The sequence below is a fragment of the Notolepis coatsorum genome (assembly GCF_963971535.1).
Source record: "Notolepis coatsorum genome assembly, chromosome: 3".
Classification (NCBI taxonomy): domain Eukaryota; kingdom Metazoa; phylum Chordata; class Actinopteri; order Aulopiformes; family Paralepididae; genus Notolepis; species Notolepis coatsorum.
In genome coordinates this window covers 13325751-13386698 of record NC_140167.1, presented here as the reverse complement: position 1 = coordinate 13386698, position 60948 = coordinate 13325751, and the positions used below count along the sequence as shown (strand labels likewise).

General features: G+C 43.7%; 2 protein-coding genes across 5 annotated transcripts in view; both read left to right on the top strand.

Moving 5' to 3' along the window:
* Nucleotides 1-774: 774 nt before the first annotated feature.
* Nucleotides 775-51760, top strand: LOC311225692 (uncharacterized protein; the record flags this gene model as incomplete). Its single annotated transcript, XM_084311091.1, has 11 exons — nt 775-862; nt 2456-2551; nt 6655-6704; nt 14679-14837; nt 19120-19177; nt 19749-19909; nt 26591-26791; nt 32810-32902; nt 41114-41218; nt 50839-51405; nt 51509-51760. The coding sequence occupies exons 3-11, from the start codon at nt 6663-6665 to the stop codon at nt 51758-51760; spliced, it is 1638 nt and encodes a 545-aa protein (XP_084167217.1). The 5' UTR covers nt 775-862; nt 2456-2551; nt 6655-6662.
* Nucleotides 51761-59248: 7488 nt separating this feature from the next.
* Nucleotides 59249-60948, top strand: part of LOC311225401 (RNA-binding protein 25-like) — a 40213-nt gene continuing 38513 nt past the window's right edge. For all 4 annotated transcript variants that reach the window (XM_084310671.1, XM_084310669.1, XM_084310670.1 and 1 more), the window contains exons 1-2: nt 59249-59388; nt 59721-59839. In XM_084310671.1, coding sequence (XP_084166797.1) covers nt 59737-59839 — 103 coding nt within the window. In that variant the 5' untranslated portion in view covers nt 59249-59388; nt 59721-59736. The remainder of the gene's footprint in view (nt 59389-59720; nt 59840-60948) is intronic.

The following is a 60948-nucleotide window of genomic DNA, read 5'->3' as shown; positions in this document are numbered from 1 at the left end:
TAGGTTAACGTTGATATCATCTACGTCTTTGTAGATCCGAACGAAATATTGTTGGTGGACTTCCATACCTGTTTCCAGTGCCGCGGTGCGCTTAATATGTGTCTCGGCGTCCACTCTTAGCGCTTCTATTTTGCATTCGATAGATTCTTTGATATCATCTACTTTTTGGGTTATTGCCTTCTCCATTTTTTTCATTTCATTTTTCATTTCCCGGATGATATATTCGGTGTCTGCGGAGGTATTTGTATGGGTTGAACTTGAAGCGGCCACTATCATGTCAATATTCTCTGCTATTTGCCGCACGTATCCTGCTTCCTTAGGCGGGTCCTATGCGACTGGTTTTGCACTCGTTTTGCCTCTCTTTGGTGACATCTCGATTCTTTTGGTCAATATAGTTAGTTGATAATCTCAGTTGATATATGCGTCAAGTTTTAAACGCATTGATGGTTTATAAATATGTTTTTAAAACGAAAAAAAAAAATAACAGCTGTGTCACATGCGACTTACTCCATTCTAACGTTAAACCGGAAGTCCAGCATGTAACACTTCCACTTCACTTGTTTATACTTCCAGTGTGCCCTGGCCCCCGCCAGCATATTGGGATCCCTCAGCTGCCCCCGAGGATTCCCCCTCCTCAATATTCCGGATTCCCTACGATCCCACCACCAGGTAATATCACAGGGATCACTGATGTTCAATATGTGGAGCCATACTTCTCAAGCATGTAACTTTTATACACTTCCACTTCACTTGTTTATACTTCCAGTGTGCCCTGGCCCCCGCCAGCATATTGGGATCCCTCAGCTGCCCCCGAGGATTCCCCCTCCTCAATATGCCGGATTCCCTACGATCCCACCACCAGGTACATTTACATTTACATTTAGTCATTTAGCTGACGCTTTTATCCAAAGCGACTTACAAGTTCTGTACGACAAGCCATCAGGAAGGGCACAACTCTATCAGCTGAGCAACAATGTTCATCAAAGTGTTGAGTGCTACAGTGTAGGTTAGTTTATTAGGACAAGTGCATGACAGTACGGTTAGTTAGGGTTAGATTTTTTTTTTTTTTTTTTTTTTTTTTTTATTATATTATTATTCAGATAATGGTTGAAGAAGTGCGTCTTTAGTCGACGGCGAAAGATTGGACGTGATTCGGCTGTCCTAACTGGGGTGGGTAGTTCATTCCACCATTGTGGGGCAAGGACTGAGAATAGGCGACTTCTCTTTGATGACCCTCCCGGAGCTTGGATAGGAGTAGGTCTGAGGCGGCCAGAAGATGCAGAGCGTAGGGGTCTTGAGGGTGTGTAGTTAGAGACCATTGACCGGAGGTAGGCGGGAGCGGTTCCCTTTGCCGCACGGTATGCTAGGTCGAGGGCCTTGAAACGGATTCGTGCAGCAATGGGGAGCCAGTGCAGGTCCCTAAGAAGTGGGGTGACATGGGCCGACTTCGGTAGGTTTGAGATCAGGCGGGCCGCTGCGTTCTGAATGAGTTGAAGAGGCTTAGTGGCAGTGGCCGGGAGGCCAGCGAGCAGTGCATTGCAGTAGTCGAGGCGGGAGATGACTGTTGATTGGACGAGGAGTTGGGTGGCTTCTTTTGTCAGGAAGGGGCGGATCCTTCTGACGTTGCTCAGGAGGAATCGGCAGGTTCTGGTCGTCGCTGCGATGTGAGCAGAGAAGTTCAACTGGTCGTCGAGGACAACACCAAGGTTCTTGGCGGTCGGGGACGCAGTCACAGCTGCATTCTCGACTGTGATTGAAAGGTCGGTTAGGGGGGAGGATTTGGCCGGCAGGTGGAGCAATTCTGTTTTGCTTAGGTTCAGTTTGAGGTGGTTGGACGTCATCCAGGCTGAGATGTCGGACAGACAGGCTGAGATCCGCTCAGAGACGTGGATATCTGAGGGAGGGAAGGAGAGGAAGAGTTGAGTATCGTCGGCATAACAATGGTAGGAGAAGCCATGAGACGTGATAATGTTACCCAGTGATTTAGTGTAGAGGGAGAAGAGAAGGGGTCCTAAAACCGAGCCCTGGGGGACACCCGTCCGCAGGGGGCGGGTGGCCGACAGGGTCCCTCTCCATGACACTTGGTAGGAGCGGTCATTGAGGTATGATGACAGCCATGTCAGCGCAGAGCCAGCCACTCCCATTCCTGCGAGGGCCGCAAGGAGGATCTGGTGGTTGACTGTGTCGAAGGCTGCAGATAGATCTAGGAGAATCAGGACAGAGGAGAGGCCTTTCGCTTTTGCTAAGTGAAGTGCCTCTGTGACCGCAATGAGGGCTGTCTCTGTGGAGTGACCAGTCCTGAAGCCTGACTGATTAGGGTCTAGGAGGTCATTCTGTAAGAGATAAGCAGTAAGTAAGGTAATATCACAGGGATCACTGATGTTCAATATGTGGAGCCATACTTCTCAAGCATGTAACTTTTATACACTTCCACTTCACTTGTTTATACTTCCAGTGTGCCCTGGCCCCCGCCAGCATATTGGGATCCCTCAGCTGCCCCCGAGGATTCCCCCTCCTCAATATGCCGGATTCCCTACGATCCCACCACCAGGTAATATCACAGGGATCACTGATGTTCAATATGTGGAGCCATACTTCTCAAGCATGTAACTTTTATACACTTCCACTTCACTTGTTTATACTTCCAGTGTGCCCTGGCTAGAGGCCAGACTCAGGGGGAGAGAGAAGAGAGTAGACTAACTTGATTGCTGTACACTTAAAAAAAAATGTAAAGTCTAGCCAGCTCTGACATGGGCTGTGTGGTGGGTGCAGGACTTTTATTTTGAATGAATGCTCGTTATAGTAGGCATGCTATTCCAAACCTGCTTTGGCAAAGGGATATGTAAACACTGAGCGATGAATGCGCATAACTGTGATATAATGAAATCGCCTCTCATAGTAGTGTGGTCCTGCAAGAGTTCATACCCCATAGAGATGATGAGCAGACTGCGTTGACATTCATCCACTTAGATTATATTTGAACAGGGATGCTTCCAACACCTGGAATGCCCTCCAACTGACTCTGAAGCTGAAGGTTCTTCCTTCTTTTGCTGCATTTAAAAGTATGATCACTGTGTCTCGACTTATAATTTCCTTAGATGACAGTTTATGAAATTGCTGATAAACTGTGTCTTTGTTTTGTAAGCGCGTTGTCACTGTAAATCAGAGGGTGACCTTGGTGTCTTATGAGTTGAAATATTATGGGTTTGAAATAGCCCCTTTCGTGACTGTGATGCACGCCAACGGGGTTGGAAGAGTGAAACCACAGTCCCTTATTCCTCCATAGGGAAATCCCATAATTAACTCTGAAGAACTGGTCCTCTGCGAAATGCTCATTGTACAAGTATTGAATTTATTATTATAAATTTTTTTAAACTATTGAAATTTCTCAGCGATACTTGTACAACGAGCGTTTCGCGGAGAACCAGTTCTTCAGAGTTAATCATGGGATTTCCCTATGGAGGAATAAGGGACTGTGGTTTCACTAGTCCAACCCTGTTTGGTGTGCATCATCAGTCACGAAAGGGGCTAGGTTTGAAATTAAATTAAAGGTCTGTGAAATGAACACACCTTCTCAGACACTGGTAAAGCATCTTATTACAAAGATGACCTTTTCTTTTCTGTAAGTCGGTGGAATAAATCTCTGTTAAGATGCTTTTTTTTTTTATTATTATTATTATTATTATTATTATTATTATTATTATTATTATTATTATTATTATTATTATTATTATTATTATTATTATATTTTTTTTAAACAAACATGACAACACAAGATTAGATATACAAGCATTAACACTATGGTTGCCAAAAACGCTGTACCACGTCATTCCCCGCCATGCTCATTCTGCCAAAGACGCCGTTCCACGTATTTGATATCAATATTTCAAAAATCTGTGATCGAAATCATATTTCTCCCCCGGAGACTTGAGATCTACTGTTGATCCCCTCTCAACTCTCCAACGGTTCAAGAGCGCCATCTGGTGGCCGATCGGTGGATCGCCCAGAGCGGAAACAGGAAATGGAAGCTGGTGCTCATTTCAATTCGGTCCGATCACTCTCTATAGGTCCCGGGACTCAAGCTAGACACAACGGATAGCAATCCGTTACCAATAACTCTATAAACAACATGATTTGGACGTATATACTATTATACAACCTGGAAATGGATCGCGTATTTCTACATCCCATAATAGGAATATTTCTGCTCATCGCCCAACGCTATGAGGAAGCTACGTTAAGATTCAGCGTTATTTTTTAACGTGTTCGATACTAACTGCTCTAATGATCATATCACCCACACTAGATGAATCATCTAACGTTGGCCACGGAATTATAAACGACCCCCCCCCCCCCCCCCCCCCCCCCCTCCGGTCAACATCAGATGATCAGTAGTAACTTCTAGAAGCACGTCCATTTGAATTTTTTTATCTCGCGCAGATTCCTATCAAACTGTATTTGATCATCAATATAATGCATTTGGGGCTATAAATCACGTTCTGGAGAAAGCTGCAGAAAACGATAAAAACATACTTATACTTTAGACCGTATTTTAGTATGAATATGTGAATGAAAAAGTATAACGTTGCTACACCCTGAACAATAGATACTTGATGTTGAATGAGCCATAGTAATGTCAATTTAGCAATACAATTTAAAAAGTTATAGCCCTGCAAAGAAGGGGAACTTCTCCATAGACAAATAGAGCTGGCGGAGGATGGTATATTAAGAAAATAAGCCTGGCGACCAAAGGGTTAATAAACAGTGCACATCCAATGAAATCACCATTTAGATAAATGTCTTATTAAGTTATTAATGTCTTATTACTCTGTTAAGATGCTTACGGTAAAACCCGTCCGCCTCTGAACAGGTAGACATCATAATGTCGCAGAAATTAAAAGTTCAACATTCAGTTTTTGTTTATGTAAATCCCATGTTATACCTACCTAGTACCTACTGCTTTCACTGTCTACAACTGCCTTACTCATAATAATCAAAACGACCTACCTCATATATTATAGTCTACCCATATAACTGTATGATAGCATGTACAATAGTGCTGTATATATTGTGTATAAATACATTATATAAAACCATATCTGTCTGAATATACCTGCATATAATGTATAATCCTTCTATATACCTACTTTTACACCTGCATATAACCCATATAACTCTGTATGAGAGCAATATCATGTACATGAATGCTGTATACCGTATATATATGTATATATTATCTTTATTCTTACCGTATATATATCTATCCTTTTACATATCTTTACATACTATATCGATTCTGTACACATTCCTACCCACTCTTACTATTTACGCCGCTGGCCAGTATGATTTACTAAAATAGTGTCTTTATACCTGTATCACTGTACATATTAATACTACAACTCTGTACATACATCCGATTAGCACTATTACTCAGTAGTACTAATTTATTTATTTTATATCCAGTTTAAACACCTGTACACAGGGAACAAAATAAGTACCCGCCAACCGCCAATGGCGGGCAGATTTAAGGTTTGGCGAGTAACAATGAGAGGTCTGCCCGCCACCTGGCGTGTAACAAAATAGTTCATATCGATACTCTTATTTTGAAAATCCTGTCGCAGGTCTCATTTCCGCCCCAAGCGCAGCTCCAGTCATAATATCTATGGCTCCGGCAGCTAGCAACGTTCGGTTCATATCGAGACTCGACGAGTCATATCCGCCCAGTCCGTGCTAATGTCTGTGTGGCGCAGGGCGGTCGAGCAGAGGGGCAGGGCTACACAGCAGTGTGCCTATTTTGCGACCCGAAATAAGTCTGTGGTGTTTTTTTTTTCTCACAATGGGTCAAATGCATCTAACATGCTTTGCATCGTCGCCATTCCTTTATGCCAACATCGCCCGAAATTAACGTTACGTTAGCATAAGCTAACAAGCTAATCCTGATCAGAGGCAGAGCCATAGAGAACGGCAGACAGTGTGGACTGGGGAAAGGGAAATGGGGGGCACTCTCCCTTTCTCTGTGTGTGTGCGTGCGCTTGGAAAGACGATGAAGTCACTAGTCAGGACTCAGGACAGGAGTATATTATAGTAAACTGAGGATTACTGAGGATGGACAGATAATGTTGATATTCAAATATAAAAAAGTTTCGATAGGAGTGGAAGTTTGAAGACAGACTAGACTACAATATGATGCGGGGTGGTGAGGTGAAACAGTGTGTGTGTGTGTCCCGACCCCACTTCTATGTTTCAATAAATTATTTGCATTTAAAACTATTAACGCTGACTCATTCCTTCAGTCCACTCAATTATGCTTATATTCCTTATGTTGTTTATGATATTAATTGAAAATAGCATATGAGAGTATTATATAGTAATAATAACACATGGCGATATACTAAAAAGCTATTTATAATTTTTGGCTGGTAAAAAATCTGCCCGGCTGGTAGTTTTTCAAATCTACCAGCCAAATGGCTGGTAAGTCAAAAAGTTAATTTTGTTCCCTGCCTGTACATTGTATATTACTATTGCACTTTACTGTTATATTTGCACTCTGGTTGGATGCCAAACCTCTTTTCGTTGTACTTTACTTGTGCTGTATAATGACAATACATTTGAATTGAATCTAATGTAAATCCCATGTCTTGCTGCTCCTTTCAGGTACCCCAATGATCCCAGTTCACATGGGACTCATGACTCCCTCACCTACAGTAAGTTGGAGAGATGTGTTACTACTACAGACTATGTTCAGACAAAATAAAATATTATGATATCAGCTCCTCTGTTACTTCATAATTATACCTCTAAATAATACCAGCAAAACTGCCCTGAGAAACTTGGCAAAACTTTGTTTATTGCCATTCATGATAAGACGATTAGACATGTTACTATGTTGTAATAATGGTAAATGCCAATGGTGCATTTATGTAGCGCTTTTATCTAAAGCGCTTTACAATTTTGTTCCTCACATTCACCCATTCACTCACACATTCACACACCGACGGCAGAGACAACCATGCAAGGTGCCAACCTGCTCATCGGGGAGCAATTAGGGGTTAAGGGGGCTTTCTCACTAGCCATTCGGGGTCTAATCACAGCGCGATCACACCAAAATACGCTGGGGGACGCTGATTCGCTCCAAACCTGGACCGCTGGAATAGGTGGTTTCGGGTGCGTGCCAGTGGGAGCGGGGGGCGTGGAGTGCAAGCTTACTGTAATGCTTTCATGCTTGCTTGAATTTTGGGCAGATAAAAACATACAGCAACAACTGGGCAATACCCACAAAAACTATATTTATGGGCAATTTGGCGAGTTTACTTCAGACCTCAACCAAACAAGCATGTTGAGCCTCACGGCTCAGTGGATGAAAACTTCGAGATGAAGCCACGTCACAAGCACAAGACTTCCCTGGCTCGCATTAGGCCTGGCAATTCTTTTGCCATTGCTATGTATGTCTACTATACATTGGTTTCTTGTTCGAATGCATTTATTTCTATAGACCAGTGGTGCCCAACCAGTCGGCCGTGATCGACCGGTAGATCAATGACATGCAATATAATTGACGCAAGCAATGGGCTACTGTTAGCTGCTAACTAGTAATAGTTAGCTTAGCGTTAACCCAGGAAACGCTCAAAGCGGACTCTACGACACCAGTTTCATTCGTGAGAAAAGGGGGTGGGTTATATTGACAAGGCTTGACAACAGAGGTTCAAATATAACTTCATATTTATTGGTTATTTGTTTCTTTATATCAGCATCCAGTTTCCATCACCGTGTGTTAAACTCTTCCTGTGTTGACGTTAGAGCGTGACATCCAGGGAACAAAATTAACTTTTTGACTTACCAGCCATTTGGCTGGTAGATTTTAAAAACTACCAGCCAGGCAGATTTTTTACCAGCCAAAAATTATAAATAGCTTTTTAGTATATCGCCATGTGTTATTATTACTATATAATACTCTCATATATGCTATTTTAAATTAATATCATAAACAACATAAGGAATATTAGCATAATTTTGAGTGGACTGAAGGAATGAGTCAGCGTTAATAGTTTTAAATGCAAATAATTTATTGAAACATAGATGTGGGGTCGGAAGGCGGTCAGGTGGCGTAGCAGAGATTGCGTTCGTCACCAACCCCGGAGACGCTAGGATTCGCCTGTTCGAATCCAGCTCACAGCTCCGGGGTTGTCATCAGCTTGGCTGGCCGTTCACACTAATACAATTGGCAGTATTAGAGGGTGGGATAAGCTGGCGGGGTCGGTCCGTGTCGTTGTAAACAGTGACTCCTACAGTTCGGTCGGGGCGCCTGCTAAGCGCGGATAGGATCTAAGTGGGATAGTGTGATCCTTCCACACGCTACGCCCTCTCAGTGAGAATCCGCGCTTCCAGGTGAAAAGAAGCGGTTGATTGGAAGCACGTGATAGCCTCCACTCTCCCAGACCGACTGTGGGGGGTAAGTGCGCAGCGACCAGGAAGGGGATTGGGAATTGGCATAACGACTAACATTGGGATGGGAGAAAATCGGAGGAAAAAGGAGGGGGAAAAAGATCAATAAAAAGAAGTGGGGTCGGGACACACACACACTGTTTCAACTCACCACCCCTGCATCATATTGTAGTCTAGTCTGTCTTCAAACTTCCACTCCTCTCGAATATCAACATTATCTGTCCATCCTCGGTAATCCTCAGTTTACTATAATATACTCCTGTCTAGGGCTGCACGATTTTGGGAAATAATCTAATTGCGATTATTCTGACAGATATTGCGATTGCGATTTGCGATGCGATTATAACATATTTAAAAAAATTATTACAAGAAGAATGTTGCTGCTTTCTGTAGTCGGGTCCCAACTGCAAAATTACTGTATTACCCTGTATTATACACTTTTACTATCATGTAGACTATTCTGCTTTGTGTTTACATGTGATGTATTGTATACATGCACATTTATTATGTTCTTGTGTGATGTATCGCACATTTTATTGCTGTGTGATGTATTGCAAATGTTATTGCTGTCATCTTGGCCAGGTCTACCTTGCAAAGGAGATCTTGTATCTCAATGGGACTTCCTGGTTAAATATAATTTTTTTTTTTTTTTTTTTTTTTGCAGGCTTGGCGATTTGATAATTGCATCATTCCAAATCGCGATTTCGATTAAAAAACGATTAATCGTGCAGCCCTACTCCTGTCCTGACTAGTGACTTCATCGTCTTTCCAAACGCACGCACACACACGGAGAAAGGGAGAGTGCCCCCCCCCCCCCCATTTCCCTTTCCCCAGTCCACACTGTCTGCTGTTCTCTATGGCTCTGCCGCTGATCAGGATTATCTTGTTAGCTTACGCTAACGTAACGTTAATTTCGGGCGATGTGGCCATAAAGGAATGGCGACAATGCAAAGCATGTTAGATGCATTTGACCCGTTGTGAGGAAAAAAAACACCACAGACTTATTTCGGGTCGCAAAATAGGCGCACTGCTATGTAGCCCTGCTCCTCTGCTTGACCGCCCTGCGCCACACAGACATTAGCACGGACTGGGCGGATATGACTTGTCGAGTTGCCACAGGGATTTTCAAAATAAGAGTATCGATATGAACTGAATGTTGTTAGCTGCCGGAGCCATAGATATTATGACTGGAGCTGCGCTTGGGGCGGCAATGAGACCCGTCACAGGATTTTCAAAATAAGAGTATCGATATGAACTATTTTCTTACACGCCAGGTGGCGGGCAGACCTCTCATTGTTACTCGCCAAACCTTAAATCTGCCTGCCATTGGCGGTTGGCAGGTACTTATTTTGTTCCCTGGTGACATCATCGCCTACGCAGCTTACACGCTCAAAAACGCAAACCGTAAACAAAACCCGGAGCGCACCAAGGCTGCAGTGTGTACGCAAACTAGAGGGGAGAGAGGGAGGGGGGAAGTTCACACCCAAGGACGGAGCGGAGCTGATTTGACCCTGAATGGCTAGTGAGAAAGCACCCTCATTGTCTTGCTCAAGGACACTTCTGCCTGGGAGGAGTGGGAATATATATATAAGAATATTTTTTTCTGTCATACATTCTTAACACATTGAGTGCCACGCCCCTTCCGGGAAGTGACCCCTTCCTTGCCGTCCATTAATCCCATGTAAACGTAGTTGTAGTTTGTAGAGCTAAACCTATATTTTATAGTATAGCTATGGGTCTAATAACGGCGTCGAGTCTCAGTGACTTGCTTCTGGTCAACTTGCAAAAAACATATTCTTTTTTCATCCGTACATTTCTGTTTTATACCGTTTTGAATATGAATAGTTTGGGTGCTTCTGAGTAATTCCAGCAGGGTGTCCGCGGATCCTTAAAAAGTCTTAAAAAGTCTTAAATTTGTTTATCAATAATTTTTGTTTGATCCACTTTTTCTCCCATTTTCTATATTTTCTCCCATCCCAATTTCGTATCATCCAGTTTCTTGCCTCCCACAAGCCGGCTGCAATGTGGACTAAGGGGGCTTTCTCATTCAGCCTTTTGTATCGAATCACCGTCCCGGAGCACGGGGGGGAGTGTTCTCACTCACCCCTTTTGGGGTGCGAAACGGCGCTGATTCGTTTCACGCCCCGCTGAACGGGATCAGCTGGCAGAGGTGGTCTCGGTTTCGGCCCCGAGAGAACGGGGGGTGTGGCTTTGCGAGCTTGTACCTTTTCACGGGCGTGGCGCCTGGTGCTGCTGACATAACGTCATACATTTTGTTTGCCATTGCTATGTCTATACATTGTTCGAATGCATTTATTTCTATTAGACCAGTGGTGCCCAACCAGTCGGCCGTGGTCGACCAGTAGATCAATGACATGCAATATAATTGCCACAAGCGATGGGATAATGTTAGCTTCTGAACAGGCTAGCTAACTAGCGTTAGCCATTGCTGTATACTATACTTTCTTGTTCGAATGCATTTATTTCTATTAGACCAGTGGTGACCAACCAGTCGGCCGTGGTCGACCAGTAGATCGCTCAAAACGCTCAAAAGCGGACTCTACAACACCATCCATTCGTGATAAAATGGGGTGGGTTATATTGACAAGGCTTGACAACAGAGGTTCAAATATAACTTCATATTTATTGGCAATTTGTTCATTTTATATCAACATCCAGAGTCCGCAGTCGTGTTAAGACATTCCCGTTTACATTTTCGGTCGACCAGTAGATCAATGACATTCAATATAATCGATGCGAGCAATGTTACTAGTATGTTGCATGTAGTAACGTTAGCATTAGCCGTTAGCTTAGCGTTATTGTTAACCCTGCAAAACGATCAAAAGCGGACTCTACAACAGAGTTCCATTCGTGAGAAAAGGGGGGTGGGTTATATTGACAAGGCTTGACAACAGAGGTTCAAATATAACTTCATATTTATTAGTTATTTGTTTCTTTATATCAACATCCATTCTCCAGTCTCCGTGTTAACACTTCCTGTGTTTACATTTTGAGCGTGACATCATCGACTACGGCAAGCTTACAAGCTCAAAACGCAAACCAAAACCCAGAGCGCACCCAGACTGAAGTGTGTACACAAACTAGAGGGGGGAGAGGGGGGGGGGGGAGTTCGCATCAGATCTCGGAACGGGCAGAACGGAACGAAATAGAAACTAATAGGGTGAGTGAGAAAGCCCCCTAAGTCATACATAGCACAAGTCCCCTCCGGTACTTGAGGTAACAGCAGTCGCATCTTTTCACCTGCGCAGCGCGATCTCTCAGTGGCGAGGAGTAACGCGTGGGAGGATCACGCTGCCCCCGACACTTCCTGATTCTACTGCGCAGGCGCACCAACCGACCTGTAGGAGTCGCTGTCCACAACGCCCGATCCCCACCCATCAGTTTCCCACCCCCTAATACGGCCAATGTGTATTAGTACGGACGACCAGCTAAACTGAAAGCAAATGTGGAGCGCTGGGCTCGAACTGACGAGCCCAGCGTCTCCAGCATTTCGTGGCGAGTGCCTTGCCCACTACGCCACGTAGCCGCCCTTGTTTATCAATAATTAAGGCCTTAGTTTGTCTTAAAATGTCTTAAATCCATCTTTCAGGTCTTAAAAATGCCATAGAAAGTAGGGATGCCCCGATCTCACTCGCTTGTCTCAGACGCACAGGAACTGCAAACTGCCGCTGCTCCCTAGCCCCGCCTGCACCCGTGTAGAGTTTGTAAACACAGAGGAGGAGGCTCCTCTGCTGAGTCTATAGTGCATTCGACCTGAGCTAACGTTAGCTACCTAGCTATCGTTACTGTTTAAACAAAATTACCCAGTCAACTATTCACTTTTAGTAGGCATTGTCTAACGGTATTTAGCCGGCTAGCTACTGATAGCTCCGGATATCAACAAATGCCCCAGGAAGTCTAGTAGTCCATGTTGATATCTCCGTTAGCTTGCGTTAGCTTGCGTTAGCTGACGTTAGTTCACAGTTCAAAACGAAATGTCCGATTGAACTAAATAGTTGTCTTAACGTCATCTAGCCGGCTAGCAGTAGCCACAGATAGCTCCTGATATCAATGTCTTATAACATTGTTTCAATGCGTATTCGAGCTGAGGGCTTGCTGAATGTGACAGTAGTAACGTTATACCAATAGGGTCCAGCTGCAGCGCCGGAGAATCCTTTTTGGAGCTGGAGGCTACTAGAGTACACAGACAGTGGCGCTGTTTGCAGATAGCGAGCATTTTGACTTGTTGCGTGGTGGCGATGTCTCGCAGATAGTACAAGTCTAATTATATAATATATATATTTTATAAAAATAAATTTTTTTATATAAAATAATTTTTAATTTCTTTTTAATCAAAAACGATCGGTATCGGAGACTGTACATTTGGAGGGGGGGGGGGGGGGGTTGACATTTACGATGCCCAGTTTCTAATTGCAGACAGGTATCAGTCCTATGGTAATAGTTATGTGTTCTGACAGGTATCAGTTCTATGGTGATAGTCATGTGTTCTTACAGGTACAAGTCCTATGGTAGTATGTGTTCTGACGGAAATGTGGCTGTTGCACTTGCTGCTTGGCCCCTGGTATATTTTGTATAGCTATATTTTCTATTTATGTTTGGCACCCCTTTGTTGAAATTCATCCAATCCAGTTACTCCTTTAAGTTAAAGATTTTTAAGTTTCCAAGTTATGTTTTAATAAACATCTTTGGACCAATGTGTCCCTAAACTTAAACTAATTGGTGTCGTTGCATGATTTTTGCCATTTTGTTATTGTGAAATTGGTATTAAATTTAATTCTGAGTGGCATTAAAAAGTCTTAAATCTGACTGGGCTAAACCTGCAGATACCCTGTCCAGGGAAAAGATGTGAAAACTGCGTTTTTGTGTAATTCAATAAACACGCTGTCATTTTTCGCCTGATTATCGGATCTTCCTGAAATCAACCCTAGATCATAATTATTATCCTTCCTCGTGCACGCATGCAATGTTGTTTAGACCGTTGTTTAGCTTCTTCCCCCAGGCCATCAGAGTCTTGAACACTGAACTCTGCACACATGAGCACACACACAACACATGCACTGTACATGCTAGCAGTCACATGAACACACACACACATATGCTGCTCACACTATGGTCACTTTACACAATGAAAGGTCACTTTAAAAACAAGAACAGGAGTGGTTCTTGTATAGTAAATAGATGGATAGCAAGCTAGCATAAGGACACATAGTATAACTGTAGATTGTATAGTATAGCATTGTATAGTAGTATACATAAGACCCAGTGCCCCATCCGTAGCTAACAGTGTATTGCACTATCACAGGACCTAGCATGTCTTACCATGCTTTTAAAAAAAACTCATGTACAGTACATATACCTATGTCTTTACTCTTATGACTTGTATTATTGCACAAATGTCACATTCTCATCCCTTGGATTCTTATTGTATTACTGTACTATGCACAATCGTTGCGGGCAAGACCCCCCCCCCCTGCATTTCACTGTATACTTGTATGTCATGACAAATAAAACTCTTGACTTGACTTACCTGGTCTCTGATGTAATGCAAAAAAAATAATCCAAATATCTGATCGCCATTCCAGTTATCCACAGCGATCCTGTCCCCGACGTTGTTGGGCATTGCACTTCAACGGGCGGGTGGGGTCAGTAGTCAAAACCATCCCTACAAGCGTGTGGTTTGCCGAGTGTTTAGGACCCGCCCCCACGCCACAGCTCGGTAGAGAAATTAAACGAACCCGTTTCTAACGGGGTGCAATAATGGCCGAAGGCGTTAGAGGGCGGTATAAGACCGTCTGCCAGCTCAGACACATTCAGTACAGCATGCACAAGGTGCCCCGCTGAATTATGAATGGCAATAGAGAATAAAATAAATACCGTGAGAAAAACGTAGATCTACGTTTCCGGCACTCAACGATCGGGCGACAGAAACGTAGTTCTACGTTAACGGCACCGGATGTGTTAATTTACTTAACTTAACTTCATTTAAGTTTTGTTCAAAATACTGTCATAGCTAATGGTCAACCCAGCATTGTGTATGGAATCATGTACACTAAGAGTGTCGTCACACCCCTAGTCACCGCTGTATATCAGATTGTCGTTCATTAGTTTTGAAACTAAATGTTTGCATACCAAGGCTGTCTTATTATATTTGTCTCCTTCCCTTCTCAATGGTTGTCGGTTTGGTTAATGTGGTTTTGCGCTCTTCTCTGTCGCAGGTGCTGCTTCCCTCCCCGGTCTCGGCACAGAAGTCTGTGTTGTTATGGACAAAAAAGTATGTGAATATTGACAGCGGAGCCGGAGGCCCGACCACCACGGTGTTTGTGGGAAACATCTCCCCAAAGGTCCCCTCCTTGTTGGTCAGACGGCTTGTCATGGTGAGAAGGGCGCACACACAGCTAACCTGGCCGTCCAGATGGTCCGTTAGACAGAACCATCTAGGAAGTCGTCCTTTTTAAAACTGTTTGGAATAGGACTGGCTCTTAACAGGCAGACAGAAAAGTGGCATTTTTTTTTTTTACTTGAACTTGAGGACTGCATACTTTTTTTGCAAAGCTTAGCTTTATACTTTATAATATACTTATAGCACATGCATGAGCCTGTTCTCCTTTGAAAGATAACATTCTGAAGTTACTAATGCAAAAAAGGATAATCACTTTTAGTGCTAATGAAATAGAGTAGCAGAGGTTTGAACTTGAGTTGAACTTGTCTACTCGCATTCTTCTTTAGTGGTTGCCAGATTCCATTATTTCAGCATTGAGGTATGGTGGAAAACACTGCGGTTCCAGAGCTTGAAGTCTTATGTAGTACAGGTCAGAATTCTATAAAAATCCGTTCAGAAATTAGTGTTTGAGAGAGGTTTTAGTAAACGGACACCAAAAGAAAAAGTTCCAAAATCCATTTCTGCCATCCACCTCCGTGCGTTCTGAAGTCTGAGTCACAACTGATTTTCACCTACTTCCTATATTCACTCGCACCCCCCCACGTGGGGTATTGTTGGAAGCAGACACTCGTTGGATACAACGCTGACCAATAATTTTCGCCATCAGCAGTGATTGGTCAGTTCTTGAGCGTATACTGTCCGACGTGGTCATTTGACGCGCGGTCTGTAAAAAGACACGGAATTGGTAGAGAGAAAAAAAAAATTATCTCGTTTTGGCCCACTTGCGGTTTTGCAGGTTGGCCAACAAGTGACGATGTTATGCGGACTATGAATTATTGTAAAATACTAAATGTGTTTATCAAGAATGTATTGTAAATCGGACAACATTATAAAACTGAATGTGCGGACAGCAGCTATTTTTAGGTTACACTTTCACTTAGTTGTAAATTCACGTGAAGGAGAGAAAGAAGGTAGCAGAGGATTCGGAAATATTTTGGATTAAACTCCACAGCAGCAAAAGTATGTTTGCGTGATCCGCTAAATAAGCTACATTAGTCCGTCCGTCAATGAGCAGATAGAAAAGTGACGGAAGGTATTACTGTCAGTTGGTTTATTTTTTTTATTGGAACTAGGGCTGCAACGATTCGTCTTTAATCGATTTGCATATTCACGATCGACGCATCGTATTGTTACTTGTATGTGCCTTTTGCGGTGGAAATGGCAGACGTTCAAAGTCATGCGTAACGTGTAATCTAACTACTGCGTAATGAATCACGTTCAAAATATAAATAACTTCTTAACACTATTCGTGATTCTCCCTAGAGCCAGGACTCTACAGTGCGCGTTTCGCTCACATTTGATAATTTCCGTGTTTCACGTGAACTCCAGCTGCAAGGGAGTGGCTGAGCGTTCGACAGCCCTGTGACAACTCCTCTCGCAAGTCTCGCTGTTTCTATGTAAACTCCGCAAGCATCGGGTCCAATGCATCTAACATGCTTTGCATCCTCGCCATTCCTGTATGCCCACGTCGCGGTAACTAACGTTAGCTGCTAACTAAGCTAACGCTCACAGGCACAGGATAAATCAATTTAGGTTTTGTGGAGTTCCAATAGTGGGGAGGGGGAGGGGGGGCTGAGCCCGTCTCTCTGAGCATCGTATCTCTCTTTCTCTCTGTACGTTCAATGATTTGAAGTAGCCAAAAGTTACACTATAAAAACGAACTGGATAGTTGATGATAATAAATATTTCACTTAATTAGCAAAAATATTACAAAATCATTAAGTCTGCTATAAGCTAGTCTCCCTCTCCTGTGTTTGTGTGTGTGTATACATTTACTATAGGCTACTCTTTTTGACATGGATTAGGCTAATTAGCTTTAACAATCCTGATTCCTGAGCCTATTTTATTCAAAAGGAAGATATTGATTTAATTATGTATATAGGCCTATATAAAAAAAAAAATTGTTATCTCCTTTACTGACACAAGCACTACCATAGCGTGGAGAGATAACACACAATACATATAACTCATGGAGATATACTAAAAAGCTATTTATAATCTTTGTTTAATTCTTTTTTATGAAAAGCTAAAAAGTTAATGTTCCCTGTTTTTCAGCATTTAGCTACAGGCATGGATACATTGTATGTAAGGATAGACAATGTCATAGTAACGGGCGGCGGGGCGGGTGTTATATTATTTCAAGATAATACATTTAGCTATAATGAGTCAATAGATAAAACACAGTAATGGCATGTAGGTTACTCACCCTACTCATGTACAGTAGGCATCCACACTACACAGCATTTATAGACATAAATAAACATCATGGCTCATCTCTTACTCTGGGTATTCAGTAGGAGGTGTCAAAGAGACCAGATCAGCTCTCTAGAGATATTGAGCATCATTTTGTAAAATGTCCGGTAATACCGGTGTTGCCGTGAGTTTATTAGTCATGGGAAATTCCACATCACCGTGGCAACCCTACACAACATTAGTGGATGTGAGCTTCCCTCCATTCTGGATATAGACAACGGACGTCCTGTCGGCAAAGCTTGCAGGATTATTAACACTTTCACTGCCACTCACGAGTTTTCTCGGAATTATTAATATCTCGTTGAAAGCCACTCACGAGATTTCTCTGATTTTTTTTTAATTTAAAAAAAAAAATTTAAGCGATCTGAAATCATATTGCATCACGCGAGCCTACCCTAGTCTACCCGAGAGCCGCCGGCGATCAGATGTGGAAAAAAGCGCCCCCTATCGTCTCCCAGATGACATAAGGGATTTTGGAATGGACTCAAATGAAAATGGATGGGGGAAAAAATCCTGTACTCCACATTTTCCAGTCCACTGATGCAGCCGGGGTTATCAGAGTTAATTCTGGAGCCTCTCTGCCCCGCGGAATCATGTACTGCACTGTACACAGGTTGGATCTATACACTTATCGATTTTTTCGAATGGTGATCAGGAATTGGAATATACCAGTTGGATACCATCTGATGTCAGGTAAGGAATCTATGTTATCAGTGTTAGGATAATCAGACTCATTTTGATGAAGATATAAGCTGTTTTGTGAAATGTCTATCGGTTTTACTGAAAAAATCCAAGAGGAAATGAACACGGCGATTATCCGTGCGCGGCTCGAATGGGCGTGCGTGTACGTATAATATTGATCATCTAGCGTTTATTTGAAAACGATTCATAAATAGGCCGACAAATATCAACGTTCTGGAATATTCCAGTAAAAGACGATTATCATAGAATGGCCCAGAATAGGCTGTTTTTTACCTCAAACGGGTGCTTTTCAAAATGCTCTCAAACGGAAATGAAGCGATAAAAAACCAATCTGCCTTGACAGCACTGACTGGAAAATGATTATTTGATAAGTGACGGGCAGATTAGACACATAGCCATAATTTAAAACATAGATTAGGCGATATTAACGCTAACATTAAAGTGGATGGTGGCATGCAAGCGCTAACTCTGGCGCCACCTCGTGGCAGTGAAAGTGTTAAAGACCCCAATCAGACTCATGAACTATTAACACTAGCGGCCGGCTACCCTGCATGTGACTCTGGTGATCTAGTGCTACACTAGGGATGCTCGATATTGGCTTTTTTACCGATATCGATATACCGATATTGTCCAACGCTTAATTTTCGATACCGATATCAACCGATACCGATATATCCAGGGTCCCCCCCCCCCCCCCCCCCCAAAAACTGAATAATTTCAGGTAATTAACATTACATATCTCTTGTTGTGGAATTAACACAACATTATGCATACTTTTGACAATAAATAAAATCAGAATTTGTTCTTACTTGCCTGGGTAAATAAAGGTTCTAGAAATGTAAAAAAAAAATTAAACCGATACCGATATTTTCCGATATCATATTTGAATGCCGATATCGGCCGATAATATCGGTAGGCCGATAATATCGGACATCCCTACCCTACACCCATGCAGTGTTTAGTCTGCAATAGTAAAGTCTAGAGCTATTTTATCATTGATTCTACTTCGGATGTGCGAAGTGGCACTGTGATTATTACATTATGATTATTGTAAATTAGTGCAATTTTTACTCCTGCTAGGCCGATGAGACGAGAACAACATAATTTCACTCCATGCTGTAACGGTAATGAAGATGTAACAATAAAATCTGAATCTGAAATGATAACGATTCAGATTTAAGTTTGGTTTTAGTTCAGTGAATTTTCTTTGCCTTTATGTCAAGTTAAATTAATCCCTTTGCTTGTCTTCTGAATGTTTCAAGTCATGTGGCAAAGTCGTGAGCTGGAAGAGGATCATGGGAGCTTCTGGGAACCCTCAAGGTGAAAACAAGAGACATACACTACTAGTCTATTACCCTCCATTCTTTTCTCTACCCGTGTCTCCATCTGCCACATTACAGATAACCTCAAGATAGAAACAGGGTGTCTGCAGGGTATTACTTGTAAGTCGCTTTGGATAAAAGCATCAGCTAAATGACAAAATGTAAATGTATTAAAAAGTCTTAAAGTATTAAATTCATAATTCTCAATTTAAGGCCTTAGAAGGTTAAAAAGTTGAAAAGTCTTAAATTAAATGTGCACAGGTACTACCGGGAGCTTGGTGTGTCTGGAGAGAGCTTGTATGGAAAGCGGGACAATTTAGATTGGCGCGAAAGTGCAGCCACCAGTTCAGTGTCTATGTGGGTTTCTTTTGCTAGTATGGTTGTGAAATTGGTATAACATTTTGCTCTTATTGTGGTGATATTAAAAAAAACTTCTTAAATTGAACTTGTTGAAACCTGCAGATACTTCTCTGTTACACCTCCTCCTCATTTCAGCATTTCAGTTCAGCATTTCAGTAATCTGTGAACGGTTCAGGATCTAACTTCTTTCTCCTCTAAACTCCTTGAAGCTTTTGGCTTATGTGAGTACAAGGAGCCGGAGTCCACACTGAGGTCCCTGCGCCTGCTCCACGAGTTGCTGCTAGGTGACCAGAAGCTGTTGGTCAAGGTGGACGCCAAGACCAAGGCCCAGCTGGACGACTGGAAGGCCAACAAGAAGAGTTCCAATGGGGTGAGTATCCTGTCTAAATGTTGCCTGGAGGTTCCCATTTCTTGCTGTGTGGTGCTGTTGACATTGACACATTGTCCCCCATAGAGGACCTCACCATACATTACCTTACACTACCTCACCATACCTTACACTACCTCACCATACCTTACACTACCTCACCATACCTTACACTACCTCACCATACATTACCTTACACTACCTCACCATACCTTACACACTACCTCACCATACATTACCTTACACTACCTCACCATACCTTACACTACCTCACCATACATTACACTACCTCAGTGGTTTCCAAACTTTGTTTATGCGGACCACTAATTGTTATAGTCACCATACCTCACCACACTATACCTCACCATACCATACCTCACTATACCTCACCATACCACACCATACCACACTATACCTCACCACACTATACCTCACCATACCACACTATACCTCACCACACATCACCACACCATACCTCACCATACCACACTATACCTCACCATACCTCACCATACCACACTACCTCACCACACCATACCTCACCATACCACACTATACCTCACCATACCCGGCTCACTATACCTCACCATACCTCACTATACCTCACCACACCTCACCACACCTGACCATACCTCACCATACCTCACCATACCCGGCTCACTATACCCATGCATTAAAGCATTCCGTCTCCAGACGGATTTCCGTTAATTTGATTGGGGAGATCCGTCCATTTGATTCGCGGTCTGACGGAATTGGCTACCTGGTATAATATGATTTGTAGATGCATACACATTTAAACAAAATTAAGCCAATCAGAGGCGCCAAATATGAAGAAAAAAAATCGCGCCGCGCCAAGCAGAGTCATCACTCAGCGACTCGAGAGACAGGACGCTGCTCGCTCCGGAGGCTCGCTCCGCGGTTGCAGCTGCAGTCTATTGGGAGAGTTACACATTTGCGAGGTCTGAGAAGTCTGTCCACCACATGGCAGGGTAACAAGATAGTCATGTAAAATAATTAAAAACTGCGTGTTTTGGTTTAACGAGTCGCCTTTTTTGCAGCCTTGCGCGTCAACTCTGCTTGTTGACCTACGTCACAGCCACCACGCTGCTTGCACTCGCTTCTATACCGATTAGCTAACGTTAGCTTAATAGCGTCGGTTAAATGGAAGGAGTAAGCCGGCCACTAAAAAGAGAACCCACCGCGGGGTTCTCAGATGAAAAGGATGAGCGGGACCACCTAACAAAAGAAAGTTTAGAGAGGAGAGGACGTTTGAAGAGACTGGCTAGGCAGCGCTACTGGGGGCTGTAGTGGTGAGTTGTTAACTTGTTCCATGTGCCGCAACTATGTCAAAAACAGAAACAACACTTTTGTCATTGTCGTGTTACTTCACAGTACAATACGTGAGTCCCCTGCTGTGGTTGTGAGTATAAGTTTATTAGCTTAACTCCGTAGCAACATCACACAGGTGTATCTGTAGACAGTCTCCTCCCCACCGTATATTCTCTCCCCACCGTATATCTTTTTTCTACCATCCCCTCCTAATGTACGGTCTCCTCCCCATCATATGTATATAATCTGTTAGGATCTATGGGTAACTACTGTATATTTCTCTCCCACCCACCCCCTCCTAATGTACAGTCTCCTCCCCATCATATCATGTATATAATCTCTGTTAGGATCTATGGGTAACAGTACTGTATATTCATACTTGACTTACAGGTATAGTACTGTTACATTTGTCACATATATGATAAGCAAATATACAGTACTGTTACCCAGAGATCCTAACAGTAAATATATACATATGATGAGGAGGAGACTGTACATTAGGAGGGGGTGGGTGGGTGGTAAAAAATATATACAAACGGTGGGGAGGAGACTGTCCATTGTTGTTGTGGCATAATTGCTAAACGTGTTTAGTCCCTTGTTTGTATGATAACAAGCCGTTTAGTTCATGGTTCAAAGTAATGGGAAAGGGGTGCTAGCTCGCCATCAATCAGAAGCTAGCCACAAGACTTGCATTCACGCTCTCCAGCACACAGCCTCCCTGCCTGGCACAACAACCACAACAGTAGGGTATATAGTCACAGTCAGGACAGTAGGCTCTACAAGTAGGCTCCCTTAAAACGCTAACGCTATTAAAAAAAATAGTGGAGATTAAAATAAGAATATGACTTGGCCTGAAAAAAAGTTCAGTCAGGAGATTTTTTTTGCTTTAATCCCTGACTATACCTCACCATACCTCACTATACCTCACCACACCTCACCACACCTGACCATACCTCACCATACCACACTATACCTCACCATACCCCACCACACTATACCTCACCATACCTCACCATACCCCACCATACCATACCTCACTATACCTCACCATATCTCACCATACCATACCTCACTATACCTCACCACACCATACCTCACTATACCTCACCACACTATACCTCACCATACCACACTATACCTCACCACACCATACCTCACCATACCACACTATACCTCACCACACCATACCTCACCATACCACACTATACCTCACCACACCATACCTCACCATACCACACTATACCTCACCTCACCATACCACACTATACCTCACCACACCACACTATACCTCACCTCACCATACCACACTATACCTCACCATACCACACTATACCTCACCTCACCATACCACACTATACCTCACCATACCACACTATACCTCACCATACCCACCATGCCATACCTCACCATACTATACATAACCATACCCACCATGCCATACTATACCTCCCCATACTATACCCAACATGCCATACTATACCTCACCATACTATACCTCACCATACTATACCCACAATGCCATACTATACCCTACCATACCTCACCATACTATACCCACCATGCCATACTATACCTCACCATACTTTGTTTTAGGGCTGACCCCTATTAGTCGAATAGTCGACTAATCCAGTGGTTCCCAAAGTCGGGGTCGCGACCCAAAGGTGGGCCGCGAGCAGCCACGGGAGGGCCGAGAGATGATTTCCAAAAAAATATATATCATTTTTTTTTTTTTTTTTTGTCAGGCCACTGAACTTAGAAGCAGGCCATGACAGTGTTTCTAGTTGTATTCTAAAATTCTATTCTATTGTATTCTAAAATGTGACTATATGGTTTTATATTAACTTAATAAATAAACAAAAACTAAAAATCTACTTATTTCAACAAACATTTCAAACTAAATAACAGATTATGCACATAAAACGCTGAAAACAACCGAAGCAACAATAGTATTTTAATGAGGCTATTATTATTATCATTATTATTTTGCAACAAGTTAGCCCTCTCATAAATAGCACATATAAATGAATAACTAACTTGAACTAACTTAATAGGATTGAAGTGATATTTGGCTTAAAAAATCGGTCGCCTGCAAAAAAATTTAAAAATAAAGCTTGACGATGTGCATTGGGCCGCGGCTCTCTGACGATTTATTTTCTGGGTCCCGGCCTGAAAGGTTTGGGAACCCCTGGACTAATCGATCGATAGGAGCCGTAGTCGACTGCCAAACTCTTAGTCGAATGCAAAAAAAAGAAAAAAAAACATTATTATAATTATAATTATTTATATATATAAAATTTAAAAAAAATATGTATCATTCTTTCCAAAAGAAAAGAGGCGTGGGTAACACTAATGGCACACATACCAGAGACTAACTGCCTAAGAAAACAGGCACAGAGGCACTGAAAGAGGATTTCACCCATCTAATGAACACACTAGACTAGACAAATATCAAGATGTATCCATCAGTGGACCAATTGCATGCTTTTGCAGAGGACAAGAAGCCTTCCGTCGACTCCTTCAGACATTAAGCACCTTCAGACATTTTTTCTTATCGGCTCATTTCGGCCAATCAAAGTCGACTATCCAAATCCTTAGTTGGGGACAGCCCTACTTTGTTTATTTGTTTATTTATGGATCCCCATTAGTCTACACCCATGGGTGAAATACTATTCTTCCTGGGGTCCTAACACACAACCTACAACATTACAGTACATTACATTACAGTAACAAAAAAACAATAAAAACATAAACACCTTAGCCTAAGCACATTCTCAACATCTTCGAAATCTCACAAAAAAAACACACAAAGGCTCCAACCACAAATACAATACTAACTAAACAAACGAACTAAACTAACAATACTAACTAAATAAATCAGTAACTCAACTTTATTTCACCACTAACAGCATCCTTCAACTCTTTCTTAAAAGTAAATTAGTTGCTGATCATCTTTATCTTCACAGGTATTAGTGTTGTCACGATACTGGAATTTCGACTTCGATACGATACCTTGAAAAGTATCGATACTTCGATATTATTTCGATATCAAAAAAAAATATATATATATATATATATATTTTTTTTTATAAACAAATTTAGCTTCAAATTTAGCTTCTCTCTGGTACTATAAGAGAAGATAAATATAACAATTTTAAAACCCTTTGTTTATCTTTAGATCACACATTTAAAAATAACTTCATCTCACTTCAATCATTTTTATTGCAAATGCAGAACATGGTATTTTCTCAAGCAGAGAGAGAGAGAGAGAGGCTATGCTCTGAGCATTTTAGTAACGTTACATTTTCAACAAGATTGCTGCTATTTAAACACTTGATGGAAACGGGGTAACGTTAACCTTATGTCGACTGTAGTATTGTATGACCTCGACATAACGTTTAAACGTTAACGTTACTCCGTTTCCATGCAGTAATTATAAAAGTAGCCAGCTAAGCTAACGGAGCTAGCAGTACAAATTTAGCTTCAAATTTAGCTTCTCTCTGGTACTATAAGAGAAGATAAATATAACAATTTTAAAACCCTTTGTTTATCTTTAGATCACACATTTAAAAATAACTTCATCTCACTTCAATCATTTTTATTGCAAATGCAGAACATGGTATTTTCTCAAGCAGAGAGAGAGAGAGAGAGGCTATGCTCTGAGCATTTTAGTAACGTTACATTTTCAACAAGATTGCTGCTATTTAAACACTTGATGGAAACGGGGTAACGTTAACCTTATGTCGACTGTAGTATTGTATGACCTCGACATAACGTTTAAACGTTAACGTTACTCCGTTTCCATGCAGTAATTATAAAAGTAGCCAGCTAAGCTAACGGAGCTAGCAGTACAAATTTAGCTTCAAATTTAGCTTCTCTCTGGTACTATAAGAGAAGATAAATATAACAATTTTAAAACCCTTTGTTTATCTTTAGATCACACATTTAAAAATAACTTCATCTCACTTCAATCATTTTTATTGCAAATGCAGAACATGGTATTTTCTCAAGCAGAGAGAGAGAGAGAGAGGCTATGCTCGGAGCATTTTAGTAACGTTACATTTTCAACAAGATTGCTGCTATTTAAACACTTGATGGAAACGGGGTAACGTTAACCTTATGTCGACTGTAGTATTGTATGACCTCGACATAACGTTTAAACGTTAACGTTACTCCGTTTCCATGCAGTAATTATAAAAGTAGCCAGCTAAGCTAACGGAGCTAGCAGTAGCTAACGTTAGCTGGTAGCTATAACGTTACAACGAATCAGCTGTTGATATTATGCGCCATCAGTAGACAACGTATCATGTATTAAACTAGAGTTAATGGTTTAATGCTTCAGTCACAGTGACGTTGAAAGAGCAGCTGTCACGAACCTCTTTCATTTCTTTATGGAGATCGGCGCTGGCACTGCTCTAACACCGCTTGCAAATAGCATTGGGGCATTTGTAGCTTGTCCTTCGTTGTTTACTTGAAACTCGAAGTACCTCCAAACAGCACTTCTGCTGTTTTCTTTATCCACAAGCACAAGTTGCGGAGGCTCTGCATTTACCATCTTCAGCTAAAATGTTTGTTTACTAACTGAAGACTCTGTGAGGGGGAGGGCTGGACTCGGAGGAGCCGGGGGGGCAAGCGCTCTGAACAGCGCGTCAACTTGCGGTAGAACACTCGCCAGCTGGTACCGATACTGCAGAAAGTATCGGTACTTCGGGAAATGAGTATCGAAGCTGTTTTAAATATTCAGTATCAATACTTCGATATTTTTGACAACACTAACCGGTATACAATTCCAGTATGCAGCAGCTCTATACATTACGGTTCTCTTACGTGCATTTGTACTTGGTAGAGGTAGAGTAAAATGAAGACCCATGACATATTGGTGGGTTGTAGTTCTGACCACAAAGACTTAGGTTTACCAATTTTATAAATATTAAACAACATTTTTACAAGGCTCCATGCCGGCCTCTGATCCACTCTAAGCCAAGACAGAGCGGCATGTATTCCCCCAACACTGCTCCTCACAGAGCAGCGGAGGGCGAGACGTGCCGCTCTGTTCTGAGCGAGCTGAAGTTTCTCCAGATCCTGCTTTGAAGCGCTCGACCAAATTGTTGGGCAGTAGTCCAAGTGGGATAGGACTAAAGCTTTAATATCATACCATACCTCACCACACAATACTTCACCATACTATACCTCATCATACTATACCTCACCATACCTCATCATACCATACCTCACCTCATACTATACCTCACCATACCATACCTCATCATACTATACATCACCATACCGACATGCAATTTCATGAGCTTTTCTCTCTTGTTTGTGTCTCTTGGTTCGCCCTGGTTTGTCTTTACCCAGCAAGCACCTGCCAGCGGAGCCAAAGACTGGGACGACGACGACGAAGACCTCATTGATGAGGAAACGAAGTGGAAAGACCAGGTGGTGAACGGCGTGATCGCCCTCCTCCTCCAGGAGTATTCCAGTGAGCTGTATGGTCTGTCGCTGGACTCGGACAAGAAGAGCAAGAAGAAGAGGAAGCTGGAGAACAAGAAGGAGGAGGTAGCTACCGCCATGTTGTGTAGTGTTCTGCAGAGGAGGTAGCTATCACCATGTTGTGTAGAGAACTGTGTTCTGCAGAGGAGGTTCTCCTCAGCTTCTGTAGAGAACTGTTCTGCAGAGGAGGTTCTCAGCTTCTGTAGAGAACTGTGTTCTGCAGAGGAGGTGTTCCTCAGCTTCTGTAGAGAACTGTGTTCTGCAGAGGAGGTGTTCCTCAGCTTCTGTAGAGAACTGTGTTCTGCAGAGGAGGTTCTCCTCAGCTTCTGTAGAGAACTGTTCTGCAGAGGAGGTTCTCAGCTTCTGTAGAGAACTGTGTTCTGCAGAGGAGGTGTTCCTCAGCTTCTGTAGAGAACTGTGTTCTGCAGAGGAGGTTCTCCTCAGCTTCTGTAGAGAACTGTTCTGCAGAGGAGGTTCTCAGCTTCTGTAGAGAACTGTGTTCTGCAGAGGAGGTGTTCCTCAGCTTCTGTAGAGAACTGTGTTCTGCAGAGGAGGTGTTCCTCAGCTTCTGTAGAGAACTGTGTTCTGCAGAGGAGGTTCTCAGCTTCTGTAGATAACTTAGAGCCATATGAAATCCGCGTTCACGGAATCGCGGACGGAATTGCGGAATTGAGCAATAAAAATGGAATTTGCCCTAATCTGGACTGAAATTCCGTGTTCGGGAGAACATGGAACGTTTGGTGCAACGCGAACATGACCGGGGACGCTACAGCGTGTTACACACAACACGCAGCAATTTCCAAGCGTCTAGCTGCTTCGGTGTTAACGTTAACGTCGGAAGAAATTCCACACTAAGCCTAAATTCAGAGCAGCGCAGTATCCTAATGACTTGTATATGACCGGCGATAAGGTGTTTTTTCAAATTCTGTCAACATGTCGTGTACCCCCACATACCTTGGTGTGAAGCTTGACAGAACACTGTCATTCAAACAACACCTGGAAGGTGCCAGGGGAAACAACTGCCCGTGCCGCGCTGAGACGACGACTAGCCGGCACCACATGGGGAGCCTCAACAAAGACACTGCACATCTCCTCACTGGCCCTGGTGTTCTCTGCCGCCGAGTACTGTGCCCCGGTCTGGTGCCGTAGCACCCACGTGAAGAAGCTGGATGTTGTTCTCAACAGCGTCCTGCGGACAGTCTCTGGTTGCCTACAAGCCTCACCGGTAAACCAACTGCCCGTACTCGCTGGTATCGCCCCGGCTGCGTCTATATTAAAGGCAGCCCAAGAGTCCTTCCGCATTGGCGTTTTTGCGCTCTGATTGGCCGAGCGCGCGCATGAGCCGCGACGCGCTCCTTAGCCAGGAATCTAAACTCTGTTTAAGCTCCAGAGAGCGAGGCTGAAAATCCACAGTTCTTGCCCCACTGATGGAGCCGAAACCACAAATCACGAACGCAATTAAGTATTCATTACGCCGTAACAAATCATTAAAAAAATATATACCGTTAACTGGAGTATGTTGTTTCTTTACATATATGTTGGATTAGAGAATTGGTTTGTCATGACAATCCAATAAAAAAATCGCAATTTACCCGGTGGATACAACAACAGACATCATTGTTTACAATGAATGGTGGGGCTAATCGACACGGACGCGTTACTAACTAAGCGCCGCGCTCTCACCGGCCGCCGCCACCGGAGCACCGCGCGCCCCGGCCCAGCCCCCGCCACCGGAGCACCGCGCGCCCCAGCCCAGCCCCATCGTTCATTGTAAACAATGATGCATGTAGTTACTGTGTGCGATTTCTTATTGGATTGTCATGACAAATTCTCTAATCCAACATATATGTAAAGAAACAACATACTCCAGTTAACGGTATATATTTTTTTAATGATTTGTTACGGCGTAATCAATACTTGATTGCGTTCGGGACCTCCATATTTTGGGGGTATTCATCAGAAAACTCGGATCCGCGATTCGGCTCCATCAGTGGGGCAAGAACTGTGGATTTTCAGCCTCGCTCTCTGGAGCTTAAACGGGAGTTTAGATTCCTGGCTAAGGAGCGCGTCGCGTCTCATGCGCGCGCTCGGCCAATCGGAGCGCAAAACGCCAATGCGGAAGGACTCTTGGGCTGCCTTTTAATATAGACGCGCCCCGGCTACCATCAGACGAGAAGCAGCCACACTGGCCCTTTCCCGGAAGGCACAGATCAGTGCATCCCACCTCCTTCACAATACCACCACAGAGTCACGGCGCCCCTTTTCCATGCAAGCCTACAGGCTACTCCACACAACACCATCTGACACTTCCAAGGCCTCCTGGGTCAGGATGAGATGGAGGGAGCAGTGGAGGTCAGCAGAACCATCCAGGCTGCACCTCTTCATCAATGACCCTCTGGACGTCCCTGGTCAGGACTTGCCCCGGAAGCAGTGGACAACCATCGACCGCCTAAGGACCGGCGTCGGACGCTACGGCGCCTCAATGAAGAGGTGGGGCCTCAAGGACGGTGCCTCGTGCGAGTGTGGAGCCCCTGCACAGACTGTGGAACATATCATCACCAGTTGCCCCAAACACCGGCCACCGTATGGAGAATGCGGTCTGATGGAACTGGACGATGAAACGTTGGCCTGGCTTGCCTCAACCGAGCTGCAGGTCTAAAGACACACGCCAGTAGGGATGGGTATCGTTAGGATTTTATCGATACTGCTACTCTTATCGATACTGCTTAACGGTTCGGTACTTTATCGATACTCTTATCGGTTCTTTTTGATAATTTTTTTATGATTTTTATATTTGCAGTTGAGAGCATTGGTCATCTCCCTACAGTAAAGATTAGAAATTATTGTAAATTTGTGTGGAGTGGTGGGAATAGCTGCTTCAATAATAACTTATAACAACAACAGACAAGTTAGACAACTATGTATACAAAAAAAAACGATATACACTGAATGATTAGTTGTTACCTAAAGTCCTTGGACTCCACTGTACAGAACGGGTGCAGGCCTTTGACAACAAACTTTCACAGCCCTGTGACCAGGGTTTCCGTTGTCCGGTAATTACCGCTTTTTTACCGGGGAAATCTGTTGAAGTCCGACATATTTAAATATCTCCGGTCATAATGTCCTGTGAAAATAATTCCCTCTAAGCACAATTTGAATTGTATTAAAATAGTTACATTTGTTTCATTGTTGCTTCACCAAGCAGGTCTAATAATGACGAACGATGTGTCAGCGGGAGCTTGGTGCTAGATTTGCGAGAACATGCAACTGCAGAGCCGCAGAGCCCACAGAGCTGTGCCCGCACAGTGCAATACTCCAATTCAGCCATTGGCAATTCAGCTGTTGGGTGGGGGGCGCGGCTGAGCGGTCCCCAGACCGGACCTGAAAGCACTGCTGGCTCTCGCAAATCCAGCACCAAGTCGTTGGGAGGCGGAGATAGTCATCACGCAAACCCACGATAATGTTGCCGTCTCTCTCTGCCAAATTTCTCAGTTCTTCGCTTGATATAATTAATACAAATGTCCAATATAACGGAATTCGTTAGCTCATAAAAATGTGCTTATAACAGACTGCTGTTTATTAATGTCGGGCCGACTGCCCACCGACACCTATTTGATTTCAAGTCGGCGGCAGCACGAAGTCTCGAGGGACTTATTTTATTTGGAATATATTAATGACTGTATATACGCAAAAATAGCCTAGTTTTAAGTTAAAATATTATAAATCTACATGCCTTGAGGATGTCATTCTTTATAAAAATAGCCTGCCTATCAATTGACTATCGCGACTCGCGAGGAATGTGTGTAATAATAATGGCTCGCTACAGAGAGAGGAGAGATCGTTCGCAACTTTGAAATAATAATAATAATAATTTCTCTAGAGTATCGATAGCAGTACCGATGACGTCGGAGCTTATAAATACTCCGGTCTTTTCTAATATAGTACCGGTTCCCGTTTAGAACCGGGGTCCGGGGGTCATCCCTACACGCCAGAAGAAGAAGAAGAATATGCCGTGGACTGGACTCTCAAAACACGTGCGAAGATCACTCTCCAAAAGCCATGTCAACACGGAAAAACACTGTGCTTCAAATATAAAGAGTAGGGTATATCTGCAGTGCCGCAGCCCCATACACACCAGCTCTCTAACGATGATCCCTGGTGATCACAATAGATACAGCTAGAGGGCGAGGCTAATCACTGACACTATTGTGATGATGTAACGTTGCAGACATAAAGTACACAGGACTAGAAATTATAGCTTCTTGCTAAATCTGGTACACCCATCTATTTGTTTAATGCAAATAATTGTCAGTACACACACCTTTATAAACTAAACTAAAGGTGCCTAAATTACTATATTTCATCACAATAGAATAGATATAGCTAGACTACTTACATTGTGATAATGTCAGTAGTAGCTAGCTGTATCTATTGTTTGTTTACACTTGAAATGTGTATTTTTATTGTCACAATATTATTTGAAAAATATTGTGTACAATTGAACTGTATTTCTGAGTTGCAGCACTTAAAAACATTAAATGGACTGTTACATCTTATTAAATTGTGGACATTTATTCATTCCCACTTATTAGACACTATTTCTGATGGTAAAATGAGCATACAAAGCAAAATACAGAATTCTGAAATATTAAAACGGAAAAAAATCATTTGGAAAAAAATCAAATGGAATTTGGAAAAAAATAAAACTGATTTCATATGGCTCTAAGAGAACTGTGTTCTGCAGAGGAGGTTTTCCTCAGCTTCTGTAGATAACTGTGTTCTAATCTGCAGAGGTGTTCCTCAGCTTCTCACAAGGATGGAGGGTTGATTTGAAATGTATTACAAAATTGCATTATTGACAATAAAAAAGACGATATAAACGTTGTCCCCTCACATTCCACGCCTCCTCCCCATCCCACATGCGATATGTAAAAGAAAAAGTACAATTACTGCACAGGTAATGCATCAACCAACCCCCCCCCCCCAAACAAATATTAATAATTTAACCTCTTAAACATCACCCGGCCTGCGGGTGAACTCCGTGATCATAGCCATCCATCTCTAAAGCTAACCACTATTTGTAAAAGCCACAACCACGTTACCATATTTGTAATAATGTAAATCATTGTGTTGTTGTACATATTGTGTATACAACGTTAGAAGCTAACGTAGCTTAGCTTGGTAGCTATTGTGCTAACAACATGCTGCGACGTCTAGCTTGTTAGCCGGCATGAATGCCTGATTTAAAATGGTTCTCTCCTCTTTGTATACCTTTGTCCCCACAAGTATTCTGCCAGGGAACTTATGGACACGACAATAGTAGTAGTTATAAGGTGTTTGAGCTTGTAACGTTAGTTAGCTCATAGCTATCGTGGTAGGCCAACGCTGACTTTCATGAAGAGCACAATAGCTACCAAGCTAAGCTACGTTAGCTTCTAACGTTTTATACACAATATGTACAACGACACAATGATTTACATTATTACAAATATGGTAACGTGGTTGTGGCTTTTACAAATAGTGGTTAGCTTTAGAGATGGATGGCTATGATCACGGAGCAATAGTGTTAGGTGAAACGGATACATTTTCATTCATCACTCCTCGGCTAGTAGTAGCAAGGCTCTCTGCCTGCCACTAGCTGTGTGTGACTCTCAGAGCCCCTCGCTGCCCTGCACCTGAAGTGACGTCACGGCCCTGCTAGCGTCTGATAAGCTTTTAGATTTGCTTGTGCATGTGATTCGTGCATGGACCTTTTTAACCCTTTCTGAGTGGCATTTCCGGCGTCAAATGGAAAAAAAAATTAAATTAGATACCAATGATGTAAACTACCCATAATTGCAGAGTAGGGTTTAACCTGCAAGTTGGCCTTTAACCGTCTGTAGTGTGGTAGTGAAAGGGATAACCTTCTGTAGTGAAAGGGATAACCTTCTGTAGTGTGGTAGTGAAATGGTTAACCTTCTGTAGTGTGGTAGTGAAAGGGATAACCTGTAGTGAAAGGGGTAAACCTTCTGTTGTGTGGCAGTGAAAGTTAACCTTCTGTAGTGGTAGTGAAAGGGTTAATGTGTGTTGTCCTCCCTGTGTCAGGAGGATATCAGCGGCATCGAGATGGAGGACGACAATAGTGCCTATTTATCCAGCGAGATCAATAAATTCCGAGACACACACAAGGACCACAAGGTAATGTATCGAACTGCTCTGTTAACTTTCAAGATTTTAGCCTTTTTGGAGAAAAAAAACCTAACTCTCCCCTCGTCACATTGTTGTAGTTGCAACATCCCTCGCCTGGTGTTCACATAATTCATGACGTAATGATTTCCCTCCAGACACAAATGTTCTCAGTTACTGTCAACTGTAGCTTTGGAGAGATTTTGCTTTCTTTATACATATTTAGTAGATGAAATTTAAAGCAAAGAAAAAAAGATTAAAGTTATCATCCCCAAAAGAAATAGATTATATTAGAAGATATTAGAATGTCTTTTAATATCTAAGCCTGTATTAAATCACGTCATCCAAAGATGACGGACCGTTTTTTTTATTATCTCCAAAAAGAGAGAGTTAAAACAAACTGTTGTCAACTGTTCACTAATTACACTAATTTGAGACCGACCACAGGTTAACATTCACCATACAAAGTGCATGGACATACTGTAAAATACCCTTTAAAAGCTAATCTATTGATTAAACCCCACCAATATGATAGAGATCATTTGGTGAGCAAGATGAATCTCAGAGCTTTGGGGGGAAAGTTGCATAGGATGTAAGTATGAGTTTTCCTTTCTTCTTTACGTATCATGGGCGCTCCCTCCTGGAGGACGTGCACAGGGGCAACGGGCTGCGCGGACCCCCGGCCGGCGGGCCGCTCGTTCCCGCGTGATTACTACTCAAAGGGAACGCCTAGCGTCATTTAACGTCACCGGTTAGGCCCCTTCTTGATATGGACTATATATATATCTTTTGACGAGCAGCACCCTCTCAGTCCACTCTGTAGCGCGCGCACCCCCCCCCCCCCCCCCCCGACACATGTCTATTCAAAGACATAGAGACCCTTTTATAAAAAAAAAAAATTTTAGTGTAAACAATTATGCTGAATATATCTGCATTCGTGCGCCTCTTGGCAACAGAAAGACCGGCTATGCAGCACGGGGGTGTTTGCCTCCAGACGGTCTATAGTAGACCTTTTGAGAAGACCAAGGAGCCCAGTGAACCTTATTAGGTTAGATTAGGGCCCCTAACCAGAGCGGCAGCCTTTTTAAACATTACTGAAAGGAGCGCCCCTCCACAGCACTCTGCGTTCTGAAGGCTGAAGCAGGTGAGACTTCTTCCGTGTGTTTCTCTCTGCTCTCTTTTTTCTCCCTCCCTCCCTCTGTGTTTTTGTTGTCTTTTTATTTCCTCTATTTCATCCTCCATCTCGGTACGTGACCTTCAAGTTACCCCCCCCCCCCCCTGCCCCTTTTAGTCTGCCAGTCTAAAGATATTGGAACAATATGTATTGGTCAGTCACTCGGGTCAGTGACGTACTAGCTGCCACGCTAGCCATCAAGCCCATGATTTAAAAAAAAATCTGTTAGTTTCTTTTGTTCGGCGGAGTATCTAAAAACTAAGAGGTAAGTTCACGAGATATTCCCCAGAACACGTTCTCTAGAGAGTAATTTGACGGTGACACTTCGAGGCAGTGTGTACAGCTCTCTAGTTCCGACCCCCTCTCTCTCCCCTGTGTCTCTCACCCTCTCCCTTGTGTCCGTCACTCTGCAGACGTGAGGCCCACAGTCCAAACACTTGATTTGTCCGGTTCCTAGAAAGTTGAGGACCTAAGGATAGTTGCCTGCTGGGGTATTTAAAGGAGCGTTTGACCCATGGGTCTCACTGGGGGTCTTGAGTTATCATCTATCACTTGAGTCTGGTTGCCGACTCCGGGTGGACATCAGAAGTAGGGATGGGTACCTTTCACATTTGAACCGATACCGGTACCTGTGAATCGATACCGGTACCCAACGGTACCTTTTTTCGGTACTTTAGTCTCAAGAAATTTAATTTACCTACCTCAGTCGTAAAAAAAAAATCCAAACTTCAAATAACTACAATTTCGACAGTTTTCGGCTTGTCATTGCTCCGACTGCTTTGTTGTTGAATCAAGTCAAATCCTAGGTAAGCATATATTGTGCGTGTGAACGTTGACACGAAAAGAAAAAAGTAAAAAAAAAAAAGTAAAAAAAAAATAATAATAATTTTCTTTTATTTTTTTTTTTTTCTCTCGGTTTCTCACTTGATTCTATACTCGGTAGTACCGACGTGTTTCGGTTCGGTGCCTCAAAAGTACCGAATTCGGTACCCATCCCTAATCAAAAGACAACCTTTGGGCTAAGACCGCTTCTATCATTTAATTTCCTTGTGACAAAAAAAAAATTGAATACATTGCCTTCCACCACAAATTTAAAACCCAAAGTTTTGTATTGATATTGTGTGTATTTTACATGAATGACTTGTCATAGGTTATATTATCGTATAGCTCTGCTCAGCGTCATAGTGCAAATACTCCACCTCAGTACTTGCGCACTGAATAAAAACTCACAATGTACCTTTACATACCAACATCTGTCTGACCACACCCCCATCCGCTACCTACATAAGCAGGGGTGTGGCCATGCCCTCATCTCCTTCTTCACTTTCACCACAAGGAAGTGCCTGTATACCAAACACTTTGAGCTAGGTTGTTAAAGGTCTGAAGAAAGTTGAGAAAGCGTTCCCATTATTTCTTGTTCTTTTCTTTCTCTCATAAATTTAATAGAAAATAACTAAATGATAATGTTTACCTCGGGGGGTTGCGCTAGCAACGTCGCCCTTCACCAACGGTTCTCCGTTGCCTCCTCCATCGTGCGTCTTGGGGCGGGTTTGACTCTGCGGTCGTGGAAGTCACTCGCGCCCGATCGGCGTCTGGTGGGTAGCTTGCCTCTCCAAGGAGCTGGTGCACCAGCGGCATCTCCTGTGAGATGGCCTTGTTCCTGCTCTGGTTCCTCCGCCGCCGGGGGGCCGTCTGCCGATGGGCGGTCGGCTCCTCTCGTGGCGGAGGATTTGAGACGCAAACTTTTCGCTTCTGCTCGCTCCCGTCATAGGAGGGTAGCTTGCAGGGGCGAACGGCCTGGTTTCGGTGAGCTGCTGGAGCCGGATGAGGGTGCGTCTGCTTCTCCGTGGCCGATGGAAACGGAGGATTACATGGTGGAGGCAGATGCATTCTTGTTTGACGCTCCGGTGGAGACACATCACTCTCCCTTTCAGGATGTGGCAGGGGGTGATATGTCTCCTTGGGGTTCCTCGTATTCTTGTGTTAGGTTAGAACCTCCGACTCAGCGACGGGATGCCCTGCTATCAGCCACATCGGATGGTGGCTCTGCAATGGGCAGTAGCCTTTCGTGTGTGAGGGACGCAGGCTCAGTGGAGGAAGGTGAGCATGGGGAACTACGTGCCTTGTTCCCGGAGCTCATGGCGGCAGCAGCAGTCACAACCGGCGTGCCGCAGCCACTGCCTGCTCCTGTCCCCGATGATTTAATAGGTCATCTATGGCAACGTCGTCCTGTGAGGGAGATGGGCGTTGTCTGCCCATTTTTCCCCTCAATGGAGGCCTACGTACGTCAGGGACAGGTGGTCTCCCACATCACTGGCCTCACCCCCGCCTACGTGCAAGTCACAAGGGTGGTGGGTCTGGTCGAGGGAATGAAGGAAGGGGTGCCTCGGCTTGATAGACCGATGGGGTCTCTCCTTTGTCCTGAGGTGGTGTGGGAGCCGTTGTGGAAGCCGGTTCCCCATGGGAAATCGGCGAGGCGGTTGGCCAACTGGAGTGACCAGTCGTTCATCGCCGGAACTCAAACCCTAGCTGCTACGTCCATCGCGCAGCTAGCGCGGTTTATGTCTGGGATGATGACGGGCGGTACGATGCTGACCGAACAACATGTTCAGCACGCCCAGGCGGCCGGAGCCATCCTGCATCTGCTCCAGCTGCAGGCCATAGCCGCCGGGAAGGTACGCGCCCTGGCCACTCTATCACAGCGCCATCTTGGCTGGAGCAGGCGAGAGTGCCGGACAGTAAGAGGCTTCCCCTGCTTACGGCACCCCTCTCCGATGCTGGGCTCTTCGCGTCGGCGATGCAGCTCATGACTGCAACCTGCAGGGATATGGAGGAGGAGCAGGCGGTGCTCCAGCCCCATTTCCCCCCGCCCGATGTCGCCGGTGGAGTCAGACGGAGGCCTCGTCGTCGGGGACCCGCGACCGATGCCACTACCACCGCCACTGCTGGCCCTTCGGCGAAGAAGGCCAGGAGGAGAGAGGGCGCCTCGACCACCGCAGCCGGCCCACCCACGCCCGGAGGTGACGGTAGGGATCGTCGAGACCAGGCACCCCTGTACCGTCCCTCCGGGGTGAAAGCTCCCCGGGGTGGCAAGCCACGAGCGGCTCGTGGCAGGCGCCGCTGATGTGACTTTTTCCCCTCCTGTTACCCCTGTTCCCTTCCCCGGCCCATCTATGTTTTTGTTATACAATAAAAAGTCCCTCCTAGGAGGGACTGTATTTTGTTACAAACTGTGTTTATTCACTACATATGATGGGGATACGATGTGTAGATCCTTGGCTAGTGTGGGGTTGATAGGAGAGCTAGACTTTTTAGCCTTTGGTTGGTTGCTACATATATATATGCGTGCTTAGCAAGGCCTGTAGCTAACACTCGGTCGAAAGGGTTTTTTCTTCCTCGGCCTGGAGACTTATGTTCTTCCTATAAAGGTAGAGGTTAGTTGTGTGTTCTGTTACTTTAAAACAGTGATATTGAGCCACAACACTATAGTGTTGGCCTACAGAAGTGCTTGTGTGTGTGTAATTGTACCACAGCCTTTTAGACCGCTCTCTCTCTATCAATCTTCTGTGTTTCTTGAAACATAAAACACAGGTGTCGTGTTCACACATAAACCTTGGCCTTGTTATAAACCCTGTTCACAGATGTAGTCTGTGGCTATCGTGCGTTGGGTTAGCTTATCCTATGGATATACGCTGTTCATTTAGCATGCTGGCTACTTAAGGTATCGTCATGGCTGTTTATTATTGTCGTATACGAGGGTTGGGTTCGCGAGGGGGTAACCGGATAAACCCCTCCTTCCCTCTTTTCTGATTGGTCGGGGGTTTGACCCTCTTTTCATTCGGTCCTGCCGCGCTGATTGGTCAGTACGGCACGGGGGGGGGGGGGGGATTCCCTGACTCCTCACCTATCATGGTCGGTTGAGTCATGGGATTTCCCCCGTCATAGAATACGTCACTGGGCACGTTTCTATTGGGCGCTGACTTCCGTGAGTTCTTTACAGGCCCCATGTGTGGTTCTCTGTTATTGTCAAGTTGTCGTGGCAGAGCGTAGGGACTTGGTGTTCTGCTACGCTCGATATATGTGTAACTTGAGCCTTTTGGTCACATGGCTCAATGTTACATTGACTTCAAGTTGTTGCTCACGTGGGAAGTCTCTCTGGGGGTTCCCGTCCACTCCTTGTGGAGTAGGTTGACGGGGTATTGTCTTTTTCCCTCAGCCGCGTCACATGGGACCCATGTCCGTCTTCTTTTTTCTCTTTTCTTATAGAAAAGAGGAAATAAAGAACAACGGCTTCTTGTCGTTCTCCCAGGCGGCTTGGAGGAACAATGTCTGGTGTCTTGTTAGACTATCCATTGATGTGTTTTGGGTCTCGACGTGTACATAGTGCTGGCCCTGGGTGCTTCTCATAAGAATCACGCATGGGCCTGCGCGCCTTGGTTGCTCATCATTAAAACGGCGTTTTTATGGGGCGACTGGGATGGAGTCTTGTCTCTTCCGAGCGCCAGTGTTGTCTCGATGAATTCTCGTTCATATCTGGGGGATGTTAACGGAATAGATCAAAGCATAGGCAGAGGGGTCTCACGCCCTTGGGGTGGGCCACAGAGCGCGGTACGTAAGGGACCGTCTGGGTGGCGCCCTCTATAATGTTTTGGATCGACACGCGTACCTACCCCCCTCCTAATGTTGGGGATGTCGGCGTGATTAGGGCACGGGACTGGTTCTGGTTGCGCCGGTCCAGGTCAGTTAACCCGTTGTCCGCCTGGGACGCAGATCTGCTGTTCTGGTACCCTGAAGGACTTATGCTTTTTTCGGGGGGGGGAAATGCCGGGTCGGCCCGGGTGTCACAGGGTTTTGACATTATGGAGATGTTCGTGGTTGTGTTACTACGTGTTACCCCTCACTGTTGCTTGGTCCATGTTGTGTTGTACCTTGCGCTGCGCTAAGGGGGCCTGGTCCTTCTCCATTCTTTTCGCCCCCCTCTTCTCCTGCTTAAGCATGGCCGGGAGCGGGCTGTTATGGTGGTTCTTATGGAAATTGTTTTCGTTGACCCGTAGGCTTGGGATAACCCCTTTTTGAAAACTGAAACACTTGTACTGCGGTATAGCCAGTGTATACCCGCAGGTGTGTTTTGGAGTTTTTTCTTGAGGGGTTATAGGAACAACCAGTGAAAAAATTTACAATTCCCGCACTCACTTTTTCTCTGCTTTTATTGTCGTCAACGTTTCGGCTATTCAGCCTTCATCAGGACAGTGGCATGAAACAATGAGGTCTCGCATTAATTTTATACAATTCCAAGGTCTGTTTTGGTTGATTGCATAACAGGGAGCACCTGTGCCTTCCTGTCAATAAACCAATTGGTTGAGCTTGCAGCCCCACTGGGTACTGCAGCAAAAAGAGAGACAGAGTTAGAAATGCAATAATTCAACCTCAGAACAAAACATTTTTGAAACATCGAACAGTCATATTTACAACACAATATAGTTTAGCATATTTAATATACAGCAATATGACCGAATCATTGTGAAACATTAAACCATCATCAATGGGATTCAGTGGAACAGTTTACAAACACACACTTAAATCCAGTTCATCATTGAGTCCAAAGGTGGTCCCAAATGTTTGAAGTTCCGTTATCCAATAGGCTTCTCTCTTGAGAAGCATCTGTTTCAGATCCCCCCCACGTCTAGAAAGGACCACTTTTTCAATACCACAGTAACTGAAAGCTGTGATTGGATGGTTGGCATCTTTAAAGTGGATGGCTATAGGGCTATCTGGATTATTATTACGAATAGCTGAACGGTGTTCAGATATTCGTGTTTTTAGTGCTCTTGTTGTCATTCCAACATAGGCTTTGGAGCAGCTGCATTTTATTAGATAAATGACCCCAGTTGTTGAGCATGTTATAACTCCATGAATTTTATAGATTTTCCCTGTAAGAGGGTGTGAGAAAGTCTTACTTCTAGTGGTACAATTACATTGTGCACATCGTCCACACTTGTGGTTGCCATCAGGCAGAGATGGCATGCTGCTTGATCTTTCAAATAAACAGTCTGCATGTACAAGTTTGTCTTTCAAATTCTTTCCTCTACGGCAGGGGTCAGCAACCTTTTTGACATGGAGTGCCTGTTTGAAATATAGTTGTAACTAGTGTGCCTCAACAATATTCCATGCATCGTAATTTTTTTTCTCATAATCAGGTCTTTTTAATGATAATTTTTACATTATTACATCATTATTGTTATTATTAACAATATTATTATGATGGTTGTATCAACCCTAAATCTGAGTTGGGGGGGGGGGAATGCAATGCAGACAAACAGCTGCATACAGTGCGACCATTTCACTCACATTTGCCCATTCATTTTTGGACACATCACACACCATCGGTGTGTGTACTGTACGGGTGCTGTCATAGCTCCACCTACAGACCTAATGGAGAACACCAGGAGAACACCAGGATGTGAATGGAGGGTGAATGTGAGGTATATCGTGTAAATAAGTTTTGATTGATCGCAAGACTACACTGTAAAAAAAAAATTATTAGTTACCAGAACTTAAAAATATTGAGTTCAGTTACTGTGCATTAAGGTTTTCAGTTTTCAATCCATAATAAGTTAACAGAAAAATAAGTACACAACCACATTATTTCAACCTAATAAAACTATGTTTATTGTCATTGTTTTAAGAACACAAGTTGACTTGGTAATACTCACATTTTGAGTAACAAAATGGCTTTTAACATGTGCAATGTTCAATGAAATAGAAAAATAAATAATATAATTTGTTGATTAATCCCACTGGTCACAATGGTGACCGTAATGTTTTTGTTACAAGGCTCTGCAAATGTTACTGAATGATGTAGCAATGTATTTCCAGCTAAATTGAAATAATAAACAAATAAAGGGTCTCAATTAAATATGTGGAAGTAAAAAGAACCTGTGGGAGGATTTCAACAAGATAAATGCGACAACAGTGCAAAATAGTTCACTATAATATTTCAAAGCAAAAAAAAAAATTAAATAATTTTTTTTTTTTTTTTTTTTTTTTAGTGCTGCCCCCGGTGCCTATGCAAATGCCCCCGCGTGCCTATGCACAAATGCCCCCGCGTGCCTATGCAGGCACGCGTGCCTAGGGTTGCCTACCCCTGCTCTACGGTAAGTAATTATTGGTGGAGAATCAAATAAGTGGCCTACATTAGGATCACTTGAGAGGATATGCCAGTATTTCTTGATAGAATGTTTTATTTCATGTGATCTATCAGTATAATTAAGAACACAGACAGGCTTTCTTTTTGTCTTTCTACCCCCTTGTGTTTTTGTTTTTACTTTCTGAAGGGCCCTGTCTATGCATTCATCTTCATATCCTCTTTGTTTAAAACGTGATTTCATTACCTCAACTTGGTTGTCAAATCGTTCTTTTGTGTCACAGATTCTTTGCAATCTATGGAACTGTCCTATTGAACCAAGGGTTGTGGTTGGTTCCCTGGTGTGTTGGAGCGGAGTCAACTCCCGGGTTAGTCCGTTTGAGTGTGCCCCCGTACGTTTCATGACGTCTGCCAATCGTGTCAGCCTTCTCTGCCTCGACCCCTCTAGAGAGTCGGGGAGTTTTTGTGGAGGCTGTGTCACTGTGACATGGTCATGCATTAAAGCGTTCCGTCTCCAGACGGATTTCAGTCTTATTTTTTTTTTTTTTTCGTCAATTTGATTTGGAGTCTGACGGAATTGGCTACCTGGTATAATATGATTTGTAGATGCGTAGGGCATTTTGACCATTCTAACCAATCAAACGTGAGCTTGACGCACACACGCTGCTCACAGTGCCCTCCCCCTCACAGACCTGTCTTGTCACAGACCCGTATCATTTGCACCGAAGATAGCAAGCGTGCAGGTCCTCTTTTAACACCACTGAAGCATTAAACAATGGCCCAGTAAACTATTCACTTTAGTTTACTACACAAGGCGTTCTCTAACATTATCTAGCTGGCTAGCTGATAGCTCATAACATAATTGAAATTCGTTTTTGAAGCTGTGGCTAACGTTAGCTAGCTACCGTTCTTCGGGTGGCTAACGGTTAGCTACCTAGCAACTGTAGCTTGCTAATACGGGCTGTCCTGGCTGGCTAACTTTTATTTCGCAATGGAGTGGAGCTAACTAACTGTACAAATCGATGTGATTGGCTCAGACTGTATTTTGTACGGTTGGCTGCCTGGCTGTTGTGGATTTGGGTAGCCAGCTAGCAGCTAACATCAACTCAATGTCAACACTATGTTGACACTGTGAGCGAGTTTGCCGACAGCAATGTAACAAACAATATGGTCCGTGCGGAAGCATTATCCCCAACACATAGTTATTAGCTAACGTCAGCATAATAACGATAATGGAAGGAGTAAGCCGGCCACTAAAAAGAAAACACACGCAGTGTTCTCAGACGAAAAGGATGAGCGGCACCACCCAACAAAAGAAAGTTACGAGAGGATGGAAGTTTGAAGATAGCTGGCTAGGCTACAGTATGATGCGGTGGCTGTAGACGGTGGTGAGTTGTTAACTTGTTCCGTGTTCCGCAACTATGTCAAAAAGAAAAACAGAAACAACACATTTGTCATTGTCGTGTTACTTCACACTACAAATATGTGAGTCCTCTGCTGTGGTTGTGAGTAGGGCTGGGCGATATGGAAAAAAATCATATCGCGATAACAATATGATAATTTTATTTTATTTCTCGATATCGATAATTATCGAATTGTTATAAGTATAAAAATAATTTTTTTTTTTTTTTTTTTTTTTTTTACAACAGATGTATGTTTATTTTGCAGCAATTCTTTGTCATTGCCGCCATCTTTAGTGTTACATCCCCTCACACTCCAGTTCTCAGGCTGCAGCTGGTTTAAAAGCTAAAGTAAACCGGCTTCTCTGCTGGCTGTGGCTCCAGAGGAGTTGAACAGTTCTGGCTCTGCTAGTTTATTTTTGATCTTTTGGCGCTTTTTTGGTGGACAAACCACCGCACATGTGCACTGTGACTCGTGACTGGAGTCTAGTTCTGCTAGCACACATAGCCTACTGTGTACAGACGGTTTCAAAATGTATTTTAAATTAGAAAGCAAACAAAATAAATGGACAAGAGAAAAAGAAATCTGAATTTGGTCAGTATTGTCATTTGGACAAGCAAAGCCATTACTTTAAGTTGCAGGCAAGAAAGACAAGTCTGTCCACTGTCTCTGGTTTTAAAACTGCCCTGTTGCAGGTAAAAAAAAATATAAATATTCGATATCGATTATTAAAATATATCGCGATATTTATCGTTATCGTTATATCGCCCAGCCCTAGTTGTGAGTATCCTTTATTAGCTTAACTCCGTAGCAACATCACACAGGTGTATCTGTAGATGGTCTCCTCCCCACTGTATATTCTCTCCCCACCGTATGTATCTTTTTTTCTCCCACCCACCCTAATGTACAGTCTCCTCCCCATCATAATGTATATAATCTCTGTTAGGATCTATGGGTAACAGTACTGTATATTTGCATATCGTATATGTCACAAATGTAACATTACTATATACCTGTTCTGTAGTATGTCATGTATGTCCCTATGCCATAAATGTTGTGTATGTCATAAATGTCACTATGAATTGAAAATGGGGGACCCTGATGTAAACAAGACAAACGTCTTTCTCTGGTCTGCATCCCCTTAACAATTGTGTGTATTGAGCCGTACTGTATTGTACCCATTCTGCAATCTGTTAAATATTGATTGTTTGTTATAACATATTGCAGAATCGGTACAATACAGTACATCTCAATACACACAATTGTTAAGGGGTTGCAGTTGCAGACCAGAGAGACTTTCCTCTTGTTTACATCAGGGTCCCCCATTTTCAATTCATCATAACATATATGACATACTTGACATACAGATAGATAATACTGCTACATCTATACATTTATGACATACCAGATTTACAAATACAGTATTGTTTGTGATACAATAAGAGTCTAAAAAAGAGAGTATATACATTTGACGAAGAAACTGTACATTGGAGGAGGGGGGGGGGGGGGGGACTGTACATTGGAGGTGGTTGGGAGGGGGGGGGTAACTGTACATTGGATTATCGACGAAACCGAAACAAGTAGGCTCCCTTAAAACGCCAACGCTATTAAAAAGAAATACAGTGGAGGTTAAAATAAGAATATGACTTGGCCTGAAAAAAAGTTTAGTCAGGAGATTTTTTTTGCTTTAATTCCTGGACATGGTGCACAACAATGCCAGCATACGCCCCTTCCGCCGGGGTGCTGTTTCAGCTGACCCCTTTGGCGCCTGTCTAGTCTGCAGTGCTCCAGGCTCAGGTCGAGTGCCTGTTGCCTGGATTGAGGGATCGACCTCTTCTGGAGGTCGTCTCCCCGGTGCGCTGCCTGCTCCCGCTGTAGGTGTAGCCTCTTGAGTGCTTCGAGTTTACAGCCATGCCACCCTGAACACGCCCGACCTCGTTCGATTTCGGAGGCGGTATAGGTTCAGGCCTGGGTTGTGCTTGGATGGGTGACTGCCTGAGTATACCAGGGTCAGTTAGTCAGGCGGCGTGCTATTGGGGGGGAAGGGCCTGCTCTTGGATGGGCCCTGTCCGAATACGCTGGCGATGTGGGGGGCGGTGTCACTAGTGACCGCCTGGTGAGGTCTCGATGCTGTGGCGTCATTGGCCTCTCCAGGCCCCCATTTTTCCGGGGGGGTCCTGTCCCGTCTGGGTCCTCCTTCGCGCTACGTAGGGATGGGAATCGAAAACCGTTGGGAACCGGTTCCTAATTGGCCGATGCCTGGAACCGTGTGGCTCCCGTGACTTTCGATTCCCTTATCGCTGCCAGGGTTTTCCTACAGTTGCGCAATAATGTTAGCGTTAGCATGTAGCCATGGCAGACTCTATTTGATTCCTTAAGGGCTCGAAATTGCCTGGGTTTTGGTAATATGCTCCCGAAATGCTCCCGCAGTTTGGCTACTTCTATGTGCAGTGAAAACTACTTGAATGCTTTAGAACCTAGTCATTGATTTAGTTCAGGGTGAGCTAAAAATAGCCGCGGAGCTAACGCTAGCTAACGTGAGCTAACGCTATTTAATCAAGCTCACAAAGAGAGATAAACAGCTGACAGCGGATAGTACTGTACAAATACAATAAAACAGCAGGTGGGGGCTGTTGTGTAAACCTTGTACTCTTTAGTTCACATATAATAAGAGACGGAGTGTTTGTTTACTAGTCTCTGTAAGCCAGGAAGTACTGTGGTGCAACATACAAATGTGTCCGTGTAGCAACGTGTGTGTGTGTGTGTGTGTGTGTGTGTGTGTGTGTGTGTGTGTGTGTGTGTGTGTGTGTGTGTGTGTGTGTGTGTGTGTGTGTGTGTGTGTGTGTGTGTGTGTGTGTGTGTGTGTGTGTGTGTGTGTGTGTGTGTGTGTGTGTGACAGAAGTCAGAGGAATAACGACCTGTTATTCAATAGATTAAATTAGTTTAAGAATAAAAAAATAAATACATTTTAAGAGAATCTCAAATACATTATTTTATTTAAGTGTAGGCTATAGTTAATGTTTTATTTTTTACAGTTTTTGTATTTTTCTGACATGGGGGCTCAACAATAAATGACAATCAGAAATGTCAAGTTGCATGTTGTTATTCTAACCAGCTTAGACCCCTACGCTCTGCATCTTCTGGCCGCCTCAGACCTACTCCTATCCAAGCTCCGGGAGGGTCATCAAAGAGAAGTCGCCTATTCTCAGTCCTTGCCCCACAATGGTGGAATGAACTACCCACCCCAGTTAGGACAGCCGAATCACGTCCAATCTTTCGCCGTCGACTAAAGACGCACTTCTTCAACCATTATCTGAATAAAAAAAAATGTAACCCTAACTAACCGTACTGTCATGCACTTGTCCTAATAAACTAACCTACACTGTAGCACTCAACACTTTGATGAACATTGTTGCTCAGCTGATAGAGTTGTGCCCATCCTGATGGCTTGTTGTACAGAACTTGTAAGTCGCTTTGGATAAAAGCGTCAGCTAAATGACTAAATGTAAATGTAGTTCTGTTGCATTTCCAATTTATTTATTTAAATCATAAATTGATCAGGTATCAATAAGGGAATCGATAAAGAATCGAATCGATAAGCAGAATCGATAATGGAATCGTATCGATAAAATCCTATCAATTCCCATCCCTACTGCTACGGCCTTGCCACGGGGTTGGGCTTTGCTCGTGATTTTAGGGGTGGTAACGGGGGTTTGTTCCTTTTCCGTTCGTTCCCTAGTGGCATGCGGGTTGTGCGTTTGTGTAGTCGTGGGCTCACCCTGTGCGTTGAGTTGCTCAAGCTCCTCTTCGCGCAGTCGGATCCGTTTCCCTTCCCTCCTCCAATAGGGAGGGTCGGGGGGGCTCGGGTCCTCCCCGGTTCTGATGGTTGTGGGGGGCCTCAGCGGGGTACATTTGTCGAGCTCAGCTCTGCTCAGCTCCTGTGTTGCACTATGACGCTGAGCAGAGCTATACGATAATATAACGTACGGTTATGTATATAACCATAGTTATACGAGTATAGTGACGCTCAGCGTCAGGACTCCCCTGAGCACCCCTTGATCTTGCCTTGTGGTGAAAGATTGGGAAGGAGATGAGGGCATGGCCACACCCCTGCTTATGTAGGTAGCGGATGGGGGTGTGGTCAGACAGATGTTGGTATGTAAAGGTACATTGTGAGTTTTTATTCAGTGCGCAAGTACTGAGGTGGAGTATTTGCACTATGACGCTGAGCGTCACTATACTCGTATAACTATGGTTATATACATAACCGTACGTTATTGCTCATAAGACATTTTCTCCTTTATTTTTTTTTCTTTACATCTAACCTGCTTTTGCTCCCAGACATAGCCTGTAGGATTATAGAGGCAGAGAGGCGCTGAAACCGTAGTTTGTCACCTGTAAGTTACACATCACTAGCTTGAAAAGGATCCACCTCTGTCGAGGCAGCCTTGACCTTTGACCCCGCCGACTATCGTGAAGGCGGACAGTCGACTCCTGTATATTTTGTATTTCTTTTTCTTTTTTTGTTCTTTTTTTAGCTGGACTTTGAATATTAGAGGCACCTGGTGGGACACTTATAACTTTTTCAATAATAAAGCCACCTAAATGTTTATATTTCTTTAATGAAGTGGTTTCCAGGGTCTGTCGCCACGGGGCTCACTGTGCCGCCTCCCAGCAACAGGAGGAGAGGCCGACCGTTCCTTGCTGCGTCTCAGATGGCTATGTATAAAACACATGGGACCTGACTGTGTAATTCACTTAGCAGAGCCTTATGCCACGCCAAAGCCTTGGTGCTGGCTTTGAGTCACTTGGCAGCCCTAGGTGAGGCCGAGCCAGGGAGTCGGTGGAGGTGTCGACTCGAGTGTATAGTTGGAACGGTCTAAAGCCACCGACTCAACGGTTGAAAGCCAATTTGTTTTGTACGATCATTTCATGTATATTTAAGTTTGCTATTTTTTTTTATCAGCTTGCAATCAGTGGTATTGAGCACATTTTATTGAGTTATTCCGTGGTGCTGTGGTTTTAACAAGCCACGTTAAACCAAATGTTTTACATTTGCAAATATATATGGGAGTTTGGGGAAAATCGTTGGTGCTATGTTAAATTGGTAGAACTGAACACTAGCCCCTTTATACACATTCAGAACTTGGACAGAATGATTACTCATATTTCAAGAATGACCTTTTGATTTAAGCCTGTTGACAATGAGTCCATGAGGCCTGAATATAGACAATCATGTTGTCATTTTCTATGCCTCTGCGTTGCTGTCATTCGGCCTGGAGTCTTCAATTCCTGTGGAAAATACCTGAGATTTGCTAAACTTATGTTATGTAAAGTCTGTGCTGAACAGAGGATCTACAGCAGGGGTCGGCAATAGGCGGCCCGCGGGTCGAAATTGGCCCGCCAGCAATAATATCTGGCCCTTCAGAATATAAAAAGAAATATATATATATATATATATCGGACCAACTAGGCTAGGCTATATGTCAGCTATAATGTCCAAATAGAGAAACTACCACCACCTGCTTATTCCATGTTGAATAACAGGTAGGCAGCGAGGTGCAATATAGTGCTTGCTCTACATGAATAAAGTCGGTGGACAGCGCCTGGTGCTGAAATAACAAACAAGCCTCACCACATGTGTGGTGTGAGATTAAAACATCAGTTCAGTAAGTCATTCAAACTTTATCTTTACTTATATATGACTGACGGCACCACACATGTGAACAGTAACAATGCAATTAAACTGAAGTCAAATCGGAGCAAAAAAAGCTGAATCTGCTTCAAGAAGATGCGCTACATTAGGTATATAAGGAATTACAACAAGACATTTATTAACTAAATAAAAAATACTATTAGGCTTTTAACCCTCTAAAGCCGGGCGCAACACTAGACATGTTTTGTAAAACATTAAATATCTTTGGATTTGTTTGTGATAAAGACTTGCTTTATTGTATCGGAATCGATTGTCATCTAAAAATGTAGTGCATCTCTCAGAGAATACGCGGATGTAAAGCATAGAATCTTGAAATATCTAGATTGGTTGTTTTCTCTGGACTGCATCTAATCCGCTGTATCTATCCATTTATCATATATCTATGTCTGTCACTATAGCCAATGGAAATGCTAGAAATGGTCACATGGACTGGGAGAACCAATGGAAAATTCCTAGGGATGCACCGAATGGGAAATTCTTGGCCGAAACCGATACCGAAAATAGAAAACAATTGGCCCGAAAACCGAATGCTGAAAGGCCGAAAATGATTCATAGAATAGAATTTTTTTGTACCAATGTTGTGGAACATTATGATTATGGAAAAATATATGATTATGGCAAAACTTTACTTAAATAATAAATAATCACTATTATGGTTCCATAAAACATTTATTCAGCACTTCTGAATGCATACTACAGCACATTAATTCCATCTTTTCTCTGGCTGCCACGGCGGACATCTGTGCTCTACTGAGCGCACCTTTCTAGTCCCCAGTTGAATGTGCTCTTTTGACTCGGCACAGTAGACGCGCGACGTGTATGCTTGAGAAAGATTATATTATCAACGACAGACGCCGTCAATGTGAGAAACACTACCCCCCCCCCCCCCCCCTCGCTCTGAATAATATGCATATTAGATCACTCAGTGATTAAATAAGGATGTTAAAGACGCATTTATTGGACGCGTTGCGCGCAAAGTTTACATAGAAACAGCGCGACTCCCGACAGCGCGACATCATCACAACAACACGCGTTAGGTTACAGGTTGTTTCTGTTTCGGTATTATATTTTCGGTGAAAAAACTCTTTCTGCCGAAAGCCGAAAGGCCATTTTTTGCCATTTTCGGCCGAAAACTTTCGGTAGCAGAAATTTCGGTGCATCCCTAAAAATTCCTATTGTTTCTCAATAGTCCAGTGCGCTCCACAGAAAGGGCCGTCAGATAGACACATTGGTTGTGCGTAATGTAAGATAGGCCGATAAGAGAGAGGCGCTTGTCTCTGGTTTTATAATAAAATGGCAAACAGACAAAGGTATAATGTTCAGTGCAAATGTGTATGTCGGTTACAGTTTATTAGGCCACCTATGCAGCTCGTTTATTTTGTCCATTATCTGCCTCTGCCACAAATGTATGTCTTAGTTATAAGGTGGTCTGTCACAGAGTTAAAATGTTTTCACTATCAACATATAAAATTAGTCATTGTTTTTGTTTCCATACAATGGCTTGGAAGAAATTTGGCCCTCGGCCAAATTGCCTACCCCTGATCTACAGTGTTTCTTTCTAGAAATTCACTAACGTCAGCTAACTTCAACTTTGTGGAATTTGCCTCAATTCAACCGATAAGTCCCAACAAAGTAGTCCCAACTAAAGCTTCAGATTTCTCAAAGTTGATATTAACTGATGTTTGCTAACTTGTAGTTCAGCGACCTTGTATGTAGCGTAAATTCTGTGAATCCCATTTTTCCGCCGGGATTTAGAACTACACCCCAAATGGCAGTAATGCCAACTTTGCGGCCTACAAAATGACGTCAGAGTTCGCCACCATATTGCCCCATATCAAGCCCCCCCCCCTTTCTCTTGCTCATCCAATCACAGCGGTTGCTTCCCCCCGAGGGAAGCAACAGTTGTGATTGGAGGATCAAGGAAAAGAGGGTGGGGCTTGAGATGGGACCCATCTACCATTAGGGATGGGTACCTTTCACATTTGAACCGATACGGTACCTGTGAATCGATACCGGTACCCAACGGTACCTTTTTTCGGTACTTTAGTCTCAAGAAATTTTATTTACCTACCTCAGTCGTGAAAAAAAATCCAAACTTCAAATAACTACAATTTCGACCGTTTTCAGCTTGCCATTGCTCCGACTGCTTTGTTGTTGAATCAAGTCAAATCCTAGGTAAGCATATATTGTGCATGTGAACGTTGACATGAAAAGAAAAAAGGTAAAGGTACCATAGACGTGTTTTATGACCCAGAGTGCTCCTCCTCTTGTGGAAGCATCAGAGTGCTGGAGGACCTCTTGACCTTAGGCTGCCCTCCTCCCACAAGCAACAAGTCTCTATGAGAGGATGATTGATCCAGTGACCACTTGTCATAAACAACGTTATATATATATTTTTTTAATTGTATGCACATTTGTAGATTTCTTTATTGTCTTCCTTGTTTGATCTCGTCAAGCGAGTGACCGATCCTTCCCCCTTTCCCCCCCCTTTCTTCCCGCTGGGCCCCCTGCAGAAAACGAAGAAGGAGAAGAAGGAGGAGAAGAAGGAGAAGAAGGAGATGGAGCTGTGGAGGAGCACGCGGGGGAACACGTGGGGGTCGTGGGGGCGTCGTGACCAGGAGAAGGAGAAGGAGAAGGAGAGAGAGAGGGAGAGGGATCACAAGGAGCGCGAGAGGGACCGGGAGCGGGACCTGGCGCGCAAGAGGACAAAGGAGCGCGAGAGGGAGCGCGATATGACAAAGGAGTGCGAGAGGGAGCGCGAGATGAAGCGCGAGAGGGAGCGTTATGTGCGTTATGAGCGGGAGAAGGATAAGACCTTCCCAGACTCGCACATCACCATCTCAACCTTGATACCCCGGCATCAAATACCTCCCAGGGACCCCCACTACGCCCCAGACCCCACCAGGAGCCAAATACCTCCCAGGGACCCCCACTACGCCCCAGACCCCACCAGGAGCCAAATACCTCCCAGGGACCCCCACTACGCCCCAGACCCCACCAGGAGCCAAATACCTCCCAGGGACCCCCACTACGCCCCAGACCCCACCAGGAGCCAAATACCTCCCAGGGACCCCCACTACGCCCCAGACCCCACCAGGAGCCAAATACCTCCCAGGGACCCCCACTACGCCCCAGACCCCACCAGGAGCCAAATACCTCCCAGGGACCCCCACTACGCCCCAGACCCCACCAGGAGCCAAATACCTCCCAGACATCCATCCAGACCCAGCACACCCCACAGACCCCCCGCTTCACCAGAACATCACCAGCTCCAGCAGCACAACCAGACTGGCCCTGGCCCTGGCTACTACCCCTCAACAAACCAGAGACTCTACCAGAACCAAGAGCCTGGCCCTCGGCCCCTTCCCAGCCCACAGCATGGAGAACCACACCAGGCCCCACGCAGCTACGCAGAGGCCCTCCAAGGAAGAGTGAACACTGAAGGAGTGAGTGAGATTAAACAGCTCCTCCAGTACATCTGCACTAAGCTGAACTAGTCTCATAACACACACACACACACACACACACACACACACACACACACACACACTACTCGCATTTACGCATTACTCAATTAAGACAACATTTGTTAGTTAAAAAGAAAAGCTAGTTAAAAGCTGAATTAGAGGGGAGCTCCAGTAGCTCACCGCATATCTCGGCGCTATTTCAGCGTCGGGGAAAACCGTGCTGCGTCACGGATCTGGTGGACTCCGAGTTCGATTCCCGGACCCGCCGTCATTTACCAGAATGTCTTCCCCTGCTCTATATCCCGTTTCACCCTGTATCTGTCGGTCATGCTTGACCAGAAAAGCGATAAACGCTAAAAAAATAAAGTTTAAAAAAAAAAGAAGGCTGAATTAGTATTGATACTTTATACTGTTGAAAGAACATTTTATATATTGTTCAAAATGCATCAGCTCTAACAATGTTCTCAATAACCAAACACACATTTACAAAATACAGTAAACACCGCACGTTTAGTTCAACGTTCGTACCTCTCTTGACAATCCAGTAGTTACTGTTTTATCTGTTTTACCTGTGCCATCTCTCTTGTATAATGAAATCCCTTTCAGTTTGCATGTCGAACATCCAGGGCCTGAAGTCTTCAACTTTTGGGCTGAAGAGTTTAGCCCCGGAACTCAAAACAAACCTTAAAGATGTCGACATCATTATTCTACAGGAGACATGGTGTAAAGCTGACACTGTCACCCACTGCCCCAACGGTTATAGAGAAATAATAGTACCATCTCAGAAACACAGCAACATTAATAGAGGTAGAGGATCAGGAGGATTAATCATTTGGCATAAATCTGATCTACATCATCAAATTGACCCCCTAAAAGAGCACCCTTCCATTTTCAAGCAGTACAATCTTAATATTTTATTTTTGTCCCCTTTCCCTGTTGCCCTTCGAGAGAACCTTTTGTCCTCTCGCCAGGCCGTCATTGAAAATGAAAATGTTTTCTTAATTGACCTGCCTGGTTAAATAAAGGTTAAAGAAAAGTACTTTTTTGACGATATTTTACTGGTATGCAAGAGGATGACACAAACCACCTCCTAGTAATATTTCCATTTATTTACATCAAATGTAAACATTCAACTCTGAACATGGTTGTAAATATTGTAAAAGGCATGTTGTACTTTAGTATAAAACATCAAACAACTGTAAAGTCTTGGCAGCCTTAATTGTGGTGAATGCTAAAACAAAATGAAACATAGATTGAGGAAAACCGTAAAACGTATGAAAGCTTGGATTGGTAAAGAATATTTCTTGCGATTTTGTGAAGGCAAGATCTGTTTTTCTGAAGGCAAGGCCTTGAAATTGCTCAACTCTTGTGCATTGTTCTAAACGAATATCTTAAGGACTGCAATTTTATTTAAGTATTGCAATTTTTGTTTGAGCAGATCTTTTGCTTCATGATTTGAAGTTCATTATCAATCTTTGCATTTTTCATTCGGATGAACGGAAAACATTGTCTCTGATGGCTTTGGGACCATGTTAGGGACCTTGGTAAATGACCAAGTATGGCTTTGTCAGTATTCCAATGTACAGTGTCCCCCCCTACCCAACCCCCCCCCCCCCCCCCCCACCTCCAATGTACAGCCCCCCACCCCCACCCCACCTACCCAACCTCCTCCAATGTACAGTTTCTACGTCAAATGTATATACACTCTTTTTCTGGACACTTTTTGTATCACAAACGGTACTGTATTTGCAAATCTGGTATGTCATAAATGTATAGATGTAGCAGTACTGTCTATCTGTATGTCGTGTGTGTCATATATGTTATTAATTGAAAATGGGGGACGAAACAAGACGAAAGTCTTTCTCTGGTCTGCATCCCCTTAACAATTGTATGTATTGAGCTGTACTGTACTGTACCCATTCTACAATCTGTTAATAAACTTTTCAATCAATCAATTTCAATCAATGATCCACACCTCTTCGTTTCTGTGAAATTAAAAGAAAAGTCTGACTTTTAATCACCTTGAGTTCACCCCCATTGTAATGCTAACCTCAAACAAATACATGAATAGAATATCCTTAGGAATAATTAATAGGCCTTAATATTTTAATTTCTTACCTGTCCTTTAGAGAAAGGAGCCCCCAGAATATCTACTTTTTTTCTCCCATTTTCTATTTTTCTCCCATCCCAATTTCGTATCGTCCAATTCTACCCTCCCCTGTCTCGAACGCTGTTAGGCCATGCCTCCCACAAGCCAGCTGCAATGTGGACGAAGCCTTGCATCACGTGTCCCCTCTGGTACTCGAGGAAGCAGCCGTCGCATCTTTTCACCTGCACAGCGTGATCTCTCAGCGGCGGGGGTATGCGTGGGAGGGACACGCCGCCCCCGTCCCTTCCTGATTTTGCTGTGCAGGCACACCAACAGACCTGTAGGAGTCGCTGTCCACAACGTCCGATCCCCACCCATCAGCTTTCCCACCCCTAACACTTCCAATTGTGTTGGTATGAACGACCAGCCAAGCTGATAGCAATGCGGAGAGCTGGGCTTGAACCCAGCGTCTCAGGCATTGGTGGAGAGCGCCTTGCCCACTACACCACCTAGCCGCCCTTCTCATTCATATTCATGAGGCGATGAGAGGTTCAGACAAGTAAACTACATTGTTTTTTTACTCTCCATTCTTATATACACACTGAGTAAAAAGTTAGGCTATGCTTAGATTATTTAATAAGTAATTGCCATTCAATATGTTTTCGCTTTATTTTTTTTATTTTTATTTTTTAATATACATTATTTTAGCGGCTCCTTGTCTTAGAAACTCACTTTAAATTGAGTGACACACCTTCGCGTTAGCCAATGAGTTCAGCCTGTTGGCGGGGCTTGTGAAATGATTGAGAGCCACTGTGTGATTTTTTTTCGTAGCCTATTTGTACGAAGACGCTCTCTGATTGGCTAGCCGCGTACAGCGAAGACCCTCTCTGATTGGTTTAGCGCCGAAGGGTCTCTTCCGCCTAAGCCAATCAGAGAGCGTCTTCGCACACATAGGCTACGGGGGGAAAATCACGCAGTCGCTCTCCATCATTTCACAAGCCCCGCCCACAAGCTGAACTCATCACGCAGAGTTCAGATCACGCAGAGCGGCTACTTGAACACGTGAGAAGCTGGCATCGCGCCGGTGAAGTACTGATATACTTCTAAAAAGGAAATACTAAATATTTATACCGGAAGGGGAATATTTTGAGAACGTAACGTTAAAAAATGATAAGAGTCGCAATACAACTGCGTGATGGTACTTTTTGATCACGTGAAGAAGACTTGCCTCGTGGTCGAACATTAGATGACGTCAGTCGAGCTATAGACAACTGCACTTCCGCATTACATGGAGCTCGTGAGGAGAGGGGGGAAGGGGAAAGAGAGCGCGGGGGGAGTACAAAATAATGAATGTTGATTGGAGCCTTGACGTTAGAGCCCTCCTCCCCATAGATAGATATCTATGCTCCTCCCGCTCTCCCATGAGCTCAAAATACCGGAAGTGTTGCGATAGTCTATCTTTGGCGCGTTATTTTCGTCCGTAGCCGCATTTCTCGGAGACGCTCTCTGATTGGTCGACGCCTGATTCTACACTGGTTAAGCTTGATTGATTGATTGAAAACGTTATTAACAGATTGCAGAATGGGTACAGTACAGTACAGCTCAATACATACAATTGTTAAGGGGATGCAGACCAGAGAAAGACTTTCGTCTTGTTTACATCAGGGTCCCCCATTTTCAATTCATCGTAACATATATGACATACAGATAGACAGTACTGCTACATCTATACATTTATGACATACCAGATTTGCAAATACAGTACTGTTTGTGATACGAAAAGAGTCCAGAAAAAAGAGTATATACATTTGACGTAGAAACTGTACATTGGAGGAGGTTGGGTAGGTGGGGGTGGGGGGGGGTTGGGTAGGAGGGGTGGGTGGGGGACACTGTACAACTGTACAAGCAAAACTGTACATTGGAATATTGACAAGACCATACTTGGTCATTTTTACTGTACATTGGAGGGGGTTGTGTTAGGACATTTAAAAGTGGGTAGTGATTCACATTCCTTTACAGCTTTGGGTAGGGCGTTCCACATTAGTAGTAGTAGTAGTAGTAGTTTATTTTTTTCAGTCATCAAAAAAAAAGTACAATATACATCATCATTTATCAATATTTGATTATTTACAGTGACTGAAAAAGGTACAGACTGAAGCATGATTTGTGGAGCTCCCTCTGGTGTTGTGATCGTGGTATTCACTGACCTTTGGGAAGTATTTTGACATGTACATGGGTACCTTGGTCGTGTAGTGTATCTTGTAGACCAGGCCCATTGCAAGTTGCTGTACTCTGTCGTCTACTCTAAGCCATCCTAGGTTGTCAAAGTGGGCAGGGGTGAGGTGGGTTCTAGGAGTAAGGTCAAGCAGTAGTCTGACCAGTTTGTTTTGAGATGTTTGTAATTTTGTTTTTAGCGCCTTTGAGGTGCTTTGGTACCATGAGGTGCAAGCATAGTCGTAGTACCCTTGAATGAGTGCTCCTGCCAGAGTCTTCAGGGTATTCTTGTTTACCAGTGAGGAGATCCGATACAAGAATCGAGTTCGTTGGTTGACTTTTTTTATTACATTGGATGCCATTTTGTCACAGGAAATATTTGCCTCTAGGATGGAACCCAGGTAGGTAATATCTTCTTTCCTTGTGACAATTCAATATTGTCACCCACTGTAACTGAGAAGCCGTCGGTCTTGCTGAGTTTGTTATTTGAACCGAAGAGAATGGACTCTGTTTTGCCCATGTGTAATGATAGTTTGTTATCAGCGAGCCATATGCAGATTTTGCCTAGTTCTGAGCTGAGGGTTTTTTCAACCTGTAACTTGTTCTTGTCTGGGCAGGGCTGAGTCGTCCGCAAACAGGAACAAGTTGCAGTCACAAGCTGACGACATGTCATTTGCATAAATTAGGAACAGTAGCGGACCTAGTATGCTTCTTTGTGGAACACCACAGCTTACTGTGAGGGGGGGGGGATAGGGTACCGTTTACCTCCACCATCTGCTCTCTCCCCTCCAGGTAGGATTGCATCCAGCTCACTGATATACTATCAAAACCAATTGCTTTTAGCTTGTCAATCAGAATGGTGTGATTGACAGTGTCGAAGGCCTTTTGTAGGTCCAGCATGACCATGCCGCAGTATTTGCCCGCGTCCACCTCTTGTTTGATGTGGTCGTTTAAATAGAGAAGGCATGTGTCAGTGGAGTGGGATGTTCTGAAGCCAGATTGGAATTCTTAGATTAGATTTTTTTCCGCAAGGTATTTTTCGACCTGTTCGTATACAATTTTTTCCATGACTTTCGAGATGGAGGTAAGGATAGAAACAGGGCGGTAGTTGCCTGGGTCTAATTTACTGCCTTTTTTGTGCAGGGGTGTTACTCTCGCAATTTTGAAGTCCTTGGGGACGTGTCCCTGTTTTATGGAGAGGTTTATTATGTGTGTGATGACTGGGGTGATGGCGGCTGCTGAGTCTCTGAGGAATTTGGAGGGGATGTTGTCATGGCCAGTGGCCTTGTTAGGTTGGAGGGCGCTCAGTTCTTTGAGTACCTCATCTGTTGTTACCATTTCCAGTTTGAAGTCGTCTTTGTGGACCCCTAGGTTCTTGTAGTATGCTACTATGTGTTCTACCCCATAATGCCCTGAGTGGGAGGGTAGTTTGTTTACCAGTGTTGTGGCTATGTTTGTGAAGAAACTTTAAGTAATTGGCTACATCCAGCTTGTCTGTGATGAGCGTGTTGTCCGTCTTTATGTTTATGTTTGAGAATCTGGTTTTAAGTTTTTTACTGCAGCCTAGTTGGTTATTGAGTAATTTCCAAAGTTCACGCGGTTTGTTTTTGTTTTCCTCGGTTTTGTCATTGATGAAATTCTTTTTTGCTGTTTTGATCATGGACTTTACGTCATTTCTTAGTCTGTTTCTTTCCAGTTTGAGTTCAGTCACGTGGGCTTGGAGTTCACTGCTCGTGCTTATGGTAAGCTTTGACTGACTTTTACGAAACTCAGAGCATTTTTTGTCTCTGGTTTTCATAGCGGTCAGTATTTCAGTGTGCATCCACGGCTCCGCGCGATTTTTTACCCTGGTGGTTCTTAGGGGGGCCATGTTGTTTAGTATCGTTGAAAATTTGGTTTTGAAACCAAGCCATGTTTCTTCAACCAGTGTGACATTGAGCTCATCTGACCAGTCCAGACTCTCCAGTTCAAGGTTAAAGGCCTCGCTAGAGTAGGTTTTGAGGTCTCTAGATGTGACTGTTTTGTGACAGCCAGCCTTTTGTTTTAGCTTTTTGCGGGTACAGAATATCATATAATGATCACTTAACCTGCATGCTATAACCCCTTTATTGGAGATCTTGGACTTGTCAGAGGTCAGGATGAGGTCAATGGTAGTCTGAGTTGACTCACATACACGTGTGGGTTGTGTGATTAGCTGGCTGAGGCCGTGCAGATCACAAAACCTATTGTAGGATTTGAAGACGGGTGCATCTTTAGGCACTCTTTCGAAGTTGGTTAAGGTTAGAGTTTGTCTTCATGGCGATAGAACGCCAGGTAGTTTGCAGGCTGTTCGACGCGGAAATGGGCAAAGACACCGCTCGTCACGCGATTGGGCAAACATGTCAGTGGCCAATCAGAGAGTGTCTCCGAGAAATGCGGCTACGGAAAAAAATCTTTGGCCAAAACGTCTCTGATCTTCTAGTCCAGCGGTTCCCAAACCTTTTTGGCCGTGCACCCCCTGTCACCTCCCGACCTAGCTGACGCACCCCCCAATGGGTTTCTGTTAGAATTTTTTTTGCTGGTCTCCGTGCACAGATGAAGCACACCTGTGTCAGACACGCCCGAGACATTATTGTTTATTATTATTATTAAAACGTAAGTTTTTTATTAAAACGTTTCTTGAATTTCATGATTTACACAGTGAAAATCCACATTTGAAATAATGTATATTAGTTATATTTATTAGGCATAAAAAAAATATTGTTTGGTTCCTGTTGGTTGTCAGTTAAGGCCATGAGTAGGTAGGGAATTTATTTTATTTTATTTTTTATTTTATCTCTTCCCACGGCGACTATGGATAGGGAATTTCTTTATTTAATTAAAATGTTCACGACAACATGGATGCATGTACTCTGCCAGCATGTTTAATATCCATAATACTAAAGGTTTGACTAAGATTTTTACCACCTTTTCATGTCACGCACCACCTAGAGGGCGCTCGCGCACCACAAGGGGTGCGCGCACCACAGTTTGGGAACCACTGTTCTAGTCCAACGGCGAAGAGCTCTGTCGCCCCCAAGTGGCCACAAGGCGAACACGCCCAACCAAAACTATGATCCCATAATGCACTTCGAAAAGAATAGGTTCCAGTCACACAGCAGTTGGGTAGCTCGCTACATGCTCTCTGCTAACTAACTAACGCGCCGGCGGCTCAAGTTTTCTCTTTCTTTTTACCCTTCTTCTCCATGAACCTATATTTGGACAGCTCGTCATAGGAATATTCTCGGGCTGTGGTTTATAATATCTGACCCTAGGTGAGTTAATAAATAATATAAGTGGAAAGCTCTAGCTAGCAAAAACGTTAGTTGGCAAGGCCAAAAGAGTGGGCTAGCTAACGGTAGTTGACTGCTAACTAAATGAGCTAGCTAACGCTAACGTGGTGGTTGTGTGACTTTTTGACTACAGACTGTTGTAGGCAGGCGTCTCTTGGCGTCTAACTGACTTGCTTGATAGTAGGGTTGCTGCTATCAATACTTGATCGCTGATCCACAGTGTAAGTGATTCAGACAGAGACACTATATAACCTTTTATATTAAACGCAATGGGTTTCTTCTTTGGGTCCTCTTTCTCGCGCTCTCTCTCGCAGGTCGTCCCCGCATAGGATGTCCTACCCTCCACACCTTACCCGCCAGCATATTGGGATCCCTCAGCTGCCCCCGAGGATCCACCCTCCTCAATATGCCGGATTCCCTACGATCCCACCAGGTAAGTCTGCCTTTCGTGCTCTCCCTCCACCTCCCACAGGGATCACGTTCAATATGTGGAGCCATACTTCTCAAGCATGTAACTTTTATACCACTTCCATTATACTTGTTTATACTTCCAGTGTGCCCTGGTTAGAGGCCAGACACAGGGGGAGAGAGTAAGACTACTTGATTGCTGTACACTGTACACAGCTCTGACATGGGCTGTGTGGTGGGTGCAGGACTTTTATTTTGAATGAATGCTCGTTATATATAGGCATGATATTCCAAACCTTTGGCAAAGGGATTATGTAAACACTCACTCAGAGCGATGAATGTGCATAACTGTGATATAATGAAATCGCCTCTCATAGTAGTGGTCCTGCAAGAGTTCATACCCCATAGAGATGATGAGCAGACTGCGCTGACATTCATCCACTTAGATTTTATTTGAACAGATGCTTTCAACATCTGGAATGCCCTCCAACTGACTCTGAAGTTTCTTTTTCTTTTATTAGTTGTCATACAGAAGTACAGAATACTTTTATACAAAATGCTTCTTTCTGTTACGCTCCAGAGACTGTGCTAGACAAAAATGGATAAGTATAAAATAAGTATAGCAAGTAAAAAAATAAATAAATAGAAGTCACATACGTGGACAAGTGTTCAGTATGTACAATGTTCAATGCAGAGAAGCTGAAGGTTCTTCCTTCTTTTGCTGCATTTAAAAGTATGATCACTGTGTGTCGACTTGTAATTTCCTTAGATGACAGTTTATTGTTTATTTTATTCTTGTTTATTGTGCCTATATGTATGAAATTGCTGATAAACTGTCTTTGTTTTGTAAGCGCGTTCACCGCGTTGTCACTGTAAATCAGAGGGTGACCTCGGTGTCTTACGAGTTGAAATATGGGTTTGAAATAGCCCCTTTCGTGACTGTGATGCACGCCAACGGGGTTGGACGAGTGAAACCGCAGTCCCTTATTCCTCCATAGAAAAATCCCATAATTAACTCTGAAGAACTGGTCCTCTGCGAAATGCTCGTTGTACAAGTATTGAATATTTATTTTTTATTTTTTTTTAACCTTTGAAATTTCTCAGCGATACTTGTACAACGAGTGTTTCGCGGAG